This window comes from Anopheles coluzzii, chromosome 2 (genome assembly GCF_943734685.1).
Source record: "Anopheles coluzzii chromosome 2, AcolN3, whole genome shotgun sequence".
In the NCBI taxonomy this organism is placed as follows: Eukaryota; Metazoa; Arthropoda; class Insecta; order Diptera; family Culicidae; genus Anopheles; species Anopheles coluzzii.
The window spans coordinates 115071037-115143125 of NC_064670.1; the positions used below are offsets into that span (position 1 = coordinate 115071037).

The 72089-nt window shown below is 45.8% G+C and overlaps 4 protein-coding genes across 4 annotated transcripts in view; 1 reads left to right on the plus strand and 3 right to left on the minus strand.

Moving 5' to 3' along the window:
- The first annotated feature begins 5046 nt into the window (after positions 1-5046).
- Positions 5047-43405, plus strand: LOC120948672 (mucin-5AC-like). The gene is made up of 2 exons (XM_040365276.2): positions 5047-10265; positions 39598-43405. The coding sequence occupies exons 1-2, from the start codon at positions 9677-9679 to the stop codon at positions 41979-41981; spliced, it is 2973 nt and encodes a 990-aa protein (XP_040221210.2). The 5' UTR covers positions 5047-9676; the 3' UTR covers positions 41982-43405.
- Positions 43406-64335: 20930 nt separating this feature from the next.
- On the minus strand, positions 64336-65310 carry LOC125906494 (peritrophin-1). The gene is made up of 2 exons (XM_049605403.1): positions 65201-65310; positions 64336-65118 (listed from the first exon to the last, which is right to left on the minus strand). Exons 1-2 carry the CDS (start codon positions 65205-65207, stop codon positions 64664-64666), a joined length of 462 nt encoding a protein of 153 aa, XP_049461360.1. The 5' UTR covers positions 65208-65310; the 3' UTR covers positions 64336-64663.
- Positions 65311-68690: 3380 nt separating this feature from the next.
- LOC120961406 (peritrophin-1) lies at positions 68691-69179 on the minus strand. The gene is made up of 2 exons (XM_040385118.2): positions 69064-69179; positions 68691-68971 (listed from the first exon to the last, which is right to left on the minus strand). Exons 1-2 carry the CDS (start codon positions 69068-69070, stop codon positions 68733-68735), a joined length of 246 nt encoding a protein of 81 aa, XP_040241052.2. The 5' UTR covers positions 69071-69179; the 3' UTR covers positions 68691-68732.
- Positions 69180-71532: 2353 nt separating this feature from the next.
- Positions 71533-72089, minus strand: part of LOC120952023 (double-strand break repair protein MRE11) — a 2317-nt gene continuing 1760 nt past the window's right edge. Inside the window, exon 2 of the mRNA XM_040371088.2 lies at positions 71533-72089. This exon is cut by the window's right edge and continues 1502 nt beyond it. Coding sequence (XP_040227022.2) covers positions 71733-72089 — 357 coding nt within the window. The 3' untranslated portion in view covers positions 71533-71732.

Consider the following 72089-nt stretch of genomic DNA (forward strand, 5'->3'; position numbering starts at 1 on the left):
CGACCAGCGAGTGGGCGAACGAGAAAAGCTGCGAATTGGCTAATTTTAATATAATGATTCCTGTGCCGTAAATTATGCAGCCTCAACTTGCTTCGCATGAATATTTCATGAGAGTGGCAGACATGGTCCGCCGGGCTCGCGCGTAGTGCGGTAGTACGAGTAGTTTGCCAGCGAGTTTGACGCGCGAAACCCCAACAACACCGGCGCTGTTTATTTTTCTTCACACTACACCCTTACAACGCAGGGGCAATCCGACCCCACCGAGACAGCGGCACCATTTTCCCGAGACCCCGAGTGTCGTGACCTGCAGCAGATAAGAGAACGCAGGTTTGTCAGGCTGACAGTATGTCAGTGGCCCGGGCTGACGTACTGGCGATAAAAGAGTCTGTCACGGCACGGCCATACCATCGCTTTTCCCGTTCTATACTTTTTTTTTCTCATCCCTCCCTTTGATAACTTTTGCAATGGTGCAGAGCTTTGAAGAGTTTCGCAAAACACCATCAACAGCTCCCAAAAACATTCCGGGACGTCTGCCTGGCCCGGGCTCGGCGCGAAATTCCGCTTCCCATGTACCAATGCTGGGATGGTTGGTTCCACTTGATGCTCAAACATCTCGCTCGCATACTACACCCACCCGGCTTGCGAAACTTACCGGCCCTGATTACCGATTAATGATGGGAAAAAGGACACCCGGGTACCCGATACTAACTTCTTCCTAGCTAGCTTACGAGAATGTCACGCCGTAATCGTACTGGAACGGTGCATCGAGCACAACTTCTTCCAGAATTAAATTTATTCTGCTAGAGCTCTTGCCACTCGCAGCAGGAAGCGTTAAGCGGAGCTTCCCATTCCTTCTGCCCAACCGAGAAGGTATTGATTCGGAATGCGGAATGATTGCGTTAAGTGATAAAATTTATAGACCATCTTAAGCGATTTCACCCAACAACCGTGGCACCGCTGTGTGACCTTATCCTTATCTCACCGCTTAGGATGCTCTTGGCGACTTGGAGCAGAGTCAACAGCGGGACAGAAAGCAAACACTCACTGCAAAACACTCCGCTACATTAGGCAGCATATCAAAGCGGGCACTCTTAGGGCAGCAGGTGTCAAGCACTTCTCCCGAAACTCCACCCGAAACATGTTTATTCAATCACTCCGATGCATCGAAGCTGCATCGCTCAGAGGAGTGCGAAACGTAATGCGGAACTTTCCTCGAACAGATAAACGTGAGCTTCGATAGAAAGTAGCACAGTACACTTTTGCTTGCTTCTGGACGTTCTGGAAGGGGTGTGTACTAAGAATAAGTTAATCGATCAATGCTACAAACTTGTTTAAATTCGTTATAGAACATGATCGATGAAAAACCCTGAACTCGAACTGATGTTCTCTCTTCCTTGCTTCAAACATTAAGATGCCTCTAGTGCTACAAATAGTTTCCCCCGTATTTTATAGTTTGGCATCCCTAGAAGCTGAACCTAGAATATAAAAATGTATCGTATCTCTCATAACGAGTGACCTACCATTAGTTCTGCTCTTTACTGAGTTCAACCACAGTAACACCAACATAATGTACAGAATTATCGACCAAATCTCAGCGAAAACAAGTGCATTCGTTTGCTCCTTCATCTCCACCCATATCCAGTACATCTACCAGAAAAAAATCCACTTACCATCCAAGCTTCTCGATCAACACGACATCAACACACACGTCCCTGCACGAGGAGAAATGGAGAAATCATACACTGATAGTGCCACTTTCAAGGTACGCCAAGCACGACGTCCCAAAAAGCCGAAAAGCATACTATCGTTCGGTAACTTTTTCAATTTGAGCTACCTATCCCCATTTTACGAACGTGTTAAGTACCTGCTCTGTCACAGAAGATGATCCGAACACCGTGGTGCAGCAACGGACTTGCACAAACCCTCGCCAGTGCCGGCAAGCGGCCCCGGTGAGACGAGAGCCTCGTTCACAGCCGGACGAAGGGGTGGAATAAATGGTTCCCCGGCAGTCGTAACGCAAACGGGGCGCTCAGTTGGCACGGTTCGCCGCCTCCAGCGTGCACAGTCGGGCAGAAGATAGACAAACCAGATCCATCCAGACACTCCGTTTCTTGTCACATCAAATTAAAACACCTGCCTGCCATCCTGCCCGCAAACCACTTGCGTCGTCGGCAACCGCCACCCTCATACGACACGCCGTGTTCATGTTCATCGATTCGGGTTGGCCATCCCGTGTTGCATCCCGTGTGTACCGAATTACCGGACTCGAAACCAGCGGACATTGTCGGACAAGTTTATTTCAATATGTTTGCCTTGTTGCACTTGTTGAGGTACAAACCGTTTCACCTTCCACCCAGAGCCCGGACGGGTATTATGCCTCCATCGATCCCCGTGCATTGGGGTCGGTGCCGGTGGTAACGAGTGAGAGTTGATATTACGCAAGGCTTGTATGTCTTCCCACGTACAGAATGGTTCGCCTCGGGTACGTTAGTGTTTGTAGGTTAACACGAGGCCAACGTCATGTAGCTCGTTCTAACCTAACGCTGCCCAACGGTACACAGTACTGTTGTTTCGTGCTCAATGCCATGACACAGGTTAGTTGAAGTAGAGGCAAGGATAACTAGTGCGTTTGATTTAACTTATAATTCCAATTCATGGATACTGTTAATCTCGTTGTGTGATATTGTTGCTGGGCTATAACGTTGCACGTTTTAAATTCTGAAGATAATTTTTTGAATATTTGTTTTTTTTTATTATTGTATTTATGTCTACCATTATTTGTAATTGTATTTATGACTTACCATTACATTAAAAGTATAATCTATTCAATCTTATTTCAACAAGAATGCTCGCGATCCTTTGACACAAAGCATTTATTTTGTATGTTAGGATATTTAAAAGCTGTGTAAATGTTTAATTATGTTTTTTCCTTAAATAATGCCGCATATGCTAGTTTATAACTGTTTATATAAACAAGTTTCTACTATTTCCTTTAATTTTTTTGAGTCTTATTGATTGAAATAAAAACTAGTTTAATGGCGAATTGAAGGATACGATGCAATGCAATTCAAAAGCGCCTAAATATATGCAATGTTTTGTTGCTATTACTTTCTGTCTGGTCATTAGTTCAGAACTAATCAATGTTTTGAATCACAATATCAGTGACTTTGCTAATTTCAGATGAAAAATCATGTATTTTTACAAGGGCCAGAAATCAGCTTACACCAATCTTATATTGTTTTAAAACAACTATTTTATAGATTTGCATTTAAAATATGGTTTCAGTCATTTTTCAAAGATTTTGCTTAATCATGTCAATATAAACTACAGTCATACATATTTCTTTACTCGCAATCCAGTAGAATAATGTCCAAAAAGTAACGAGATATAACGAGCGAAAGTATTTGTCCAGCAAATTAAATTGCAATTCAATTATTTGCCAAAACCTGAACCCAATCCGTTTTACTGCATAAGCATCCACTCAACAACAATAGCGCATGTGTTACTGCTTCAAACGGAAGAGCGGCGGACAACAGCACCAAAAACACACAACATAATGTTTCGCGCTGGCCGGGAGCGAGGCAGAGGGCGTCGAACGGAACGACGAAACGCAGCACACCAGTGCGGTGCATTAAGCTGCGGAAACTTGTTTGTTTTCCCGGCGTATGTCCCGATGCATTCGAGCAAGGACTTGCCGCTCTACCCCCCCGTCAACCGCCTCGTTACGTGCTCGAGCTCGGGCCCAAAACCTACGTACCTAGCTACGACGACGCATACAACGCGGGGAAAAGCCCGCCCGGTACCGCAGCGCTGGCCGTGGCCGTAGCGCAATGGTAAAATGTTTCCGCACCAAAAGTTCGACCTGCATTGACCAAACTACACGGCTGCCCGAAAAACGTACGACCATTGTCGGACACATCGATAACGTCTCACGTTCCGGAGCTGATCCCTCTTTCCCTCTCCACCTCCACCTGCAACCATGGGGACAAACGGGAAGGAGCGGACGGTTGGGGAGGGAAAAAAAACTTTTACTCCCTGCCCACGGAACGGAACTACGGCGCTACGGAAAGAACCGTTTTCGAAGGGAAAACTTTTCCCTCAAACCACGGTCGGCCCCCGTTTTTCCTCGACCTCGACGCCACGTTCTACACGACTTGTTATGCGTGTTTTCATTGTCCGTGCAGAAATTGTAAAATTATGTTTAGAATTATGTTTATCGCTGTTGGCCAGCGAGCCGTTGGAAAGGCGGCAGGCGCCAATAATAGCTGCGCTGCGACACTCTCGTACACAGAGGCGGCGTACTGTTCGAGCGTTGTTCCCCGGGATCGTTACGGGTTATGGTGCATCTATTTATTTCTTCATACACCCCGGGCGCAATCGTGCTGCACTTGCCATAAGCGCTATTACTGCATGCGTGTTCGATTGAGTAACGGGTGGTAGTTTGTGCGACAGTTTAAATCAACAACTGATGCTTGATCTAGCGCACTTCGTTCCGGTTTCTTTTTTTCCCCATGCTGGTGTGCAGCTTAAGTGTTTTACTTCGGGAACGACATCCGTAGATTTATTGCTTTATATGTTGTTTACTATTCTGCAGATGATTCTATTCACTATTAGGCTAGTCAAACCAAGATTTATATTTGATTTTGATTTTTACTAGACACTTATTTCGCCTAAAGGTATGTAAATAATAAAAATAATATTTTTATAAACGATATTACCTTTGTTTTGCATACCCTCAGGCGTTATTGAATAAATTCTATACGTTCTACAACATATAAATTTTTCTGCAGATTTTTTTTCGATATTCAACTACATTTCTGCTCCATAAGTAATCTTTGTTACAACTTACACTATTCTGCAGTCTAAATAACGCATCAACTCACTTGTTGCGTCATTACACGAAAAAAATGAAGCATGTTAATGAGCGCTACATGGAACCGTGTTAGTTTATCGATTGCTTTAATTCGTCCGTTTGCGTTTGGCAGATTTGAAAGTCATTTGCATAGTGTAACCAATGTAACGAAAATGAACGTTACAGACACGCTACTTAAACTGTTCCCCAAATGATCTTTCGGATTTTAAAGGCTGTACCATCCCATCAAATAGTACTTTAGTATCTAACCGGGTGCAAAAGTAAAATTACGAAGATTTTTTTCAATTTTCCTTCCAGTCTCTTTTCGATTCCCGCTCATGGGTGGATTTGACAGCGAAACACAAAAACAGGACACACCGTCACACCGTTTCGACATGCAACGGGAAATGTAGGCGCAGGCGCACCGATATTGCCTCATCGAAACTGCTCGAATCTTTCTTGGGACAACAAGTGCGCCGGACGATACCACTACCATTACGGCCGCGAAGCGAAAGCAACAGCAACGTGAGCGCTCAAACACGCACACCGACGCAGCCACAAACAAACGCATGCGAAACACTCAACCACTGCTCGACGGCCGAACAGAGCTCTGCTACTATCGCCGCTGCTGCCACTGCTCGAATCCCGAACACATCCTGTCAACCGTGCAAAGTTGGCTGCCCGCACTGCTGCTGGCTCGGTGCTCAGCGCTCGGTTCGTTCAGTTTTCGGTGTGTTTTCTTTCCTCTCAAACCAGTGCTGCTGTGCTGTGTGTGTGTGCTTCCTTCGCTCCTCTGTGTGTGTGTGTGTTGTATGTGTGTTTTGATTCTGCATTGCCACTTTTCCAAGCGACCGTGCTCGGTCCGTCTTTTATCCATCTTCTTCACGTACCAAACAAGTGCGAAAAGTGGTTAGGGGTGAAAAGATCGAATACGCGCAGTGCGTGACACGATTGGAACACAAAAAAGGCAAAAGCGCGTGAGAGCGAGTGAGAGAGGGAGCGACAGCAGCAACAGCAACAGAGACGAACACACAAAAGGCGTAGGGCAGGAAACGGAAAAGCAAACCCCTCACAAATACACGCACAAGCAGCGAGCACAAGTGAGAGCGCACGTGAGAGCCGCTTGCTAGAAAAAGGACACACATTTTCCCTCGTGAGACCCTCCCTGTAGGGTGAAAGGCATCAACAAGCGAACGAAAGCATCAACGGTCGAATGCCACAGGCAGCACAGGAAAATGAGCTACCGCTAGCGGGTGACTGAGTGTACCGTGTTGAGTGCTGACGATAGCAACTTGTTTGCTGCACACGAATCGGCCCAAAAACCCACTTGTCGCAGCGTCACCGCTAACACTGTGTGCGTTTGTGTCTGTGTGCCAGGCAAAAGGGAAAACAACGGGATCCGATCCCCGCGACGCGAGTTACCCGTGCCGACGGGCATGTATTGGTGGTAGCGCCCATTCTCTGCCACTGTAGTGCCGACGTGAGCAGCAACAGCAGCGCTAGCAGCAGCACCAGCAGCAGCAGTAGGGAGGCAACAAAAAGAAAAAAAAAACAGATTCGTCCGTGGCCACAGTGCGACAGCAAAAAGCAAGCATGGCCGCCGGGCCCGGTGTGGCTAGCGTTTTGTGCAAACCCAATGTGCAGTGAACAATGGCCCCAAAGGCCTCACGGTCGACGGTCGCTTGAAAACTCCGGCAGGGCGGTTGTCTCCTATCCGTGGTCAGTCGCGGCGCAAAATAAAACAGGGAAATCCCTTCGTGAAGACGGCCAAAGACAGTTCAGGTGTGTGTGTGTGTGTGTGTTTGCTAGTGAAACTGTGAACGCTGAAGCGTAGTGGCGCAGGAAAAACGAGCCAAACACCAGTGAGAACCGCCTGCAAACAAGTGTGTTTGCTGGTGCGGAGAAACAAGCCCGCGAGGAAATCGATTCCACGCCAAACGAACGGCCGTGTTGGGTACATACAACATCCTTGCGGCAGTTGTGTAACCGGAAGCGAAGTGTAAACGCAGCCAAAGTACGCTTACAGGCAGCAGGACGGTGAGCTACGCCACAGCTCCCGAGGCGTAGTTGTCCTTGTGAAGTTCGTTACCAACAAGGATACCCCCGTGCAGCACCTGTTGGCATGTGGGAAAGGTTGGCGCGTCCGACGCGGTAATGTAACGCGCTGTAACGTTCTACCTGTTTAAAAAAAAAATCTTCCCGACGGTTCTATGTTTCACCACGACCTCGACGGACAGAAAAAGGTCGATTTTCCTAACGATTTCCCTTCCCTTGCTCCAGCAGGAAGTCTACCGCACACACACACACTGCACCCTCCCTTTCCAGTTACGAACCCTCACTACGAACCGATCGTAAGCGAGCTTAGCTTACCACCACTTACAAGCTACTTGTTGCATTGGGGCCACCCAGTCAACCTCTGCGCCCGCGTTTACTGCCGCACCGTTGTAATAATTACTTCGCTCTTCCATCAAACCCCCCCCCCTCCCTCCCGAAAACCCGAACCGCCCGAAGGCGTCGTCGCGGTGCGGACGTGTCCACGGGTTCTCCCATTCTTGTCGGCGCACGTTGGCCAACCGACGGCTGTCGGTTATCCTGCTCGCTCCCGCTGCTTCGGTTTGATCTACCGAGTTCTTCATTTGCGACCGGACGCCACCGGAAACACAGTAACGACGACCGCGTTTCTTTTTAATGGACGCTCGGGCGTACACGGCACCCATACACACGCCGGAATAGATAGTACGTTCGCGGCACGAGAACATTAAGATGCGTGATACACGGATGTGGATGTGAAAAACTGGCAACAACAAAAAAGCGGAAAAGCAAACGGAGCCCCGGCTCACATCATGTAGCGAGCGGAAGCAATATTCAGACAACGAAAGCAATAACCATTCTGTGAAGAATACGATACGGTGAGGAGATGTAGTCGATAGAGCGATATATTTTAAATGGCAAATCCAATGTACGGTACTCGCAAAAGGGAGGAAAAAGCAACCCAACTATGTCAATATACTATCCCAGCACGGTGTTAATTAGTAGCAGTAAACGAAAGTAAAGACGTCTAATCGCAAACGCGCTGAGTCAGCGGAAAGCATCTCGTTACAAGCACTGGCTCCCTCGGTACGTTCGTTTGTCAAACATATATATATATACTCTGCGCCATTTTGATATTAGCCGAGCGTATCACTGGCCGCACTAGGCGCAGTATAGTGTACAAACAATTACTTTAGGCTCTCTCGTGTAGCACTCGTAGTGTGTGCTCGCAGCGGGGCAACAGGGCACAAAAGACAAACTACCAGAGTCAGCAGACAGACAGCCGGACCGGAAACTACAACACACGCGATGTGATAGCGTTGGGCAACGATTTATGCTGACGGCTGTCAACCGAGAGCGCACACACACACAGACACGCCGGGGCAATTCGCCATCGACACTAAGGGCGCCAAGTGTCGCAAGGATCAGCGTGCTGGATCAGCGGAAAATTATCCCGCAATTCAGTGTCGACTCCAGGAACAGTGTTGACGGAGAGAGAGAGAGAGAGAGAGAGAGAGAGTGAGTGAGAGAGATCGAACAAAACCCTTTCCCTTCCCGAAGCTGGTGTGCAATTTCGCCAAGCCTATCGAGCCGTGAAAGGGAATCGCTGCAAACGTCCAAAATCAACATCATCAGCACCATTTCACTCCTTGAGCACCCTTCCCGCTTTCGGTGCACCTGTGGCCCACCAATTTCGGTCTATCGCAATCGGGCAGGACGAACGCGTACCACCGCTAGGCGTCATACCGGAAAGACCTACTGTGTTTGTGTGTGTTTGTGCACCTTCGCACTTGTGTGTGTGTGTGTGTGCGTGAGGATGCGTTAAAGCAAACACAGACACACAGTGCTCGACGAAGGCCACGAAGCCGTCCCAGAAGGTTCGGAAATGAAGCAAAGCATCTAAGCGGGAGATGGTCCGCTGCGTAACATCGCTCGTCACCCGCCAGTGCCGTCCAGCCCAGGCCCCAGCCCACAGACTGGCCCACTGATGCTGATCGGCTGCCAGAAATCAGCTCGTGCGCATCTCGCCTTCGCCATCCTTTCGGTTCGGTTTCGGGCGGCAGTGAAGCATATTTCATAAATCCAACAAGTGTGTTTTCCTTTTCCGGGCTTTCCAAAAACGGTCCCGTTGGTGGTGGTGGGAAATTTTGTACGCGCGCGTTTCCTTCGTGCTGGTTGCAGAGAAGCGACACGAACCGAACGAAGTAAAAGTAACCAAGGTGCTTGGGTGGTGTTGTGAGCCAGTTCACTACACGCAAGTAAGTGTACATGTGTGTGTGTGTGTGGGGGGGTGATTTTTGGTTGATCGATGATGAACGGAACTCTCTCGCTCATACTCACGAGTGACACGCACAACATTAGTGAAATTATTGTGCCGCTTTAATGCCGATTACACCACACCCGAACAACACAAAAGCCGGCGCTTACTGTTTGCGCCAGCATGTATGCAATCGCACTCCACTAAACTAGCGTACTTGGTGGCGCTCTCTAGCGGAAAGCGCTTGAAGTACAATGTGGAAAGAAGTGTGATAAACAAAAAACTGTACATGATTCGAAACGGATAAGCAATACTACTGTTGAGTTGTGTATAAATCGAAACTATCCCTTGGTAAATCCACACGCCTTCTGGTATGTAACATCAATTAACTAGCATAACTAGCAATCACTAGCAAAAACAAAACAAAAAGCAAAGCGAACCGAAGCGTCGATTCGCTGCTTTAAATCGACCATCGATTTCAAAATCTCTATTCCATCCAACAACCAAAACACAACGCAGCTGAAGCCCAGCCCGCCATGCCGCGCTGTTACATCGTGAAAAAGCAACAACCCCCGGCGATGCCGGCGTACCGGAACCGAACCACGGTGGTAACCGCCACCGGTGGCTCCGGCAACCATCATCAGCAGCAACAGCAACATCAAACGACCACCAGACAGGTGGTGGTGGTCAATGGTAAATCGCTCAAGGAGCCAAGTGAACAGGGCAACCGTACCGCCACAGTCCGGTCAGCCGGCGCGGCCAGAGGCGGGGGCAGCGGTGCCGGCTTGAGTGGTAGCAGTGCCTTGGGAAATGTTATTGTGAAAAACGGCAAAGAGCCAACGGGCGGCAACGGTTTGGTGCTGCTGAACAGTGTCAGTGTCATTAGTGGTGGTCCGGCCGGCAGTGGTGGAGTGTTGGAGAGCTCCAGCAAGCTGGACGGGGCCAGCGGCCGCAAGGCCGACAGTGTGGGCAGTGTTAGTTTTACGCTGGCGAACGGCCAGAGCACGGTGGGCAGCAACGGGGCCGGCATTGTGCAGCGCAAGGATGATACGAGCGGCCCGGTCAGCCCGACCGAGGGCTGCGTTGCGCCGATCTATTACACCAACATTTCGGAAAACAAGAGCGGTAAGTCCCGGGGTGCTCGTTTTGCCCTCCCCTCCCCAACTCTGCCTTTTCTTATGCATAAAGTATCAAGCGGTTTTTGTCCGAGCCTTGCAGGTACATTCTTTATTTGTCCTTCGTGGAAAATCAATTGCCAATATGAAATGAAACATTGAAATTGTTAAATGAAGGTTGCTGAAATAATTTGCAGAAATTTTGGGGCAGTAATCAAGCAAGGTATTCTTAGAAATAGATGATTGGAAATCTTCGGAACACTTGGATGAGCAAGTGCTTTCCGCTCCCTTTCCGATTATCACTATGAGAGATTTCTTCTCTCGCCGCAATTTGGGCGAGCTCTTCCTTCTAAAAACTATTCATTGATTTAAAATTAAATTCAAATTATAAAGGATCTCAAAAATCAAGGCTATGTACTAGATTTGTATACTAAAATATTAAGCATTCTTAATATTAACCATGGGAGTTTATATCGGGCTCCTTGAAGTTGCTAGTATTTAGCTGAGTTTCATTTCTCCTCAACTAGAGAAGTCAAGACAAACCAAATGCTATGAGCCTCACAATCCACTTCAAGTGTTTATGTATCCTCATCCACATAATTCGAACTGAAGATTCACTACTGAACGACAAATCTTGGGAAATGATGTCACATCCTACTTTTGTATTTATCAGGCTTAAAGTAGAGAAGCAGTTTTGTTCATCATCATTACCCAAGCAATGTCACCTCTAATAGTTACGCCCGATGTCCCTTGACGTGTCTCATGGATTTCAGTTGTGCCTTGTGACAGGTTCCATTTGTCCATTCAAGCCAGAAAGCAATGTATCAATTTCCTGATCAATCTAACGTGTCAATCTCGACACGGCTTTAAATTCCTATACGATGCATACCAATCGGTTGACAGTGTGTCCCACAACATTCTTCTGGCAAAACTTGATAGACTTGGATTATCACCACCCCTGGTAAAGTGGATGAAATCGTATTTATGTGGTCGTTCATATGCAGTTAGAATGGGCTCCCACCAATCTAGATCTATCGGTGCCTCTTCCGGCGTACCCCAGGGCAGCAACCTGGGGCCTCTGTTGTTTCTGCTCTACATAAGCGACTTGTGCACGGAACTCCCGGATAACAGTTGCCTACTCTACGCAGATGATGCTAAAATCTATCGTGAAATCCGTGAGCCCGAGGACCATCTTCAACTTCAAGCCACTTTGACTGAATTTGTCTCCTGGTGCAAGCGTAATGCACTAAGCGTCTGTATCGATAAATGCGCCATAATCTCATTCAGCCGTTCAAGAGCTCCAGCGCTGTTTAATTATACGCTTGATGGTCAGAACCTCGAAAGAGTGAACTGTGTAAAGGATCTAGGAGTCCTCCTAGATGCTAAACTCTCCTTCGAAGAACAGATAGACCAAGTAGTCGCTAGTGGCAATCGTCTACTTGGCTTGGTCATAAACATGACGCGCGAGCTTCGTGATCCTATGTGTTTCAAGACACTGTACTGCGCACTTATCAGACCACTGCTGGAATATGCTAGCATTGTTTGGTGGCCAGCATCTACTCGGGCACTTGCGCGGCTAGAGTCCATTCAACGAAAGGCAACGCGCTTCGCCCTCCGTGATTGGCCGCGTCGTCTCGACTACAGAACTAGGTGTCTGCTGCTTGGAATCCCGCCTCTCGCCGAACGTGTTGAGCACACCAGACTAGCATTTATCACGGGAATCTTAAACGGAACCATCGACTGTCCCGAGCTGCTTTCAAGGATTCACCTCTATGTTCCTGCCAGAATACTCCGTCGCCGACCAATGCTGGCAGTCGCTGAAACCCGAACAACATTTGGCTCTCGCAACCCCCTTCTTTGTATGTGCCGTCTATTAAATTCAGCTAACGATATTTATGAGCCTGGAATGACGATAACGGAACTGACTTCACTTTTAAGTGTTCGGAATGCGTTCAACAATAACAATATATAAATGTTCTGTTCGTTATCTAATGTAATGTATTGTAAACAAATTTTGACTCGAGAGGGCTTCATAGTCCATCGATTAATAAACTAAACTAAACTAAACTTTAACCCGCGTACCGTCTTTAAACCATAAATCAGCCTCAAGCCATCGTCACCGAGACCACTTACCGTGGAGCATTCAATTAACCGATTTCTAAAGCCTTACCGTAACATTATTATAGCCCTCCCACCTGACCGCAGGCAAGTCTCCCGCACAGCACGCACAGTCAACGACCTCTCGCCAAAACCCGACCACAATGCAAACGAAGAAAAGCCCCCGCAGCAATCATCATTCCTGGGCTGGGCACGGGACGTACGAGCCGGTTGATTGTGAGCGAAACCTAATTTGTGTCGCCACACCGTAAGCCTGCAACACACACCCGTGGACCCGTGCTCCGTGACCATGTCCGTTTGGGAAAGCCGCCCTTGTGGCCACACTTGCACAGTGGGTTTGGCTGGAAATGGTCCCCGCGCCAGGTTCCAAGGTGGTTTGTGCTGTCGAGGTGGGACAGGTAAAGGTCTCGTTACGATTACTTCACGGACGTATCTTACATTATTCGCAATCAGTGTGGGCGAAAATAAACCGCCTGAATCCCCACCAACCGCATTACACACGTTCGATAGAAGCGCGTTGCGTCAAACCAAAAAATTGGATAGCGCTCACATGGAGCAGCGCGCGTAAGTACGCGTACAAGCGTGACCTTTTCGCGAATCGGTTGTTTTAAACCTGGCGCTGAATATTGGTGCGAGGTGAGAGAAAACAAACGAAAAAAAAATACATCCATACCCTCAATCCAACGGTACCGAAGCGGGCCAGTTAAATTAACACTAATTTGATTACACCCTGCAAAAGCCTGCACCATTCGCGCTCGGTATCGAATCCCTTGCGCCTTTAGCATCACACCTGCACGGCAAACAAGATCCTGGGTACGATTCTCTCGTTGTCATTTAATTATTTCGTGTGTCTTCCTGTAATACCATAACACGCAACAATGGCAAAAGGCAACATAAAAGCGGGCGCGAAAAAAAAGGGAAAATGGTAAGCGCACTCAAAACACGTGTGGGCTACGAACAAGGGAAGTGTAGGGCTCTTCGTTAAACATTCATAGTGACACATTCGGACACCCGGGTACGTGTTGCGTATTTATTCTCGCTCCTTTCGTGCCTCCTTATCACGGCTACCTGCGAGATGCGGCTGCGGGTGTGTTTGGGATAGCCCAACCTGAAATTGGACATTTTTTGTTTGGAAGCATACAAGCCACCGGTTATACCGCCCATAGATGGTAACCATTAATTGCTGTATATAAAGAAGGAGGCGTCGGTACAACCCTTGGAAACCAGGAGAAACCGAAATGGAGGTGTTGAACTGGACAGAATAAGTCAAAAACTGTCACCGTCACACCGTGCCTTTTGGGCATATACCCGAGCCCGCAGGAAGGAGGAGCACTGGCGCAACCTGCCGGCACAAAAATCATTCATACACGACTGACAAAGTTTTCGAATGCTACATAATACGCCAATTTGGCCACACTGGGTTGCGTTCGTCTGTGTCAGCATGTGTGAGCTGTTTGGGAAAGAGAAGTTTGGGCACCGTGACACTCACTCGCTCGCACTACCCGGCTGGTCCAACAAGTTGTCCGTTGATTGAACTCATAATCCAATTAGTCACATCACATGTTCGGACAGTTCGGACGCTCCGGTCTACTGCGAGCCTTTCTGTCCCGGCCTCCATCCGTTGGCGGGGGAACGAGAATAAAATAAAATACGTACAGCTATTATGTACCCTTGCACAGAGGTGTAGAACGAACGGTAACTAATACCGTGTGTGTGTGTGTGTGTTTGGGCGTGTGGGATAGTGTTGCGTGGTGGACCACCATCTGATTTGGTCGCCATAAAGTGACGAGCAATTACGATGGATTTGATGCCCGCACACTCTCCTCCCATGTTCATCCAATTGAGCGCGAGTGGGTATGGGTAGGAGTAAAGAGAGTGTTGAAAAAAGTATGTCATAATTAATTTTGTGCAACTATACTGTCGCGACAATTTGGTGAGAGCATATTGAGTGTATCGGGCGATTTTCACAGCCTCAGTAATCGATAAAATGTTACTGCACGTGCCAAAATGAAGTGCCACGTGGATGCTTTTATTCAAAACATCTTGTTTAAATAAAATATGTTTGGAGCCTGTACTAACTTCGTTGGTTTGGAGGTCTGCACGAAAATAAAGAGAGTAATTTCTTATTCGCGAATTTCACTTGGTTACATGAATTACTATAAAGGAAGATAAAAAGCGCCTAAATGTAGGCTATAATAAAACTAAAAGTATACAAAGACACATCGTGTATATTGAAAAGCGCCTAAAATTATGCAATCATTTCGTACTAACTAACTTTTTACTACTTTGTTTACCAAACTATGTTGTTGTCTGCCACAATTACGAAATTAACAGCAAATTAAACTTACACACTAGCCTGTACAACTTAATATCTCATGCACCAAATTTATACTCATTGTTTTCTTCTTCTATTACCAATAATTAAACATGAAATATTTGAAATGGTGATTTATTTGCACCTTTGATGTACAATCCCGATAAAAAAAACCAAACCCCAACCACCGCCGCGATCCCCTTTTAGCCAAAAGAAACACATTGAAACTGGCCGACCTAATCGAATCAACTGATAAGAACCGGGCCGGGAAGGAGCAAAATCTAATAAAAGAATCAAGAATGCCGGAAGCAGTCAGGTGGTTCGAGTTAAGCAATACGGGCCCGCACAAACGGGCGCACAAACAGGGTACACGGGAGGGTGCAGCAACATTAATTAGTCAGAAAACTGATTCCACCGCAACCCTCACCGCCCACAGCCGTTTAAACCCAGGTAGAAGCGCCGTTTAAACGCCCCGCGGAACCGGGCTAGGAGTTCGGGAAATAGAAAAGTCGCTACATTTCGCCACCGTCGTAACGAACGCTTTAAAACTGGCCTTCCGTGGCCAGCAGACAGGAAGTGCGTGTTGCCTGCTGGCAGAAACGGTTCTTCGTGTTTGCGATATTGTTTACGAAACATGTTTTTAACGCACCACGCACGCTACCGTCTTCCACGCGAAGGGAGATTTGTTGAAAATGTATGAGTGTGTTTTTTTATTGCATGTTTTGTTCTGCGTGAGATAGTGGTGTGTGCATTGTGTTAGTTTTGAGACAAGTGTTTTGACTGTTTGGACACTTACATTTAAATTACTCCACTGATGCTACTGAGGGAGAGCAGATGTAATGCCTTTTCAACAAAAATATATTTGTAAACAATTGTGTTAATCTATACATCACACTTGTTGATTTTTCAAGGTCGATTTATGAATTTTCCTTTATCGAACGCCGCCACTAGAAACGTCACTAATGAGTGATAACTCTCTTGGGGTCTTAAGCGTTACCTCAACACGTGACATTTGTTCATTTATTATTCATCATTCCAACACTCATCGGAGGATGGCAACGAGCGTTGATTAAAGCTAATGTTTCAATTGCCTTCGCAATCAAATATTGATCCACACTTCAAGCAGCGCAGTTATTGGACTAGTAGACTGCTAGTTATTGGACGGGGAAGCAATCCTGTAATACAATGAAAGCAAATAAGGAGTTTGGTTATACTTCAACATCAATTTAGTTTATTTCCAAACGTTCTACAAACTTTCCAGCTCCATTTGAATTGAGAATTTTACTGCTGAAAGCACCTATGATACCACAACTACTTCAAAGCGTACAAAATAAATTGTAAATTCTAGCTTAGTAGTCACTGTACCATTCCGACGCTGCCGGCGGGTAGAAAACGTGTGAACTCGGTACTCTTCTGACAGGTAACCCAAATTGTGCTTCAATCATTTACGAAAGGTAAATGGAAACAAACTACTATAATGTAACCAATCGTCGGCTACACCCACCAGGGACCTCGAACTGTCCATCGCGCTCTTTATGCGGCGCAACAATTTTGACACTTTTTTGCCCCATTTCCCTTCACAGCGCCAACGTCATCAACGTCATCCCAGCGTGGCGCTGGAGTGCACTTTACGTGTGACCTTCCCGATTCTCCGCCACCGCCATTGCTGTGAACATGAGACGCAACATAAGTGCCACGGTAGGCGCTTTGCGGAAAATGTCAGAAATGTTGATTCGCGAAAAAAAGTGCCAAATTTTCTGTAGTGCCATTGACGTTGCGTGCGACACGTAAAATATAACCAACCCGATTTTCACACATACATATACACACACACACACGATGAAACACACGCACAGCATAACCAAGCTCCATTCAGTAGGGTGTCGAATGATCCATCGAGCCTTGGGGTTCGTTATTCGTAGTAGTAGCTGCAAGGGCAAACTGTTACAGGTGCCACTCGTCGAACAGCATGCCGAGTACCGAGGCTGCCCGGTGGAGTGGTGTTGTAAGCGACAGCTAGCCCCCGAAATGGTGAACGGGAGGAAAACGCGCCGAAAACTCACCCAAGTCAACAGTTTAAGCTTGCCACCCGCCGTGCCCGAAAACGTCCCTTTTGTTCTGATTCGGTACACGTAATCAAACGTGTTGCATGAAGAAAAGCGCCAAGAAACAGTTCGTAATATTGGGAGAGTGTGTGTGTGTCTTTAGGAAACCCTTCCAGAAACAAAAAAAACCATAACACAAAATCCGCGGGAGGTCTCTGCGTTCTTCTTTTCCCGGTGCGCGAACGAAAAGAAAAGAACCCAAAATCATGCTTTTGGTCGGGAAAAATTGTAGCTCACCCCCGGCAGACGTGCGAGGGTCTCGTTGGTTACGGTTTATGTTTATTCAAAGGATGATTTTGTTCACTTCGGCGTTTTGCGTTTCCTTGCCTGCTCTTGTTCCCTCTTGAAAAAAAGGGAAGTTTGCCCCGAAACAGCGACATATAAACATTTATCCAGCTCACTGTTCGCCCACTCACAAGCTTATCGAAGGTGGCAACATTTCACCCGACGAGGCGCCATTAAATGTTGCCTCTACCACTGCCACTGCTGCTGCTGTTTTCGAAACATCAACAATGTTGTTGTTGTTAGCATATCGCACCATAAACAGGTTACTACTGCACAAACACCCCATGCTTCTCGCTGGTGCTGGCTGCTCACCACTCCTCTGAGACGGGTTACTTGCTGTCAAGACACACACACACACTGAGGCTGATTGAGTGGCGTGTATCGATTTTGCATAATTTCAAACAAGGTAACAACAGGGTACACGAACCAGGAAAGAACCAATGAAAAAAAGGTAAGCGCCAAAGAGCCACAGCGCCAAAACGAAGTTCAGGAAAAGCAAGGTGCACCAAAATGTAGCACAAACCGGGTGCCGGTGAAGGTGGTGCGCTGTGGAACTGCCTGCAACACTACCCCCACGTGGAGCTAGCTGGGTAATGTAAATTGGAATTTCGGAAAAAGGCACTCCGGAAGCATGTCAAACAAGTGTCGGTCAAACAAGTCGGCAAACGCCGGAGTTAGAATACGAGTGGGTGAGTGGTAGTAGTTGGCAGGAGAAAAGGACACAATCTGCTCCATCAAACAGAAGCAAACACAGAAGCTGAAGGTTGAGAGAGTTAAGAGCTCAAGTCAATTTAAGACATTTTATGAAATCTCCTACTGTTATGGCTTCACTTTTCGTACGTATGCTGGATCGCACCGGCAGGTCAGTCCGGCAAGCAATAGCTACACCGGACGATCGTGTAATGCTTACGGCGAATTTGTTCCAGTAATAAACAAGGTGCAAAGCCATTGACGACATAGTTGGTTGCGTGTTTTGGGTATCATTTAAATTTGTACTGCCACCTTAAACTTGCCAACTTGGATCAAGTAGCTTTCGCTGAATATTTTACGATGTAAGCAATCTGCAAGTTATAAGAGGCAACAATGCTTTTCGGAAAATGCTGGTGCTTGTTTCGTGTAAAAATGGAATTGTTTATGTTTTCTAGTTTTTTTTCTTTTATTTTATTCATTTAGAAATCCATTTGAACAATAAGCTGGAAGGATATGCTAACCAATTTAATGGTTGGGTAGTTCGAACATTTACATACTACGCATACATTCAGGCGCACAACACTTACTATACGCCCGAATGTATGTAAAGGTAGATATGTTTGGCAACAGTGTTAATTTACCATTTATCGTGAGAAAACATATTTTGTAATAGTACTAACGCCTTCACAAATGAACCTGATTTAGCAAAAGTAAAGATATCGCATACGTAAGCTACGGTTTGTGTTCTAAAAGAATTTACTTTCGGAACCATTGTTTAATGTTTAAGAGAATACAGCATATCCTTCAATTCATCGCCCCAACACAGACACACACTCAAGTAAACCTCAAAGCAGATTTTCTCGGAACCGCACCCGGTAATATCACTTCCTTTGTTCATCTCACGTCGTTACAAAGAATCAACACGTCTCGGCACGATCACGAGCTGCATCGCTCAGCTCCCGCCAGCTCGCATGTATGCATGCAGCATCGTGCCGCCGCCCGGTGGTAAAGGATAATTCATGCCGCATTAAGCACCCACCCGTACAGTATCGATTGGCGCTAGGCACCTCACAACATCCCTCAGCACGCTTTCGCACACTCTCTTAAAGTCTTGCTGCCAAGAGATGAAAGATATCCAGAGGCAGACGAGAAGAACCGGCACTAGCAGTTGTGTTTAGCAGACGGAAGCAACTGCACTGAAGCACTAAAAGACATGGGGGGAGGAATTGGAGGAATATCTTCCTCAAATCTTGCACGTCTCGAAGCCACACGAACGCACCAAGCGCAAAGCTTGAGGTTTAATTGTTGCCTAGCTTTACCGAGCATAGATAATGGTTAGTTTCAAGTATACTACAACACGGATCCGGCCAACCCCCACGGGCGAAGTATGGAAGCGAACGACCGACGGATGCGCCCCCGACAACATAGACCTCCGGAGTGTAAAAACCCGAACCCGAAACGCTCCCTCTCGAGTTAATCTTAATTGAGTAGTTTTATGATCCCATTATTTCAGACAATGATTAAGGCATCGATAGCTCGGTAAATTACGACTAAATTGACCACCACCAACAACACCACTGCTGCTGCTGCTTCTGCTTTTCGCTGAACTGACCGCACCGGGTCAGCGTTGGCAAAATTAGACCATCCGACCTTTCGTGTCTTGACCGTTCCGGTTTGCCCTCGCACACTCACACGTGGTGCGCCGGCTCGTGGTGGATGGCGGTAGAGAAATTAAGCCTACGTTTACCGTTTATTTTACACCTTGGGAGAGAAGGAGCAGGGATTACGGTCGGATCGGGGTAAGGACTCATTGCAGTTTCACTGGCAGCACCGGCCGGGTTGCATCGTTTCTAGTCATCCAGCGTTGCGCTATCCATAGACCACAGCCACAGGATGTACATGAGCACACCGTTCTCCCACTTACCACCGCCGGAGCAGTCCAGCCGTTTGGGATGCGAAATTAGACCCGGGACCAAGTCAGCACGTTCCATCAACATCATCATCATCATCATCGTCATCAATGTCGTCGTCATAAATGAAGTACAAACAACGTAACGATGCAAATCGGACACTTTTTAGGCTCACCGCAATGGCTTAGCATTTACCGGCGACATTTCCTGCCCGGTGATTGGCTGCAACTTTAAAGCGATCATTTTTGTGGTGGTGTTTTCCGCATTTTTTGCGATACAGAAACTTCAAAAAAAATGTTCATGAAGTTGTTGCTGGAGTCTTGTATAATTTGTTTATTTCAATACTTTTGAGTATGCAACGAGTTCTTTCTTAATGTAAAATATCTTACAAGACAAATGTCGTAATGTTGCATATTACATGTTAGCAAGATAATAATCGTTTTTTGAAGATAACATCTTTATACAATCCCTTCCATCAGTTGTTTTTTTGCATTATTAAATATTGTTTTTTTTTCGTGAGGATAGCTGCTTGAATGATTACAATGTGGAGAAAACGTCTGCACGAAGGCCATTGCATGTTGGTGGAGGCTTTTGGCAACCAAGTTATAACAGATAAAGAAGACAAAGAACGGTTTAGGGCGTCAATTTGAAGATGGACACTCGAGAGGCGATACTCTGTGAAAATCCATCAAGATCTCGCAAAGACACTTGAAGAATCTCGGTATGTCCGTTCTTGTTTATGAAAAGCAATGAGAACGATCAGAAAGGTGTGCAATTGGGTTCAACATCAGCTGAAGCCGAGGACGGCAATAGTTCACATGCGAGCAATTATTAATGAACACCTGTAAAACGTACCAAGAAACATTGGAATGAGATAGATGAAGATTAACCAATAAATAATAATAATATTGATCCCAATCCGCGATATAGCCTAAATATTGCTTTTTCGAAGTAAAATCGAGTCGTATCGATAGAGCACTTTTCTAATTGAGATTTACACAAAAATTTTATCAATACATAGTTAAATACGAGTAAAATGTGCGTTTTTTCGAAAACATTCGTCTAAATGTCTTAAAAACGCTTTAAGCTCATTGATACTCCTAATACCGAACCAAATGAAGCACAAAGCCTTATTATTCCTGCAATGAAAGCCCTAAATTTCGGCTATTTTGCATGGCTGCCTCTTACTAACCGTTCTAACTAAAACTATCAATGCAGCACAATAAATCTTAATCGCTTTAGCACGATCATTCCTAAACGTCAACGCTCTCCCGCCCGAACGCACCACCAATTAAGGTCACCAACAAGTCGCACCTAATTCCTTCCAATTTTGCGATGCTTCACCCCAGCCACCCGTTCGCATTCCCATTTGTCCATAATTTGATTGCCACTCGCGGGGGGAAACTCACCGTTGCGTTCGACTCACACTACCACAAGGTTCAGGCCAATCAAATCGCCATACCTCCCTCGTCCCATCTCCCTTAACTTTCCTCCATTGAAACGGTCAACGGTGTGTGTGTGGGGCTTCTCGAAAAATCGAATAATTATCGTAAAACTTTATCCCAACTTTCCATCAAATCACACGATCTCTGGCTCACCACGCTTGCCAGATTTGAAGCTCGCCAGACCAGACCAATCCAACAGCTCGCCAACCGTAGCCCGCACATGGCAGATGCGGCACCGTGCACCCCATCCCTAGCCAGCCATCCAGCCAGGCAGCCAGCAACACTCACTGTAGTGGCGGAAATTAGAAAATTTTCGCTAAATTTATTTTACGACTGACCATTACTCTAAACATTTGCCGGCAGCATCGGCCACACCTATCGCACTTTAATTTAACCTCAAGAAACCGTACCCGTAACGCGGCGATTGCCTGTTGTGCTATTTTTGACGACTCGGTTGGCATGGTGGTGGTTTCCGCTTTTTCCTGCCTTATCTTCCTTTTTTTTGTCCACGGGAATCGTTCAGGTTTCCCTCTCACTCGCGCAATACTTACGCGAGTAGATCAGTATCTCGTCCTGCCATTGCTTCCGCAACGGTGTTTTTACGCGCCAGCGGCAGTACCCCTCGGGAGAAACGTCAACTTCCATGCCTGGGGCCAGATTTCGCCCTTCACCCCTGTCGCAACCAGAACCTCAGTGGTCCTCAGTGAATCAATTAAAATTTTATGGATGCAGTTAAATTTTATTTTACTTCACTTTTAATTGGAAAGTAATTGCCAACACTGGCCGCTAGACTATGCGCTCCTGGATCGGCGCTCCCCTCGAGCCACGTGGAGCTGCGGTTGACCTAACAAAACGGCCCCGCTCTACCGGGGCGCGTGTTGCGTGTGAGTATGTCTCGCTCCCTCCCTATCTCTCTGGCCGGACTATTTGCCAGGTTTACCCGCACTGGATGATTTTTCGGCGAACCTGATGCCCAAAATTGGTCCCGGAAACTGATGCGAGAATCATTGCTCCACAAAATTGGTGTCACACTGGCCAAATGGCCCGGTGCTGGTTACTTTTAAGCTCGGAAGCTGGCGGAAACGGGCCCGCAGCGAAAGCGTTTGCAAGTAATTGGTAAATATTTTATGATCACACGTTAAACCCGTCGGCCCCGAAGTAATGGTCACTACAATAGTCGTTTGCTGTGGGTAGTTTCGTACCGGTGAATATTAATGCAAAAGTAAAGAAGTTAATGTTCGATTTGGCTTTTATTTTGCTGAAACTATCACTGCAGCAAATCTTCATTTATGTAGCGCTTGAACCGTATAAACGCCTGCTACTATGCAATTCCGTATTATTTAACACCCGTATTTGCTCCAAGCGTTACAAATATGGTATAAATATGGTAGAAATAGTTCTACAATGCTTTAGATGCACCTTACAGAGGCTATCGAAGCAGCATGTATATAAATTTCCCAAGCAATAAGAAATTGCGAGATAAACTATCTTAACGTTATAACTCACATATTTTTCAAAATCACTCACAGTGAACTACATCAAACTCACAACTACACACCTACCTTTAGCATCAACAATTTATCATTTCTATCTCGAACGCAACTAGTACATCCAACAACAACAACACTTAAACCTTAAAATCTGGTCGCTTAAAACTGGAGCCATTTTGACACAACAAAACGCAACGAAAACAACACTCTAAACAGCCCTCCAAACAGCAAACAAACGCCATCATAACACCATTTACTCTCAAACAAGATGCCTCCCCCGAGGGGTATCGTTCACAGAAAAACCTCCCGTGCGTCAATTGCCGTTTCATCCCCCTTGCGCTGCACTTGTTTCGCCGAAAAACCCAAAGTGGCGATCGAAACTGCCACGTCGGCAGCAGCACGGCCCGGTGTGTAGCCTTTGGTGGGGATGTAAGGCTGTCTCGCCGGTTATCCAACAAGACCGATAGCGGCAAAGAATCGAGGGAGTGAAGTTAACCATCAGGCTCCCAGCAACCCCCGCGCTAAAGGTCATTAATCTTGCTTATAAAAACACATAATCCCTTATAAACGTGTATTAAATAAATATTTATTGAAGTAGATTCACTCCTTTGCCTCGTTTGCACTCCCGGTGAAATTGGCAGATGAAAGGGGAAAATCGCACCTTCGAAAGGCAGCGATTCTTGTGTATACTAAGGCAGCATTCGAGAAGAGCGATTTCTTGGGTGTAATGTAACATTTCACCACTTTGACGAAAAGGTTAAACTATTGATTGAAGTTTTTGGAGTTAAGAGTTCAATAATGTTTCTTTATGAATGCCCTTTAGGTCCAACAAAGATCGAAACTCATGCGCATATTTGCAAAGAACATGCTTGAGCAATATTTTCTGTAACATGAATCATAGAAGGACCAAATCTATCCTTCAAACTTCGCGTTCCCGCACCAGCTGAACCCACAAAGCACACAGAAGACAACAAAACATCCTCTCCAGCACGGAAATTGATTACATATATTTCGTGTTTGATCAATAAATTTATAACAATTTCTCATATTTATTCACCGGGTTTGAAAGGCCCCGAAACCCGATCGCATAACATATGCTTCCCGAACGAGCCCGCGCTGCCGTTGTTCACGTTAACCAACCACTCTTTCTCTTGGACCACCCAACCAACCACCCGTTGGTACGGTCAACGCAACGACCATCAATAATAATCCGTACCGCGATGGGCGCTTCCTCCCCTGCCCAATGGGCGATAATAAAGCAACACTTTATGCTTGTTAAGAGCCACCCACCTGCCACACCAACACAGGCCACCCAAACGACCGAGCGGTATTGGTTTTACAGTAACGGCAGCGAGCAGACATTTTGATTTGCTTATTTTTATTTCATTTTTATAGCCTTCATCCTGACACGGTCGCATGTTTCGGGCGCTTGGATGTGCTCGTGTGAATGTGTTTGTTTTTTTTTATATTTTGTTTGATAATTTTGTGCACATTCTTTCGTCCGTGCGGTTGGGTGTATGGGAGATGTGGAAAGCAAACACAGAGTACACAAACATCGTCCACACAGATAACACGATGTTTCGTGCTAAGGAATTCTTCGTGCACGCAGGCATTGCACACGGTGGAGGAAGGAGATACAGCGAAGGACACACCAACTCACACGGTCGTCTCACAAACGTCTCATAAAATAACCATAATCGTTCAAACGTGTTGCTCACGCGTGCAGAATAGGCCAAAAACAAAGGGAAAGGCGCATTACTTCCTTCCGCCATATCTAACAAACAAACAAAAAATACGCGAAACAGTAAGTGCGTTTGTGTGGATGGTTTGTCCCACCAAACGGTTTGATGCACTCGTTAAAGGTAAATGATGGATCCATTTCGGGGCGAAAGTAACTTCACGTGCAAGCAAGTTATAGACTGTGTACCGCTCGCTGCTAGAGGTGACAATGGAACGCTCAAACTGGCGACAGAAGCAGCAGGAAACAGGTCGTAATATTTTAGTACATGGATTGTAGTGAAGAGCGTCGATTGCTAATGTCTCGATTGTAAAGTATTCAGTTGTCAATTCAGCACAAACATGAAGACGATTTTTTTGCTGGAGTTTGCTGCTAGAGTAATAATCGAATTTCTGGATGCATTACAATGTGTACTGCAAAATTTATTCAAATTTCATTCACAAATCCGCAGATTAAGGTATGATAAGCTTTTCCCCTGTACAAGAATCTAGTAAAATACGTCTGCACTGTACAAAAATTGAAAAAGAACGGTTTGTTATTTGCATTGCATACTATCAGGCTGATTTCAACAACGCGATTATGCAGTATGCAATCCGCATGGCAGTCTATGCTGAATTTATTCAATTTACGTTATAATTACATATTGAGGGTAACTCTTACTAACAAGTTTACTGCCTGCTTGAGTATTAGCTAGCTGTGAAATATTTGGATAAAACCTTCAGTTATTGAAGTAGAATTTCAATTTGCAAACAACCTTAAAAATGCATTGCAAACGATGCTTTAACAACCAGATTAAATTGATTCTCCAATAAAGATGTCGTCCGACTGTTGGTGCAAGGTGGTAAATGTCACCGGTAATCCCAACTACAAGACAACGCTCACTCGCCCACAACCCCGTAGAATGCACCGGACCGTTTAATTGTTTGTGTTTGTCTCGACCGGGCAACGTGCAGATGCACCTTTGGTATGTCCCCAGAGGTCAACCAATTGACTTGCTCCTACGACGAAGATGTAACGAATGAATCCCTCCTCTAACGCTCACACTGCCTACCCACCTCACCGTACCTTCCGTACAGGTTCAACCAGGTCGTCGTGCAGGTAGGAGTGTCCCGAGCCATGCTGTTTGATGTAGCGCCCGTTTTGAAGGCACTGATCCATTTTGATTAGTTTTATAACCACCCGACCACATCCAGGCACAGGTCGCCAGCAGAAGTATGAGGCTATGGCTGGTTTGTGGAGAGGGGAATGCAAAAGACGGCCACTCGTAATTACGAAACCCGGTTCCAATCGGAACGCCCAGAGGCTGTTGCATATTTTATGCCGGCATCCCTAAGCCTGTCGGTTTGCGTTTCATTCGTTTCCACCGCTCTGGACAGCGCCGAGCATGCGTTCGCTCCCCCCCCCCCCCTCCCTCTCTCTCTCACTCTCTTCTTTTCCCTCCGGCACCACCCAATGCTAACGCATCGGGCACAACTAGGGAGGAGGGAGGGAGTGCTGCTGAGGAAAATCTATTACACCGGTGAGAATTAATCACCCTTTTGGAAGCTGTTAATTTGTTTTATGGTGTAGTATCCAATTATCTCGTTGCACCAAATGCACTTACGCACACGCTGGCACGCCCGAAATGCTCGGCCTCATGGCTCAGGGATTCGCCCTTGCGAAGGTAAACATTCGGTGTCCTTTTTCATTTTGGCTCGATGTGCGAAATGAAAGGGAGGATGGGTCGCCTAGTTGTCATTCGTATTACGCGCGATGGATGGGATGAATAGGCTCGTTATGCGAATGATGTGAAACGTTTCTAGAATGACAATATTTGTGTCAAAAATATAAATCATCTAAAAAAAGGTAAAATCATTCGAAAATAGAAGAAGAATTGCAAATGAATCTATGTCGCCAGAAAGTATGCAATCAGTCGTACACGTGCTTTTGATCAGGTGTAATTAGCATCACGAAACATAATTTTCTTTCAAATCCATTATATTTTCATGCTTCAGTGTATTCGTTTAAACGATATTGATGTTTATAAAAAATAACTTTCAGCTAAAGATACAATTAACACAATCACTAGTTCCTAAAAGTATGCAAATGTGATCAATTTCCCTTTTTATATCAGTTTCTGAAGAATAAAGCATATCTTTAGGCGCTTTACGAACGCTCTCAAGGCAATACATCAGTTTTGATAACTTATCAAACAACTTTTACGATATTCCATTCCACCCTCCAACCTCTTTTCATTCTCTTGGCCTCCTCGTTGACCTTAATCCTACCCCCCGCCCACCGGGCATCTTCCATCACCCAACGTACATACACTACTTTTCATCTCCCGCATGCATTTCCTTTGCGGTCCTTGCGACAGGGCAGGGGCGGGGAGGAAGGGGGCCGTTTATTCCTTCCAACCGATCAAACACGCGCGTCGGCTTGCGGTTCGCTCGTCCGTGCAGTGCTACCGCGATGACGCGCCACCCGAAAATGCGTACGGCGGGCGCGTAAAAACGAAGGAAAACACCATTAGCAGGAAATTTATGTTTACGGGAAATGAATTTATTGATTTTATGTTTGGTCACCCGGAGGACCAGGAGCAGCGTCAGTGCAGCCCGGTTGAGCGGAGGTGAAACGTGGAAAAGTGGCCAACCACAACAATCACCACCCACCCGGGGCTGTCCCAACCCAACCCAACAACCAGCCATAACATCGGTGCACCACCCAGACACACAATAGCCGACCGGCGTGTTTCCATATGGTTCCCGGGAAGCTCGTGTTAGTTCGATTTTCCTTTCCCACTTCCACGTGCGGGTGGGCCCGTTTTTATGGTGTTTCAATTGGGCGCAAAGAAAACAACTTTACTGCGAGACTGTTGCGGATTTTCTTCATTTTATATCCCCCCCCCCCCCCCCTCCCCTTCCCCTTGCTCCATGGGGTGGCCGTTTTTTTACCCATCATTAAACAAAACCTCCGTTTCTGGTACTTTCACCGCACAAACCAACGGAATCGAGGAAAACAACGATACACGCAACGGTTGTAATACGTTTCTTCTGTTCGGCGTGTTCCACTGTTTGAACCCTTTTGATCATTCTACCGGGTGTGCCCCAGCTATCATGCCATCCATCCATCCCGTGCCGAAACATTATCTTCATCACCGGGTCGGGGGAGGGGTGGAAAAAATGGCAAAACTTTTATGGTGTTGCATTGGAGGTTTGCTGACGAGCGAATAAAAAATTCGAACAGATAGAGCACTACCGAAAACATAACCCTCTCTCACCGTCTGCCTTTCTCTTTCTCCGTCTCACTTTCCCTCTCGCTGCTCAACATTCATACAAATGTTTTATTTATTGAAATTATGAGCCATACAGTTATAAAACCGAATGAATTTCAATAATAAATCTGATTGAATAATCAGAATTTATGTCAAAAATATTCAAATGCGCGACGTGTTCGACGAGCAGAAATGGCTGTTGCACTTTCCCTCTCGCGCGTACCGCTCTGGTGGGCCAACCTTTTTTTCCAACCCCAAACGGGCGTCCAATTTTCACTCTCTTTTGCAAAACGGAGCGCCCCATAAATAGAGAAGAGAGAAGGGAGGGGTAGCGGTGAGCAATTTACGATCCTCACTTCACTGTTTCCTTTCCTGCATCGGCAAAATAACAAGCCACAAGGTTGGCTGTTGTACGGGGGCATTTGCTTCGCTGCCCCCCCCCCCCATTCCCGAACAACAACAGATTCCCTCTGGCTTGGTCCAACCAAGCCGCGGTGGGTTCAATTGGTATTCGCTGCTGCAACAACGAAACGGCCGTACTAATGCGGTACCATATACACGGAAATCAGCTGTATAATCTGCGCTGTGGTGCCATAAAGCTTGCCGTAACGATGTCATGCAATTGGCGTTAGTAGATGGAGGGTGCTACATACCGCAAAACTGCGCTCTGTTGGCCTTTTTTTTTTTTTGTTGTGCAGGGATATATTTCAATATCAAAACAACGGCTCTTTTGTGAAGGTAAACGCGGTAAAGCGGAAGAGTTTATTTATTCTACAGCAAGTGTTGCATACATTACACATCATATTGTACCGTCGTTTAGCAGTTGTTTAATGTTAAAACAGGCTGATCAGCGCTCTTTAAATGATCTTCTTGATTGATTGATTTTTCCAGGGCCAGGCCACGAAAGTGACAACTGCTTCCCACTGCCAGGTTTGCACTGGTCACAAAACCGTCCTGTATGGCGATTGTATGAATGCTAACCAAACAGGATGCAAATCTCAGCCCCCGATTCAAGCATCTGTTCGAATAATCAATTACTCGCCACCATTCAAACACTTGTTCGCCATTGCGACAAACATGGATCGATGATGCTGATGATGATGGTTCAAAAATTTCACCCTACAGTCTTGGCCACCGTCTCTGCCATCGGTCAATGTTGTTACCCCCCTGCTGCCTTTTAGGAGGCCCACATTTTTGTGCGCCTGAAGACGAGATGCCGTACAGTGTCTGCCCTTTCAAATCAGCTCTCTCGCACACAAACATCGCTCTATCGCACGTTCTTCTGCAGCCCGGCCCCGGTCATCGCAGCAAACATGGTGTTTGCCTTCTGTCGCAGTTTAATTAAATTTACCTTTCCAAAGTGCACGGGGAACGCATCACGCCCGCCTTCTGGCAGACTGGTTCTGCAGCCGGTTGGCTGGCTCGCTGGCTGGCTGTTTGCGGGCACGATGGCACGATACTGTTTGCATTCTTGCAATGAGGTGAACACTTTGGCAACGCCATCTGCCCCACTGCTGCTGGCCAGATTCTCCCGCGGGACAGTGCGCCATCTTCTGGCGCTATTCTGAACGTGCACTACTGTACCGGTGTGTGGGGCTGTGCTGGTGCGTTGTCCTTCGCTCGGGAAGATTTGTCTCAATTATAAAAGTCGCTATAAGCAAATTAACCTTGCCGGTGCTGCTTCTAACGTACGCAAAGTGTATCCAAGGATCATGTCCCAGACATGACCGAACGCACGGCATGAACTGCATACGTGCACTGTTCGTGCATAGCTGCTGCCCACGCACAAGCCCACCTGGCCCAGTGGTCCATCAACGGTGTGACATTAGACCAACGGCCAGCAGACTCTGAGCGGCTCTAATCGTTCTGTGGAACGTTACTTTCGAAAAGGCAACGCACATTATCTCATTCTAGCAGGTGGCTTGCGATAACTTCCGGCTCGTTTTTTAAACACCAACCCCACACTACTTTTCCATTCGAAATCAAGGTCTAGAGGGTCGTCAGCTGGAATGCACAGTGTCTTCTTCAAAAGGTCCAGTGAGCTCCGAGGTCTCCCGTGATGTAATGCATCTCCATGCACAACCGCCCTTCATCAGCACCGATCCGATATGCGGAGGTATATTTGGTTGCATATAAATAGGTATTTATAGATGTGGTCCAGCTTGGTCGGTTGGGCCAGCAAATCGTTCCATCAGACACACACACACACACACTGCAGACCGTTGGCTACACAATGGAGGCTAGAAATAATTTAAAATTCATACAGCCCCTTCCCAGGCTTTGTAGAGATCAGGCAGTCTCTCGTGTCCTATTGGAGATACACGCTAGAATTCGTATCCTCTCGTGGCCAGCAGCGAACCAACACTGGACGTACGTATGAGCTCATGTGACTGGTGCTTTGCTGCAAATGCTGCCCAGCTCTGCGGACTGCATCCTGCAAACGTGTCCGGACACCTGTTTGGTACACAATTTGTGCGTTGGAAAGCGGTACACGGGCGTTTGGGATTTAAATCGAGCTACCCGACGTGCGATGCGTACTAAATGCGCTAAATGTTACGCCGTTTATAGGGACGTAGGCTTGAAAACGATTGTAGAGTTCCTACAAAACTCGCCGTTGATAAGTAGTAATAAAATGAAAAATACTTTCATAACATCATCTCACCATATATCATTGTAAGGGAACGGGGTTTAGAAACAAGTTTTACAAAACTATAGGTTCCATGGGTGGCTTCGCACAGTTCTTACTAGTTACCAGAGTAACTAAACTACATTTCCCTTGGGATTTAATTCCAAATTTTAAGAGCAATTCTTATCATCTAATATAAAATGACACATCTAACCGGCCCGTAAAGGGTACGATGCTAGAGTACATATGCTTACCATTCTATCGATCCGTGTACACTGAGTACATAGACTTTGATAGAGTACACGGTACCTTCAGTAATTCGACTAGCAATGGAACATGTAATCTAAAGTATCTAGTTAACGATTTCAGCTATGAAAACAGACATTTTCTAAGATTTATGTAAACTTTTTACTGTTCTCTATCGACACATTTTCTTAACGCTATTGAAATGCTCCTCGTGGCATTCGTCAATTCGCTTTGACCACTTAAACCATCTACTGGCGCCATCTATTGCAATTTTGTCTACACAGCGCCAAGGTTACTTCCGATGTCTAGCTCCTATCTACCGATATTCTAAACACATTCCAACAGCTCACAATCTTAAATATACACGTTTACGGTACCCTTTCTGACCACCTGTCCACTGCATCTTTCCTTTGAAACGTATTATCGAATAAATTTGCATAACACGCAATGCTCAAGGGATCGCTAAATATTGGACCCTTTTCAAACAAAACGACAATTGGTGATACTTCCTGTGTCACCTTGCAAAAAGCCGAACCAAACCCAAAAAAAAGAAAACACAACACCATCTAGCTAATCGCACCCGTTTGCGGTAGTGTCCTGTGATTCGTGTCCTTTATCCGTCCAACAGCAGAGCAGAAGGATGGATTTCCCGCGCACTCACGGCGGCTTACGGCCGATTAGCGACCGTGCCGTGCCGTCCGTTTTGCTGGGGAATAAAAATAGCTTCCTCCATTCAACCTCCGGGAAAAAACCTGATACCTGAGCGAACAAAAAAAAACAACATTCCATCTACACCCATACGAACGATGCACAAAGATAAAGTAAAACTCCAAAACATCGTGTCTCCCCGGCGGGTGGTTTTCCTCCCACTCCTCCTGGAGGCAATGAGCACCGGGTGTGAGTTCGACGCGATACTTCACGGTGAACAATAAGAAAGCAAAAAAAAACAGCAGCCCCACTTCGTTATCCCTCGTGCACGAATCATTTTTATTCTTTATTTTCCTTCGAGCTATTGAACTGGTGCGAGGCCCGTAGTACGGCCGGAAGTGGCACTACGCGAAGGAAAAAAGGAAGCACCAGCACCGTGCACCAGCACGGACCGGAAACGAATCTTTGTTAATTACACCTGAATAGCCGCAATTAGGGCGCGTTGATAAAGTTGATAAAGATCCCCCTCCTGATCCATCCATCGTTACCGCGCGCCCGCTTTACCATGCTGCCATCCCGGCTATACCCTCTGCTTGCCTCTTTTCGGCACGTGGAAACGCTAGACCCGCTTTCCTTTCCCGCCTACGCCTGTTGTAATCCTGAATTCCGCGTAATCAGAACCATTTCCGATTTGGAAACTTCGAACGCACCTTTATCATACGGGTACCGAGAGGGTGCGGGTTTTGCACCGGACTTTCTGCTCCACGCAAACCGCCACCATTCATACCACAGTTCATAACAGAGAGCTGTCGGGAGGCGAAAAGACGAACAAAAAACCTGCCGTAGTGCGTACGTCATGATCAAGTATCGAGGCGTCTCCGTTCTATTATTTCCCTCTTCGGGAGCCATTTTCTCGACTGCCAATCTTTCCTTTCGTTGGGCAAAGTTTTCACCCGCTTTCCGGCGCTCTTTATTCCCCCCGTGAGTTCCCCTCCCAATCTTGCTCTCCATTACCGCCTACCTATCGTCAGAGCGTGGCTAAGGGATTTCGGAACCACGATGATTAAAAGGTCCAACACACGGCAAAAGGACACCAGAGCAACAGAAGCAGAACGCTTCCACGCTAACGAAGAAAAACCAATTTCCTCTCGGCGCTCTCTTACACCACGACCGTTCGAGGCCTTCTACCAGCGAGACCGGAGCTGTGTGGAAACTTCCACGGGCGTAAGAAATGCCCGCAAGAACTGCCTTCGCCTGCCTCCTGCCATGGTTTCGTTAATAAAGCAATTAAACGCTGATTTATGGGTGAGGATTAGTGTTTGTAAATTCCGCACCGCGCAACGGTGGTGAAGCGATTTTCGGCCACTTTGCCATTGCGCCAAAACGGCGTGATGCGTGATGCTTGGCAAGATAAAGGAAGTAAAGCCCGCGCGTGGACAACGCCGTTAGTGGTCAATTGTGCGCATTAACGTGTCGTTTAGGGATGGTGGTGGTTTTCTGTGCCTGCGACACAACACAACGCAAAGAAGCACACCAAAATCACTTCACTCTTTGAGTGATTCTGCAAATTTCGAAGCCCATTTGTCACACTTCGAACGTGGCGTGGCGTAAAACCAAGTAAGACAACAGACTCACTGGCGTAATTTTCCTCCCTGGCGCACTGACGATAATGAACTCGGGTCGGTACGCATTACTGGTCATCTCTGTCCCGTCACGTTAATGTGGTGGAGGATGACAAAATGACCTCCAATTAGTTGGAGCTTATTAGGGAGCGGTCACCCCCCACCCCCCCCTCCTGGGGTCCTGGTTGGCTGGAGGAAGTAATTTAGTACGTTATTACAAACGATCAGGGCGCTTAACGGAGAAGCAATCATGCTCTTAAGAGTATTGTTTTTGATTGATTTTATCGATTTATTTACACATTTTTATCGCCCAAACTTCGGAACAATTTCTGAACCGAAAACATGTTGAATCACCGCCCAAAAGAACATCGGCAAAACTCGCCAACCGAACTATCATTGCAAAATGAAATGCCAATAGCGCCATTTACCCCCTTCTGCCTTTATGCACTCTCCACTCCACTGAAACAATCGCAACAGATAGAGAAAGAGAGAGGGGAAGCAAAATCGATTAAAACTACTCCCAACGAACCTCCCGAAACGCGCCAGATCGATCAATCGCTATCGGGAAGTAATTAATTTATTGCACACATTGCCGAAGTCAGCCCAATCATCTGCCTCGGTCCTCCGTCTCGGGGAAAACTGCTCGCTGCTGCTTCGATGCCGAACGGCCAGCTGATGTGCAGCGACTGCAGTGCACTGGCGCAACAAATTGAAAAACTAACCACCACCACCATCCGGGAGAACGATTCCGCGATGCAACCGTTTCGTTGCATCTGGCAAGCGCGTACGACGCTGGACAGTAGTCGCACAATAAAAGAACTTTTTCGGTCACCACATGGTCCAACCCGGGGTTTATTGGATGCTGGATGCTATTGGCGGTTCTAAGACCGCGACCGCGACCGTTCGTACCAATACGGAGGATTGGTCATCGAACGATAGCAACATAGCACAAGCACACGCGGAAGCTTCACGATTCTGCCCAGCTGCGAGCTGCACGTTGTTGGACACAAAAGTTACAAAAGTTGCGGTGCAACCCGTAGTAGAGACAGGAAACAAAAACCAAGCACACTTCACCAGAGGAAGAACGCTTACGCTTTCCTTTTCTGGTTCTTCCCATCCCTGACGCAGGATGGTTTGTCTGGAGATGGTCTCGACGTTGAAAATTATCGCCATTAGTTTAGCGCATTCTACAATCATTTCGTGGTTGTTCGTCTCTCTCTCTATATATGCTCCTGTGCGCTGCAACTCAGTGTACGATGAATAGATTCCAATCTCAGAAACACCATCTCGATGCGTCGTCTAGCACCGGCAAGCAAACACTCCGTGCAAGCCTCACGTGTTCGTGTATGCCTCCTAAAGAGGGTGCCTGATCCATTGTAGGGAATCATCCCCACCGTTGCACCTGTGCGAACGCGTATGCGGATGTGTTTATATGCCTGGTCGGTCCAGCCCATACGCAGAGCTACAGCAAACTCCCCGCATGGTCTGATACAGTCCCCCATCACATCCACCCAACATACATGAAGGATGCTTTCGTTGAACAATAGCCACCCAGGATAGACCGAACGATCCTACATTCAGGATGAATTTACAGGCCCATCCAACCAAGACAATCCTTTCGCTGACGACGCCTTTAGTGTCGCACCCGCTATTACTTGCGTATCTCATCCTCCTCTTCCTCGCATTTCAATACCATTTCTCAACCCTTCCCATTTGTTTTGTCACCCAACGCGGGCACCAGAATCGACCAACTGTGGGTGCAATTTGCCATTGTGCTCTAGTAGTATGGGGACGTATTGAGCGAGCATCCCGTTAGATAGCAGCCAACAGACGGAGCCGCCTGAACGAGAGCCTGCTTTGGCTTGCAGACGGCAGAATGCAGGCGAATTGTGATTGTACATGATGTTATTTTATCGCTGTTTGCCGCCATTTGTTGCCAATTCCGGGGCACGTGTGCGTGTGTGCGCTCTCCGTGGACAAAAAGGACATTGCCCGCGCGTGACGCACAGTGAAATCGGGCGCGCGGCCCGAAAGCGACGATAATGGAAACCAAACGGTCCGATGTCTTTTGAAGCAGCATTGGACAATGGTTTGCGGGTAGCTTGGGCAGAGGACAAAACTGATGACGTGCTAATGTCAATCGGAATATTGACGATTCGACGAATAGTTTGGACATTTCATGCAAATACCTGTTTTATCCAACAGGTCTCTTAAAAGAGCATTCGATATGAACTTAATAGCAGATTACATTTGCCCATTGTTTGGAGCAATCTTGCAATCTTGGAAAACGATTTTCCACACACCTCGCCTCCATGAACCTAGCCACGATTACGCCACGAATAACATCATGAAACAATGCCATGCTGTGACCTTTACTGCTCCACCTTCAACAGAACGTAGCGTTCGCATGATTTATGTTTATAAATACAATCGTTTTGTATATTTAAATTAAATACGCCAATAGCAGTATGCAGCGCTGCCTGCACGATCCATGCGTTCTTCCTTGTTGCACATCCGTGCGCTGATTGTAGAATTGTGTGGGACCTACCCGTTGGAAGATGGTTCGACAATTTCTATGCTTGCAATCATGGTCGAAGGGGATGTTCAAGGCTATTCAGTTTTTGCAACGCTCCCTGAATGATTCACGAGCGATAGGATGCTTGCAGATAGTGACATGCTGCGGTTGCTCCAGTCTTGCAAATGGATTAGAGCGTCGTACCAACTCTATCAAGAGGATGTACACTTAACTGGATTCAGGGCGGATTTTCGATTATTCGAGTATTTTGGGCACACTTTCGGCAGTCGATGATTGTGGGACGTGGGCAAAATTCCGGGTCACACGGTTTAAAAAAGTACTGGAAGGACATGTTTTCCAGTATGTGCCGATGTGGTTTATGACAGAATAACCGTTTACTAGGGTTAGAAGCTGAAGACGAACTGTATACTCTGAGCAATGATTTTGTAAGATTTTCTTTCAAGGTCTTTTAAATACGAACATATGACAACTACAACTAATATTGAAGAAGACTTACAGCGTACGATATTTCGGAGTAATTATCAAGAAACTACTGTATCTTGATTGAAGGCTTGTTCTTCTTCTTCTACTTGGCGTAACGTCCTACGCGGAAATGCCGGTCACAAGGCTTTTATATCACTGTCAGACGACAGTGCGATTGAAGTTTCATGCAAAACTTCGTTTAAAAAATGTAACAACATCAGAGCTCAAGTCTTTCATTTAACAAAGCTAGTGAACAATGAATGTTTCTTATCTAAAAGCTCACTCGCCGGGGTCATGAATTTCTCGAATTCTGCCCGGTATCTTGAAAAGTTAACCGACCCTTGTGCTCGACTCTTGGTAGTTTTAAAATGTCCAGAGCTCAAGCGCAACCAAAAGCACAAGTACACTAATCGTTAATGGCTTACAAAACTGCATCCAGAACCGATATGACCATTCCACTCCACTGCAAATGCACCGTAGTGACATCGAACTGGTCTTCCTAGGAAATTTAAGTAACGGTAGCGGTCGAGACATCCGAGACATCCACCTTGCACCTTCACTACCAAACAGAGCGTGCATCCCATGGTGACCAACCGTGCGGAAAAGGGGATTGGTTGTGCATGAATATTTCATATTTAATCTGCAGAGTTTAATTGTGCACATTACCTATTTAAATGGGGCCCATCATTCGCAGCGCCGACCGGCACGAACAGACACCAGAGTTCACCACCGTGTTGTCCCGAGCCCTGATGCTCCAAAACAATGGGAGAAGACCCCAGAAGACGAAACGCAGAAAATCGAGAAATCTCAGAATGATGATTTGCCGGTAGCCCGGTCACCGAGGCATACGCCACCTTCATTCGTTCGCCTTTTGGCAGTTCGGGAAACCCGGTCTGGCCAACCGATACTTTACGCTGCGGTGTACAGCCGAGACTGAGACGAGGAAGGGAGAGTATCAGCCAGCCCAGGTGAATGCACCCTCCAGATCCAGCATTGTCTGTATGTGTGCAGTGCTCCCGGAAACCAAAAGTCGTCCGGCCCTTTCCTTTCGGGCGGTCTTGTAACTTCCACTTACTGTCAGACCGATGTGGCGGTGGTCGAGCACCGGACCGGGAAACGGTAATTTTCATTCAAATTCGATTAAGCTCGTTAGCTACGGTTTGGGAATTCGGCATCAGAAACGGCTGGCAGATCATTGTCCGGAGTGTCGGTCTGCCGGTGGATCGTCTGCATTTTGGTGGACGTCCTTTTCGGCGTGCGAAATTCAATGGCTAGCTTCGTCCGTTGGTGCTCTAAATGCCCTGTACCAAAGGATTGGGTATAATTTTAATTCACTGATGACCCTTGTTTCTGTGCCCGAGCGATACTTACTTCAATTTGCCAATAATACAGGATATCTACGTTCCAGTTACTGTAACAGAGTTGTTCAATGTTTTAACAAAAATATATCATTTTATGTACTCTGGTTTAACAAGAAACTAAGCTAATATAAGATACAGAGATCCTAAACTTGTGCTGCTTTTGAGAAAAAGCATTCAACACGCCGTTATTTGTACTTGTATATCGCGTTATCTAAATGGCGTAAAAGTACACCCAACGACTCGCTCAACAAAACCCTACCTAACATAATAGAGCCGGTGTGAACACTGGCACCAACAAAACGCTCTCGGTAATCACTGTAAATAACGAGCAAAGCCACCGACAATGGCGATTAATTATCCCGCTGGAACGGAGCAAAACCTCCCGCCCGGTGCTGGGTGTCGAAGCGACCAAGACACCCAGAAAAGGGATGTGCAAGTTTGCATAAAATTTTATTTTTCTCCAGCAACACGGAACAGCAAACGGAAAGCACCCAGCACCCAGAACGGAACGGGAAGCGAACAAACGAAACTTCTTCCTTCACATAATGCAAAGGACTTTACCTTTATCCGGCTGTTTCATTGGGCAAAGTTTTTGCGTAGCAACAAAAAACACTCCCACACACACACACACATGCGCTCGTTCCGGAAACGACGAGTTAACTGGGAGCGTCCAAGCATCCAAAACCCCTCCCAGGGGTTCCTAAATGCCCACCGGCACGGACTACTACAACAAGGGCAAGTCAACAGTTTTGTCTATTTCCATTGCTTACGGTTGGCATTAATTGCAATTAGAAGCACATTATCAATCCCACCGCACACCGATGGCAGGATTTGTCCAGTGAGCCTGCTAGCAGTACCGTCCCAGTAGGTAGGCGGGTCTATTGTTACTCCGGATTACTCTGGCTTGCTCCCTATCTTTTGCTAAATTCCCTACCGCGTGCCGAAAGGATTAACCCGCAAGCGGTCGTGCTGAAAGGTGCTGAAAGAGGTGATTACGCACTGGTTAAGAAACTGTCCAGCAGTGCTTTCACGGGGTCGAAAACGGATATTGACCAGCACGTCCCATTTTGGACTGAGCTCTCTACCTACCGAGCTGCAAAAAGGATGCTCGCGTATGCGTATACGCTTCCCAACACACTCACACTATACGTGCACGTAACAAAGTCTGGCGCTGATCCTTTTGCGGGCTTCGTGCTCTTGCTTCAAAATCCCTTTCCAGTTCATCCTACCAAAGAGAGTTCCAAAGACACAATACACCTTCATTTGCATTGACCCTTGCCCATGTGGCAACCTTTCCGTAGCGGACGGTAATTATTACGGCCCCTCCCTACCCGCCTCTAAACCACCAACCCCGGGGGCCAGCGTTAAGTTAATCGTAAATGCAATTTGAATCGTTTGCATTTTTAACTGACGATGACCGGACCCGCCTCCAACTCATCAATTGTCATTTACCGAGAGCCGACCGGGCCGTGCGATTACCTCCCTGCTCTCCCTGAGGTTGATGATGTTTGACCATTTGCCGTTTGTTGTTTTCCGGGGTCTAATCAGAACGGTCTGACACGAACGGGGACTATTACTCGCTAGCTGTGGACGTAAGGGTTAGGCGAGTGGTCATAACTTTATATTAAATTGGCACAGCATAAGACGTTGACTAGGAGATACTAGGACCGTTTGCCCTAATGGATAATTGTGCGTAAAATGTGCCTACAAACATTCAACTAAGTGTTAATCGTTACCGATTTAAAGTATTACAAGAATGGGGTTGAAAGCTGATTGGATTAACAATATGAGGCCAGTAAGCGATTTGCTTGATTGTTTCATATCAGTTTTTAGTAGTGTAGTTTTAGAAGAAGGCGTAAGATTCGCTTTAATTGCACGATAAACCCATTAAGCTTGCTGGTATATCACATTAATTTGAGGGAAGTAAGAATCGCGCGGGACTTGTAATTTAACGCACTTTTTAAAGAATGTGCAGACAACATGACGCTCTATCCATATTTCTCAATAAAAAAATGCATTCATTTTATTAGTTTCGTTCTTAAGAGAGCTTAAGGCTTAGTAAACCTACTTAATATCCTTTGTTTCATTTTTTTTATAAAAAAGCGCTTAGGAAAACGTTAGAACTTAAAAAGTGCTTTCTCACAATTTTTGTATTAAAATGAAACTAATTTGTAGCTCTGTTAACTAATCGACTCATAATTTGAGCGCATTGATTTAGACAAACCCTCCTTGTATGCCAATAACTTTATCGTGAATGTACCTCGGCATTGTTTCATTTCCTAATGACCATCCAATGGGACAGAAAATGGCAGCTCGTTCCAGCTTCGGCCACATCCCATCCAAAGCCCAATATTTATGTTCAACATTCATCTCAAACATCGTCAACATGCGCATAAATCTCATTAAGAGATTCCTTCAAGATAACGAAGCAATAGCTACGACCACACTAACATTTTCCACCGTTTATTTTCTTTTTCCGCTCCCTTGGCGCAGGATTCACCATACCTCTGAGCGACTTCCGGACGTTCAAATGTGGGCCAAACAACAGCAACAGCAACACCAATCTAATCAACGTGAAGACCAACTCCTCCCGGCATCTGTCGGTAAGTGCTTCCCCTAGCCAGCCGCAACCGGACACGGGCGCCACTGCACCGGGCCCGATCGTGACGATACGGGCGGCCGCATCCAACGGTGGCCAGCAGCAACCACCAGTGCTGCTCGCCTCGATAGGCGCTAAATCTGGCCGTAATAATCCTAATTATGGCATCGGCAGCAGTAACGCCAATGGGCCGAACAGCATCACAACGTCACCGTTGCCGGGGACGACCACGGCAACGCTAATTTATGCCGAAACGACCCCCGTTGCGCCGATTGTGGCGGCGGCCGCTGCAGCTCAAGTGTCCGATAAGAGGCAAGATAAATCATCGCTCGTTTCCTCGTACCACAAGTCCGTAACAGGTCGGCAACAGCCAGCCACGCTGCTGGTGCAAACTGCCGCCACGCAACACGCTCAGCAACAGCATCGCACGGAGCAACAGTCAAGTGCTGCCGCCATGTACCAGCCCCATTCGCAAACACCGGCGACGGTCGCATCCTCCACCACGACTGCGCCCGCCTGCTACGACACAACGGCGGCCATATTTCGCGATCGCAGCATAGAAGAAACGGAAGCCGCACATGATTTATTGTCACTGTCCCAAAGCCTACCGCCCCTGACGGCACCGTGCGTCGTTACGATCCTGCACCCGGGGGGCACTGGTGCGTCGAGCGAACCGCTGCCGCTGGTGGGATCCACCAGCCCGCAGCATACCCCGACCAATGGAGCACAAAATCATCATCCGCCACAGCAGCCGAACGCGCCCTGCCAGGGCGGCATCATCAGTATTGTGGAGGCGGCCACGGCAGCTAATTACCAGTGTCCGCCCGGATCGGGACCAATCTCGATGATAATACCCTGCTACGAGCTGACGACAACGATGTCGGCTTCGGCGCACAGTGACGGTGAAAGTGCAACGACGATAAAAACCATCTCACCGTCCACCGCCGGCCCGCTAACGCCGCCCACGTCCGAGCACTCGTCCGACACGGAATGTTCGGCCAGCTCCGTCTCACCCGGCACCTCCTGTTCGTCCTCCTCGAGCGTGTTCTCCTTCGTACACTCAAGTTCCTCGTCAATCGCTTCCAAATATTCACCCTCACGCTCGTCCAACGGTACACCGCCGGTCCCGGAGGCTCCCCCGACCGGCCGACGGACCAGTCGCCGGCCACACCAGCAACCATCGGCCAGCAGCTCCGTCACGTCGGTGATTGTCAACGGTTCCGCGCTTGCCGCTGGGACGGCGCCAGTAACTCGCAAGCATAAATCTTCCACACCTTCCACTTCCGGTGGCACGGCGGCCAAGGTGCCCGCCGTAAGCGCCAGCGCCAAGGTGGTTGCTCCCGCGCCCGGCCAAAAGCTCTCGGGCAGTAAGACGGCCGAGCTGTACACGTACGATGATCTGATATCGAGCGACGGTCGGTCGAAAAATCGCAAGAAAGCTTCCAAGGAAACCGCTCCGGTGCAGGCCGTCGCCGCTTCACACTCCTCCAAAACGGGCCCGCCGGCTTCTCACGCTTCGAAAGCGGACGGTCCGGACCAATCAACGGCAGGGGATTGCGATTCGTCCGGCGAGTCGGCGACCGCCTCGAACGGAACGTCCAACGGTAAGGGCAAGTACAAGTGTCCCGAGTGTGGCAAGCAGTACGCCACCTCGAGCAATCTGTCGCGCCACAAGCAAACGCACCGCAGCCTGGACTCGCAGTCGGCCAAGAAGTGTGTAACCTGCGGCAAGGCGTACGTCTCCATGCCCGCGCTGGCAATGCATCTGCTTACGCACAAGCTGTCGCACAGCTGCGGCGTCTGTGGGAAGCTTTTCTCGCGGCCCTGGCTGCTCCAGGGCCATCTGCGGTCGCACACGGGCGAAAAGCCGTATGGCTGTGGTCATTGCGGCAAAGCGTTTGCCGATCGGTCGAACCTGCGCGCCCACATGCAGACACACTCCACGGACAAGAACTTTGAGTGTGGCCGGTGTCACAAAACGTTCGCGCTTAAGTCGTACCTCAACAAGCATCTGGAGTCGGCCTGCTACAAGGATGATGATCCGAACGGCCCTGGGCCCGGGGAGGGTGACAACTCGCCTGTCAGTGTGATCGGTGGGCGGAAGATCTACCACAGCAGCCAGGACATCGATCGGGATGAGTACGCGATGCGTATGGCTAGCGGTAGGCAGAACTATCACAACGATGACAGTTGCTCGACGACCACGATCGATGTCGTGACGGCTGATCCGGGGGATGAGGACGACGATGAAGAAGATATCGATATCATTACGACGTAATGGACGTCACCGGCAATGCTCTGTACTCTTTGAACTGTTTCTCTTGCGACTGATTTCGACTCCCCTTTCGCGAAAATGTCTGCTCTTTACTCTGATCCAATCATCTCCGAAGTCTCCAATAACATTTTTTGCGTTCCCTTCATAGCCCTTCACTGCCTTCCTGTCTCGTAGGCTCAAGTTGACTCACAGCAATCAAGGCATCAGTAGCCAAACCACCAAACCCTCTAAATTACTGTCATCCGTACCGCCTCGGATCGGAAAGCTGTACCGGAAATGTCACAAACCCGGTTTCCTACCTCAACCACTTCAACCTTCCTTTCAATATCTTTTAGGGCCTCTTCTTCAAACTAAAAAAAAAAGAACCCTCACTCTTCCTGATCTGCAGCAGCAGCTCCGCGACAGGAAATTGACAGGCAAATCTAAAATTGCCGCTCGGCAGCAAAACTTCTCCGTCGGCACCCAACGGGACAGGTGTGAAAAATTAAAGAACCGTTCGGGGGCCGGAAAACGGAAATTAGTTGGATTTTCGAATCCGGCTCGCTTAGCAGTGGATCAATTGCTAGAGCAGCCGAAGCGGGAATCTACTGTACAGCGGCTGTACTACAAACTGTTAGCTTGATGTAACCTTTGCTGATGTAAGAACCCTAGGACATAGTGGTATTTAAGTGTCCTCGGGGGAGAGAGATTGATAAGGGACAATATTGGGCAGCTATCTCGAACATGGATACAACATTCCATCAACCAGTTTTATGAAGGACCTACGCTGGCTTTGCCACGAATTTCTCTCCAAACTAATCAACCCAACGAAACCCAACGACTTGAAAATTTAAATAACTTCACTCCAAATTACAACAAATTGAAGAATTTGCATGGAGCGCACGAGCATCTTAAGATTGCTCGTTTGAAAAACGAGGGAAAGAGACATCATTCATTTTAGTCCACCTTATGCAAAGAAACACACTCTCTCTCTCTCACTCGTACTATGATGCCACCCAAAAGCGCACGCCAATGACATTCCATTTCCGCGTAGCAAGCGCGAGCTTGCGCGCACACATACACATCCCTACTACTATTCGCTCGGCTGCTATTTAGCTAAGGAAACCGGGACCGGGAGGCGCACATTGATGAAAAGTAATTTTGAAAGAAAATAAATTACTTTTAAATGATGACTCATTGCCCTATCGGTGGTACGCCGATACGCAGTGGCCCAAACGCTTTGCGCGGAACGCACCAGCACAGTATCGCAACGTCGCAACGCGCACCGGAAGCGGACGCTACTGGCGCGTTCAAATTTAGCCCACACTGCCACGCTGGTGGCAAAAAGGTGGGTGATTTGTCCTAGGCGAAACGGTGTTTTGGTCCTTCGTCCCCGGGCAGGGCTCGCCCTGGAAGACGTTCATTAAAGGGCGATGGTTTTCCTTTCTTTTTTTTCATTTACTGGAGCTACACACACAAATATTTTGCCTCGCACCACCCAGAGCTACCTTCGAGCGGCGGAGCGCAAGTAAGCCATGACAAGTTGAGCGGAATGCAAAACAACTCGTTCGACACCCGCCTGTCGAACGCGCGTTGTTGGCGCGCCAGCAGGACACGCGTCACCTGCGGAGAATGGGAATGCGATTTTCCTTCACTAGGAGCGCACTTTGCGAGAACAAAACCGAATTCTCTGGAACGAAACATCCTCGACTCGTTACAAAGTAGCAAAGCCACCGAGCGCAAAAGAATGGAGTCTTTCACCGGAACTAGCACCCGCTTTTTAGCGGGGTAGGTACGATGTCCCGCATTGAAACAACGTTGTTTTCCTTCTTTTTCTTTTGCTGTGTATTTGGAACGACCACATTCTAAACTAGCTTACCATTCCTTCCGGCCACTTTCACCCTCGGTTCCGTACCGTACTCTCTCGATCGATGATGATAATGATGATGATGATAAGGATGAAAATGGCGCAACAGGATGTGTACCGACGTTGTCCCCTTTCCAGTGGGTGGTCTTAGTGTTTCACCCTCTCACGGCAGTCTATATGCCAACGTGGACGTAACGAGCGACTGTGCTTCAACGCACACCAAACACAGACACACACACACAAACACACAGCTAGCCAGTTTATTAATGGATCCGACCCATCGTGGAATGGAGTCCTTTGTAAGGCAGCCCTCAAGCCCCTCGCCCATCCCTCCTGCGAGAGCGAGTCCTTTCGAGCGTTTCCATCAAAGAATGGTTTAGTTTGGTTTCCGTTTTTGCCGCGGTTTTTTTTTTGTATTTTTTTCTGGTTCGCACGCTCACCCCATCCATCCATCAGGCTGAATCCATCAGCACCGACCATTGAACGGTGAAGCCCCCACGCGAGTTCAGAGTGATACCGATCCCGGCATCCCTTCCCCATGTTTCCCTGCTTATCTATCGATCTTGCGACAGTCAATTTCGTTTGAAAAATTGCGTTATTGGAAATTGATGACTTCTCGGCCGGCAAATGACAACCGGAATTTGTTTCCCAGCGGTTCAGGCCTGGGCAGATTTGTTGGCGCTGTGTGTTTGTGTGTGTGCGTTTCCGTTTTTATTTCAACAAATCGTGTAGCTGTGTGTCCGAGGTTGGCGATGGGTTTGATTTGTAAAGGTGGAGTTGGATGGGAGTTACGCCTAATCAGTGTGGTGTGCTGTTAGACGAATTGCACCTCCCGCGTTGAGAGTACGTTGAACCTTTGAGGTTAAATTACCACCGACGGTCAGCACTCATCAACGAACAAAATAAAAATTCATAACATGTAGACGTGGGTCGGTAAATGGGTGACAGTTAAAAAAAAACATTCCCTGCCCCAGACCCGTACTGAAGTTCCCGTACTGAGCTCATAATGACACCTTCCATCAATCTTCACTACTTTACGTCAAAGCGTTTGGCGGTGGCAAGCTGGACCGCAAAAACGCCACCAGTGCCGGAATGCTGTCGCTCCATTTTAGACCGAAACCGATCAAAATACAGCACCCGCAGTACCCCCGCCCCTCCCCCCCCCCTCGACCCGTCCCAATATCTGAACGTCCCGATCGGTGCTTGTGCTTGTCATACAGTAGTACAGTACTAGTTGACGGAACGATCGATAAGGGTTCACATCGCACAACGAGAGACGATGTAATAAAAGACACTCTTCCTCTCCAGTTCACTCCGGAACGCTATCGCATTGCCACCCGCTTCCGGTTAATGCCGCGAGCCTACGAAGGCACAGCATCTATCAAGTCCGTATCGTCCGTCGTCAACAAACCGGTTCACGGCGGTAAAATCATTATCAATCTTCATTACCCCCTCGGTAAGGCTGGGACATAGACTTCACACGAACCCTTGGAGCTACCGTAATCAGTGCAATCAGGTTTTTGGGTGGGTTTTTTTTTACTCCGTCAGTCGCTAAAATTATTCTCCACACACCAAACAACACTCAACTTCGCGTAACGCTTCTTCATCGTCGATCTCCGTCCTTCCGGGCCGACAGTACAAATCACGTAAAGCATCACACGTCAAAACTGACCCTCACACGGGCAATGGCGAGGCAAAGGACTTGGTTGAAAAAATCGGACTGGAAAAAATATTGTGTTTTGCTATCGCAAATGTCAATTATTTTATAGAGAGTTGTGCTTTTTTCCATTTAATGAACGGTCGAGCAGTTTCAAACCGCCCCAAATGCAAGGAAATTACGGAGGAAAAAAGAAAAAGAAACAGAATGAAAAACAGAAGCGATTGTGGTAAATAAGAAATAGCAACAACAAAAAACGGTGATTCGATTTCGGAGCATTCTAGTGCAGAAGGTAAAGTAACAAGGAGAAGGGAAAGAAGAAAAAAAACATAAAGACATCAGACCCCTTTCCGGAAAAGGGTGTAAAAGAAGAGAACAGAAACACCCACAAAGCGATTTAAATGAAAAGCAATACATAGCTGTAAACCACACGGCTGCAAACAAAATGGTTGTTAAATGAAACAAAACTAAAAACAAACAAACTCTATATACTATCAATTTCTGACATCAATTGGACCTCCCAGGATCCAGGTTAGCTCGACGGCAACTGCGCGAGGGACGGCCTGCGAACCGGGAGGTCAACGAACACATTCTTCCATAAAGCGTAGCGTTTGCTGAACTTTTCTACTAGAGAGAGGGAAAACATTTAAACACTTACTACTTACTAAATATATTTATTTAGCGACATTTAGTAACGTAGTTTTGAGAGTTTTGGCTTTGCGTTATTACTAAACTAAATTTAAAAAGGGACAGGCTTACGGTGGCGTGGTCCGTTAGATTGTTATTCGAAATTGTATAACGCTTCGGTTAGCTTTGAGATTTAACATTTTCCCCCTGGTACTATCCAAGCCAATTCTTCTTGACGAGCAATTTAAAACTTACAAGACAAAAAGCAAACGAACGAACGAACGGTAACGGTAGTTTTAGTATCGAGCGAGTGCAATACAATGTGCGTGTAATGAGACGGTAGCAATACAAGCGTAGCCACTCATTGATGAGATAAGATAATAAGCAGAAGGTGGGGCAGATGAAAACCCGCAAAACATGCAAACCAGAGTGATCAAAATGATTGTCGCCAGGAAGGGAAGGGACAAAAATCTGCAAACCAATATACAGATGCAAAATTATATATACACTTATTTTAAGTAAGCAAAATTACACTATAAGTAAGTATAAGCAAGTGTAGGCATAAATAGTATCATAATAAGACAGAACAAAATGAAAAATGAGTACCGTGTAGTACCGGAATTTAAAAGCAATCTTTAGAACATGAAAATGGCATTTAAAGAAAACGACACACAACACATACAAGAGAAGCAGAAAACAAACAAGTGAAACAATGAACGAAATGTATAAGCAATACCAAATGAAACCAATCAAGCAACGAAAAACTGGAAACGAACGAACAGAAACAGAAGAAAAGTCCAAACCAAACTATACAAAAGCTGCACACTGCAAAGCAGATCGACTGTACTACAACCGTGTGTACAACCCCATGGACCCTGGACCATCCAGAATCAAAACGAGAAAACACACGATAGGACTTACGGCAACAAGAGGCTCCCCCATTAAACTCGTTCCCTTTTTGTAACAGAGATGCAAAAGTCCTACCAAACACCAATATGCAATGCTCCGCCTGTATGGGGTATATTTTACACCGACCGGAACAACAGGACAGAAACACAAACAAACACACACACATACACCGGCACTAGATATGCCTGCACTTTGTGCACATTTTTTGCTTTAAGCTGCAGGGTTGGGAGTTTTTAGACGAAGAAGCGTCCAAAAGGTAGTAACGCTTCCGCGGCTGTAACTGTAGGCGTAGTGGCAGTGATTTTCATGCGTGCTAGTCGTAGTATTTAAGGTTGTATAGATAAGTTTTCACCGCTAGTCAGTAGCCACACTTCCGTCGTTAGAGTCATCCATTGCGTGCGTAAACCAAATGAGGATAAGCAATATAGATATATACATACATATATGAAAAGCCACACGAGCACTAAAGGGTGTACGTTTTTTGCAAGCAAGGTTAGGTTTTGTGATGTTTTGGAATGTGTGTCAATGCGTTAGCAGTTAGAGGAGGGTGTATAAAACAAAACTGATTACTTAAATGATAGATTTTCGGTTGAGTTCGTTTCTTGCGGTACAGTTTTACGGTGCATTGCGAGAGAGAGAGAGAGAGAGATGGAGATGTTGGAGACATTTACAGAGTGGACAGGAGCAATCTAGCTACGGTGATCGTACAATTGGAAGAGCGTGCAAAAAAGGTAATTTTTGAAAAGTAGAATTATTTCATTAGTATCCTTAAAGTTATTTAAAATTAACTCCTAAGTGAGATGTTCATTATAACACATGAGCCAAAGGTTTAGCTAATGCACAAATAGCTTCATAATAATTATTATTAAATGATGGCGAATGATCATTAACATCCTCGCATTTGAACTTAAATGATTTACTTAATCACTATCTAATCCTGCGGTACATCTTTATTTTTTATCTTTCACTTTTACTTTATACATCTACCTTACAACTTTTATCTTTGCTTAATTACTTCAGTTTTATTGGGTCAACTTTTAAAACTAATCTAACTACAGGTATCTTTGACGGTTTCAGTTGGAAATCTGAATGTCTAGTCTGTGTTATTGGTGAAATTCATCAACCGAGTTGAATTTTTCATCTCTAATTGACAGTTGCGTACCAGCGTATTTGAATTAGACAATTGTGTGCAAACAATTATGTAACTTATTATTATTATTATTATTATTATTTTATTTTCCCGCTTTAAAATAATCATAATTTTATGCAAACAGTTTATATCACGATTTTACCTGGTTTTAACATTTTCTTACACATTATTTTAGTAAAAATGCAATTAAATATTGGGTAACCTTGTCCTGCTATTAAAGGTATTTGGATTTATGTAAACTTCTTCAAACAAAAACATATAAACCAACAAATTTCAAATTCATTTGACGTGTGATTAAGCATGGAGTTTTGATATAATTTGTGTCGCCAAATGTCAAACTCCATGTTATAATCAAAGATTCCATAATGCTATACATACAAGTACAACTAGTACTAAATACATCGAACCAATGACTTCATGAACGTTGATGAGCGGGATTTTAGTCTTACCACCGCACCGCACCAAAAGCGGCCACGAAATTTACAATTGCTCTCTCCCTTGACGCTTGGTGCGACTAATGAGCCCCCGTTGTTGCATTACGATGGCACCATCCCTTTTCGTCAAACTGCACACTAGACACTAGACCTCTGGGTGAGTGTATTTTAATTCAATCACACTCCATTTCCCGGGCATTTCCTTCCGGTGGTGTACGGTGGTGTGACCGCGGGAATTGTCACGGGACAAATGCGGCAAATTCCAGCCGTCGGTTCACTTTTCGCACCTTGCGCACTACTACTCCCCCTCATTGACCGTATGTCACCGTGTGCAATGACAAATGATTCACACAAACCGGACCCTGTAATTGCAACCGCACACGCAACACATGCGATAAATTTGTCCACCATTTTGATGCTGGAAAGGGAAAAGGCTTGGATTGGGTTCTTGGTACAAGTAGTGCGTAATGTAAGTAGTCGTTTGTTCATTAATTACCATCACGCTCCAATCCTGGAAGGTGTACCGTTGGGCTGTACAGTTAGCTTCTACTTAAAATTTAAATTCCAGCAAAAAGCCAACACTCATCAACCGCAATGTCTTGGGCATATATTCTTGATCTATTTTTACCCTTCCGTGACACGCGTTCGGTGAGCAAAAGGATCCCAAAATTCATCACGATCTCGCCAGCCCCAACACAACCACAACGACGCGCTGTTGTGTCACTGGCAGATGATAAATTTTTGTATCACACCCATTATCGCCTGACCGATAAGATTAACTTCCTATCCCTTGGCCGGGCTATGGCAAGTAAGGACGTGTCACGATTGATTGGTTGGTGCAGGATGTCAATTCACTGATCCTTGGCGATTCGATCCTTGTCGCAGCCCTCTGGCAGAGCAAAAGGATGTATTCTTATATACATGTATACAGAGCCAACAAACAAGGCGCCACCAACGAAAAGCGCTTCAGGGGGCTGTCCCGAAATCAATCTCAGTCTTACGATCCCAGCCGATAACTTATACAGCAAATCGGTCTTCCCACAAACGGACACACAAAAAACATTGAGAATGTGAAAAGGATCCAAGCGATTGAAAATTATGCCCCCGTAATGGGAACGATAGAAAGCGAGAGCGCAAGACAATGGATTGGATGTTTTAAAGAACTCCTCAGCCACGTGGTTGAAACAACCCACGCAACGAAAAACACAACGAAAAAACAGTGAACAACTTCCATAACCAATGATCACGATTGGACGAGCACATGCGTGTGACATCAAACACCGCCGAGCTGCCGAGAGTCTGGCTGTGACCTGCCACATAATCGTGAAATCAGTCAGGATGGACCTGATTCCGGCGCAGGGCGATAAGAATAAATTTTAACTCATCCATTGGGCCGATCCGTGACGGTCGGGACTGTAACGCCGCATGAATGAAGCGAATGAAAAATGGGCGTACATTTTTCCCCAATTTTTTGTTCGCTCTTTGTCTCTCGCACTCCCATTGTTGGGGACCAGGAATTCCAGTGTCTGCAATTGATAACACCCGCTCGGAACACGGGGCAGTGATAGTGGGCACATTTCTCGTATCGGGTCGAATGAAAGTGACACAGCACACAGTGAATGCTCCGGGGGAGTGGAGGATTGGACATGATCACGGTGCCGGTACCAGAAAATGGCCGCTCGTATCGCATCATCATCACCATCGTCACCACGTTCGCGTGTCCGCGGCGGGTGAAATTGAATCATCATTTTATCTAAAATATTATCTAAACGGAATTCAATTTCCGATCGAATTTATAACTTTCGCTCTTGCGCGTTTGCGGTTTTGTCCCCCCCCCCCCCCCCCCCCCCCCGCCCATGCATTCGATGGTCACCGTGTCGGTCGTTCGAAGCATCCACCTTTTCCAACCCGTCCAAGCGCGCCCGTGGCCGTACATCCAAAAAAACGGGAAGCTTTTTAGATTGATTCTGTTGCCCGCTTTGATTCCACGCCCGCTGCATGATGATGCTTGGCTGCTGCAATCAGCGAATCAATAAGAACCAGCGCCGGAACCGAACCGAGAGTCAAGTAAGTGGATTCAATGGCCACGTGTGGACAGTGCTCGCAGTGCACAGTGTAAAGTACGGCTTTCCGTACCTCACAATCTAAAAAAAAACGGTTTGAGATTGCAAAAGCACAATCTATGGTATCTCCCACTTGTTCGCTGCTGAACGAGCGGAACGATTATCTAGCGCCTAGCTTCCGACTTCCGACGTGCTCAAAATCAACTCGATCTGTCTACTACGGTCCGTACTGCAGTGGCTACGGCCAAACACAAAAAAATGGCGTTAGCTCACCTAAGAAACAACAATCCCACTTTACACCCCATTCTAGGGGGGCCATTTCGAACGATTTAATACGCTCGCATCGGCTTGCGACTTCGCCAAACGGTCGTACGACCATCGGGCCCGAATTTTATGATCCCATTGACCAAGCCGATGGATCCAACGCCATCGCCACCAATTTTCCAACAGTTCATCGCTCGTAAGTCACTTGACTTAGCCTCTAGCCCTTAGGTTTGTTGTCACCCTTTTACCATTTGTTTCTCCCGTGTTTGCCACGAGAGGTAACACCAAACATGCTGGATGGGTTTGTTTTTTTTTTATTATTATCACCAAACGGATTTAACACAACCCCAAGAACCTATGCCATTGCACTGGACAGCGTCATCATTAACACACTCTGGTGGCCGTAAAGCGGCCACGGGTGTGTGTGTGTGTGTGTGTGTAAAGTCGCGCACTTACCTTACGCGCCGGGCAAAAAGACATCCCAGACTCGACTCAACCCCCGTGGGCGCTGCTGGCCACTGGCGGTTTTATGGTTATTGATTGGTTGTGCGCCTTTTTTAAGTGTGTGTGTTTTTGCGCGCAATGGAGTATAGCTCAAAGTGCTGTTGTGATGTACAACAAAAAACGATGCAAGTGTCTGGATAAGGATGTTATTGGTTGGCTGAACATACGGAATAGCGTTTTGGGTAGGGTGGAAAATTGATTTTTTCGCTTTCTGTTGCTGTTCTGTTTTCATCTTTCCTTATCAAGAACGTTATATTTGTTATATGTTAAATGTATTGAAGAAGAGATAATTTCGTAATACAATTGTATGGCAATTTTGACAAAAATTCATAACAAGTTGGCACTAAATTTGTACTTCTACAAGGGCAAAGAGCAACGCTATCAAAAGTAAGCTTTCAAAAGCAAATAATCGAAAAGAAAATCGATGAAATACCTTTTCAACGACAATGCTCCAAACAAAACAGTACACAAAATAGTCGTTCAAGTCAAGGTCATAACAGTTGATAACACCAGTAGAGAATCGCACTAACCCAACAGCTCCAATAGTTCAATTCCATCTGGGGACTACTTGCGTACTGCAAAAGGGCAGTTTAATCTACCACTAAGCACTAAGCGCACCAACTGCCCACTGAAGCTGCCCTTTTTTGCACGCGCTTTTTTGTTCGGCATTTCCCGACAGCCCGACCGGAAACCAGGGAACCGGGAAAACAGCCCAGCATCCCTGGCCGCCTGGCAGTCACTCGAATAAAAATCAAAGTCCCCGCCACTGCGCTCTTTAACGCAAAAAGTTCGATTAATGCTCGCTCCAGCGAGCCCGGGTTGTAAAAGTCATTAAAATTCATGGTACTTCGCCTCGGGAGGGCAATTCTGAAACCACCCACCAGCACCACCGCAAACCGTCCACCCCCTTCCCCGGTGGTTGTGGTGCGGTTTTGCACGCCAGCAAAAGTTCTCGTTTGTGTCTGGAAGTGTTGTTTTCATTTCCCCTGCCCAGTTGAATTGCGCTACAGTTCCACGGCTACTCATCCACACACACAGAGAGAGTCAACCAACGGGTGAAAAAGAGTGTGTAAAACTCGCGCCGAACACACAAAACTGTGCCCCAAAGTCTGCCTTTAAACGGACCATAGCCACGCGAATGGGCTATGGTTCGTTTCCTGTCCGCTACAAGCGGTAGTGTCCGCGCGGGCCGAGGCCGAAACAAAGTGGCTCTAAAGCGGTGGACCACGCGGAACAAGAAGAGACAGAACAGGCGAACACAGACCTGTCCACCACCACCAGATCGAGAGTTGCTGATGAAGCTTCACGACGGTTGAACGCAACCCGAAACATTGTCAACCTCTCCCCTGCAATCGCGAAAACGAACCAAACGTGGTTTTTGGTGTGCGCCTCTTTTGACAGGCCAAACTGAGCCGGCGTGTGGAGCATTTCACTGCCCGCGCGCGTGTGTCGTTTTTCGTGCTCCACCGTGGCGAACATCATGGCGAATCTTTGCGCCTTGCCGCGCTATCCTGCCCCACGCCAGCACAAACGAATGCAACGAATGCTTTTTCTTTAAATTCAATTAAAAATAATTACATAATTTCAAACCCATTCTGGAGGGGCCAGCAGGAACTAGTAAGGGCTCCTGGCCAGCACTAAACGCCATCGCCCTACCATGCTCTTTCGTAGCAAGTGAGGGAGAAATTGCGATTTTATAATGAACAAAAGAAATGATTCTATTTCCAATTGCAACCGGGACTCCATCCTCTCCATCCGACACACTGTGGCCCCAAACCGTCGAACGGCAAGGCGGCCAAAAGAAGAAGCATACGAAAACCCCTTAAGCGGGCGGGAGCCGGTCACACACAGAACAAAAGCAGCTTGCTCGGGTAAAGAGGCGAAACGCTCGATTTTCAATTTCCCGCTTTGCCCAGGGATTGCTTCCAACTGCTAGCAAACACGGGGAGCACTGGCGATGGTGATGATGAAGGCGACGGCAACTACCGCCCGGTCAAGGAACAAGTGCCAGCTGGCGGTACAAGCGAGCGCTTCCTGGCACTTTGCGACCCCGTCGTCGTCAAAAGGCCGGTCCCTCTGGCTCCTCCGGGGTAGAAGTAGCTTCTTTAGCGGAATGGTATTATTTCTTTTGCGACAGCTTCGTACGCTGTTTCAGTGCAGTTGAGGGAGAAGAAAAAAAACGTCCTGGCAGAACAGGGCGAATGTGATAAGAAGATGTGGTGCAAAAACAGCACAAAAAACAGCACGACTCTCCTGAAAATCTCGCACCCTATGGCACCCCTATTGTTGTGGTGACTGTGGAACTGAATGGAAATGATGTTGTACACGGTATAGACGGTTGCGGGGTGACTACCCGTCCGGTGAAGGGGTGTAGAAAGACGTGTGTTGCTATTTCTTGCTTTGCTTTGCTATGTCTCTTTTTCTGAGATAGAAACGTCTCCAAACTAGATCATATTCACTTGTACTTGGGAAGTTATCTATTGCACCCGGGTGGAAGTGTTCTATGCGAAGTATTAGGAATGTCTTTTAATTTCTTTCTAATTTTTATCCTTTTTCATCATTTTTTAAACACAGCAAGATTTCGTTAGTTTAAAATTTACACTTAGTGGTTCCAAAGAGATTCTAAAGAAACAGAAAATCCCATCCTCCTTTATCTCAACTAGAACAATTAAAATATCCTAGACACGCAGCAAACCAGCTCTTGTTCCAGGTGTCGGTAAAACTTTGCTCATTTGTCTATTCCGCACTCACACACACACACAGTCCCGAAAATTCCCCTCCAAGCACGTATGACGACTAGAAGATGATGATGATGGGCAAACTTTCCTTACGCTGCCAAAACGCCTAGCCAAAACGGGCCACGGGCATCCGAGACGTTGCGGGATTAGTTTCGGCCGGCTGAACCAATGCTGAAGCGCCCGCCGGGGGCGGAGGCACACGCTATGAAGAGCCTTCAAAAGCTCGGTGTCAGCCTGCCGCTTGTCCGAAATCAAAATGTGTGAAAACCTGTCGCACACACTAGACAGAACATTTGCTTCGAGCGATGCTGGCACGATGGCGAACGATGGACAGCGTGCGGTTTGGCGCTCCGGGAAGCGGGAAGATCGTTGGGAAATGCCGGCACACATTCCATTGCCGCGTGTCTGCCACGGCTGGAACTAATCTAGCGTAGCTAAATAGTTGCATAAGTGAATACTTCCACACAAGGGCCGGGGTATGCGGAAACGTGGCACACTTTGCTTGTCCGCGCGCCTCCATTGCAGTGGCTGTTGTTACGATAATACGGTAGATGGCGCAGCTGTAGCGCGCAACAGTGTAGTGGTAGTGGATGACAACGTTGTACAACGCGCCACACACACACACACAACCAGTGCCGCAACTCGATGAAGCGGCACTTGTTGTTTCTCGCCAAGCACACACTTTAAACAAGCGGTTCGTCGTTCGTTAGAGCCGTTCTTCACATGAAAGAGTCCCTCCCTGAGAACAGACAATGCAGCCCTACTGCATGCTGCTGCCTGCCGTGCGGCAAAAGGACGACAATTTAAGTGGACTAGCTTGGACGTTGTTGCACCATTGACCTTATTCCTTACGGCAGGAAGCTCGGTGGTGGGGTTTGCCACCAGTCGCTGCTCCAGTGATCTAATCAGCACACTCTCACAGCACACAAAGCTGACGCGTTGCTCGAGTAGCGGCTTGGGTTAAATTAATGAGAAAACCAAAATTATTATTGTTTTAAATTCAATTAGCAGCGTGGAGGCAAGAGGTTACGACCTGCCTGCCATGTGATAATTACGACAGTTAAATGTTTCTTTCGCGGCGCATTTTTGGCTGAGGACGGGGAGAGCGTGAGGCAGTTTAAGCCCGTAAAATATGTCACTCCCCGGGAGATGAATTCTTTTCGCCCCGCTAAACTGTAGCATTATTCCCGTAGATGTTCTTTATATAAGATTCCGCTGTTGTTTCCCCGATACTTGCTTAAGCTTGCTTTCAAACCAAATGTTTTCATGCGACTTTATAACTGAAACAGAAGCAACACGGGCCTTACCAGTATACATTCCCGGGAATACCTTAGCCACCGGGTCGCACCAGCCACCGGGTCGCACCAGTCACCAACCAAAACGGTCCTACCCCAGAACAACCGTACGGCCGTGCAGCGTGAAATGGGGGAAATAAATTTTGAATCAAATTTTATTACATTCTGCACCATTGCGCCATTACTTCGGGGTAAAAGGTGCTCCCGGTTCCTAGAGCAGAACTTTTCGGCAGCACAAGGTTTATGCTTTTTCCACGAAGAATCGCGGCCACAGTTCCACTCATCTGGCGTACCCAATATTGGACGTCATTTGAGACGTCTGAATGTTACGAATTTTCGCACACGTATTTTGACCTTCCATACCGTGTTGTTCAGGCGGTGGGAATGTTTGTGCAATTATTTCCAAGTAATGAGAGCGGGAATGAATATTTAAAGGCCGGGCTACATTGATCGTACTCGCAAGCGTAATTTTGATTTTCACTAGCGCACCTGGCGGCGGCTGACCGAAGCATTTTGCCAAACAATTTGGAGCCGCTTCAGAAAATACGTTATTTTTCCATGTTTTTTACTAAAAACGGAGGAGAAAAGTTTTGTAAAACGTAGATACACATGTTTTGCACACATTGCATCCATTTTTGCAATGGAAAACGATGGAAAAACTACTTAATTTTGAGATCCGGCATGACCATTCCCTGGATGACCAAAAATAGCTTCCACCAGTCGCCGCCAGATGCGCTAGTGAAAATCAAAATTACGCTTGCGAGTACGATCAATGTAGCCCGGCCTTAATGTCCGGCGGTTGGGCTTCCGCTACGAATGGGAGGGAAAACCTCTTTACGAACCATATTAAGTAAGGTTAAACCCCACTTGACGAGGGAGAGAAAGGTTTTAATTCGCAGAGTGCAAAGATTTCAAACTGCAACGACTTACGATAATAGTACACCCTCTTAGTAATAAGAGATTGTTTTTGTTACAATGAGTTAATCAGTACAATTACAATGTTTTTTTTTATGTTTTTAAAACTCAAAACGTTTCTTTAATTTTTTTACTGAAAGCGCCCTCTCGCGGCATTGTTCTGCTTTAACTGTAACGCCAGTTGTACGATATACTTAGTAGCAAATTGCATACTGCAGAGAGTCAAAGCAATTTAATTCGTTTGATACCGGTTCGGTTTGCAATGAAAACCTGTCAAGGAAATGAATCAAAAGTAATAAACGTTAAACAAAACTGATTCAAAACTTTAGTAGCAGCACTCACAGAGAAGCAAGAAATCGACACCAGAGCCTATTATTGTACCGGATCAATTAGCGCATTACGCTTCGATTAGTAAATAGTGCGATTAGAGGAAGGGTGATGAAGAAGCTCTTAGGTAAGGTTATGCAGACGGGAGGAGAACAACAATGCCATCTCATCCACACACGCAACACATATCACAACGGACAATACGTTCATGTTTTTCAATTCTTAACCTTAATCTTCTTCTACTATTACTACTACTACTACTACCACTACTACCACTACTACTCGAAAGTATTCTACCGAATCTCTTCGGTCAATTATTAACCATAGCAAGATAGCTGAAGCATCGAATTCTTCCTGCTCAAATCTCAATTATCTAGCCCCATTCTATTAGTACTCTACGAATCGTCAATACACACGGCTTACCTGCTGACTAGCAGAGGTGTAGGAGTGGACATAAATCTTTCACGCAGCAAAAACAAACGAAATAAGTTAAATTTTAAAACAACGAAATGAAGAAAATTATACAACGCTAACCCAGATACCCAGAACGCTGTAGCAAGAGTAGAATGATATTCTTCGGAGAGTTGATGCGTACAAGAATAGAAGCAAATGCAAGTGAACCTGGTACGGTCGGTACGCGCGACTTTCACACGCCACGCTCGAACGATAGTGTGCGGCAAGCAGATTGTTGGCATCGTTAAGCCGTGCAGCAAAGTTTACCCAAAACAGCCAAGCGAAGCAAAAGATTTTCTTTCCTTCGTTCCTGCTTTCTCTTTTGAATAGATAAGAACCAGTGAGTTTGGAGAGATTTTTATCTTTGTGTTAGTTTTATTTTAGCTAAAAAAAACTGGTTCTGCTGCATGAACGTTTGTATGTGTAAGCTAAATAAGTACTACTTTTTATTCCTCTGTTTAAATTTACGTTTTACGTAGAGTTTACATTTATCTAGGATAGCGTACGAGATGCGCAAACGGTGATGTAGCACAACTTGTCGACCATCTTTGATTTTGCTTCGCTGACGAAGCACTTCACACCGGCTGCACTGAGTGCATGACTGTTGCAATTGCTGATTTTGCCACCCGCAGCAAACTTCCAACGAATACGTTTTTGCCACTGCACCCGATCTCACATTTGATGAAGTGCCCGAACAGCTTGTCATGTCGAAACCGAATATCAACAGTACAGATTCACACCACGGAAAGAGAGATAGAGGGAAGAAACAATCACACCAAGTACTATCTAGTAAAGAGGCTCTCCTTTAAAAAAAAACAACAACCACCTCTCCCAACACCGAACCGACAAGAAACATGCAAAGTTAAAGTACCAAGTCAAACAATAACAGCAGCACCACTGGGGCACTTGCTTCCTATGGTACAACTTTTCGACAGCAGTTTGAAGTTTTGGAGTGCAAATTAGAATTTTCCCATTCCAAGCGTGGCCTCGGTGCATCACGCTCCACGCAGCCGGATGATGCATGAACGAGTAGTGCCGAAAATCTGGCAACTTGCACCCAATCACCACCCGTCCTTCTCATTAATTGCAAATGCCTTCTCCTCTCTGCGCTCCGCTCACCTGCCGTTGGGTCGCGCGTTCTACTTAGCGAACTTTTTCGGCCAATCCCGTTTCAAGGATCTTCAAAAGCGAGGGTGATTCATTATGTAACGAGAAATTACATGCAGTCCATCAGTTTAGGCATCGGGAGCCAACTATTGCTACCTACCGTACCATCCGCCACCATCGGTTCACGAATTCTTGCATTGCATACATGCAGGCGCTTGCGGAAAAGATAAATACATCATTACAAACTTCCTTCACGTGCGGCGCCGCAGCCAGCTCAGATTCGTCAATCATGATAACGGTTTGCAAAACATGACACGCTTCCTCTTTAAGATATTATGAGAAAAGTTTGATTAAGCAACGATGAGCAGACATTGAAAGCGAATATACTGTGCTATTTTTAAGCACTTGGGCAATTTTCCGAAGTACTGTTTTTTCTCCAGAAATTTATTCAATTCATTTCTATTTCCCATAAGTAGAGAATTATATAAAAAGCTATGAAATAATGTTCATAATATACAGTTATATCAATCTAACATACTACATTATTTGAGTAGAACATTCACACACAAGCAATTACGGAAGGGCTTGCAGACAAACCAACTCAAATTAATCAAAAATTAGGCCTCTAAGGCTCATATTATCTGAGGCGCAGCTATAAGCGAACATTAGTTTTTCATACTCTCTTACTATCCCATTTAAATCTCAAACTATTGTCATGAGCACTGACACTTTCGTGCCAGTTCGATATTGTTCCCAACACAGGATTTAGATTTAGTCGGTAGATGGTAGTACCTCAATAAAACAACCAGCTCTAAGAACACAGCAAATACATTCTTTACCCACAATGAGAATTATTTAATCGCTATTCTTGCTACACTAATACACTAAAACCGTACTGATACAGCAGCAAGAAACTGATAAACTACTGGTTACAATATGCCACATTTCTTCCAAACCACTAGCAAAGTATGACTTCTCCAATATCAGCACTGTAACTGCAATCAGCTAGCGTGTAGACTGATACTAACCGCTTGTAGTGTTTTGTTCCATCGTTTACGTTTAATTTCTAGTCAGTTTTTTCTCACTAGCCCTCCTAGGCAGATACGTAAGCACTTTATAAACTCTTAACTTAAGCAAATACTCTAACAACGCTTTGTTAGAAGTGTGACGAAAAAAAAACCTGCAAACAATGAGCAATACACATTGAACAAAAAAGCAATACTGAACGATGTGAATGATGAGGAATTAGGGAGTGAATTAAATGCAAATAGTAGCAACAGCACCGTAAATACTTCAGCATGTATGCAAACGTTTGTCCTTAGCTTTAGAGTTTATTAACTAATAGTGCATGCAGTGTAGTGCGTTTCTGCGTAATAGGATAGGGTGTTTAAGAAGGTTGAGAAGTGTGACAGACAGCGATGAAAAATACTCAAATACACACACATCGTCCATGCTAGCAGTACCATGCGAGCAACACAATTTATATCTCTTATTAAGCTGTACCCAGTTCAGATGGTTAGAGGTCCTGTAGGGCGAAGGAAACAACCCAAACACTCGTTACAAGCAGAAACACATCTACTTCCAAAACCGGATTTGTAAACGATGGTATACAAGAACACACTCATACAACACAGAAGAAGCAATACAATGAGCGCATGAAAAAGGGAAAGCTTTGAAAATCGAGAGGAACTGTAAAGCGCAATTATCAAATTATTAAAATTTGAAACAAAAGGTCAGCATAGTGGGTAGCGGGTAGTCCTGATGGGAGGGATTCAATTTTAGATGAACCTGCAAAAAATCAAACAATATTACAAAACAAAGACCAATTTGATATAACCAATAAGGGCATAACGGCTAAGCAAACAAAACTGGTAGAGTAACATTTTCGCAAACGCAAAGGTAGAATACACGCGTTTAACCCAATATGAAAGCAAGCCAATACTTTAGTAGCCATGCGTAGGGCACAGCAATAAATTCCAACAATTTAATCTAACATTAGCCTCCTTCCTTCTTCCTACTTGGCCACAGCTTGAGGGCATTTGTGCATGGCGTAGCGTACAGCAGTACTCGTAAGATCTTTAAAAGATCTTTCCTTGCCCATCTCTTCTACTAGTCAAGTTTTTAGTGCGTCTTACCGCTCTAACTTCTCCTTTTCTCGTCCGGCTGCTGCAAACGAAACGATTTGGGGAGGGAAACGTCACACTGCACTGATTTATATATTTACACAAAAAGACAGCCGACCGCAGAGCATAGCTACAACTATTGGTCATTAGAACAAAAAAAGAAGAAATGCACTACTACCGATTGAAAGTAAAATAACGCTTACGGTAGCTATGAGTTGGTGAAGCAAATTTGTGAAGCAACAAGAAAGAATAAGAAAAAAAACAACAAAACAATGTAAAAACCCGCAGACACACACACACATGGACAAATGAACATATAAGAGGTAAAAAGGCAAGCAAAACCGCGATAGGAAGTAGATAAGTAGACAAGGTAGGCCGTGTTTAAGCCGTACAGCAGCCGTACGGTGCAGAACAAATTTCAAAGTATTAAAAGTGAAAACATAGAAAGTTTTTTGATAATTTTTCATAATATTTACATTTATACCGAGCGAAAAAAAAACAATGAGGATTGCGAGTGGTTTTATTGAAATTTTAGCAAAAATGCAAAACTATAGAAAAAAAGCAATAACAAAACAGAAAAAAGTATATATGCAAGTAAACACACACAAAAAACACAAGTAGTAGCATTAAGAAGTCGTAGCGCAGAAAGAAACCAGAGAAAGCAATCGATGAAGCAGCAAAGCCTATGTTGTGTGTAAAAGTAAATGAAAGACAAAAGTAGCTTGTCAGGGCGGCTACAATTAGCGTTTATTCTGCAGCAATTATATATAAAAAATAGCAAACACACAGACAAAAACACACAAACACACAAATAAAATAACAACACGCCGCCGTAGTAGAATTGCTTTTATTAAAAGCTTCTAAATAGTAAGAAACACATGAAAAGAAACAAAGTCAGCCTAGTTATTGTAGAAAAACAACAAAAGGAAAGGAAAATAATAAGGCAACAGGTAACACCTAACCTTACGAGTGAACAATTAAATCATTTCGAGCAAAACAAAAAACGATAAAGGTATAAAATGGGGAAACGAAAGACGAAAACTCAGCATCCATCATACCAACGCTGAACCAAGCTTATGCGCAATAAAAGCTAAACGACACGAAAATACCAAACACACAACGCAAATGAACGAGAAAGAGAATGCTACAATGTCTCGCAAACACGGTATAGCTTTATTGTCCCATTTTCTTATAGGAAGTAGTAGGCAGATAAACGTAGGCGTTGACATTTTCCACACGAATGGAAGCGAATTCAAGACGAGAAACGACGCCACTATATTGAGTGCATGAGTTCGGAGGAAACTCCAATCGGAAGAATGATTGGAAAATTTTGTCTTCTTTTATTAGACTTGCATAGTGTTTGTGTTCTTGTGTTGTTTTTTCTACCCCTAGAGGGAGGTGAAAAGTCACTTGAGCCGTAATTTATTCGCTTTCAATAATTAGTAGATTCTGGTGCAACCGATCGAAGGCTGATCGTTAAGGATGCACTTTCCTTCATTGTGTGGTAGGCGTTGGAAAACAAGACTAGAACAAATCTGATAGCATAGTTTCATTTTTTATCCGTTACGTGTTTTGTGTTTTAAACATTCCAAGCCGATTCCGTAGTGATTCAATTGATTATAAACCGACATACCGGCAACATCCACAAACACACAAACACACACACACACATGTAGAACGCGCCATTTAACGATATTAAATTATACATATATATTTACTCTTATATACTCATTAGTTAATATTATACATGCATATATATGAATATATATACATATGTAGGGCAAGGAAGGAAGGACCGGAAGTCTAGTGATTAATAGCCTCATGAAGCAATAAAAACATATTTTTAAAATTCAAAACACTGAAATTGTTGTTTGTGTTCTTTCCTTTTCTTTTCGCCGAAACTGTCCGAAACTCGTACCACCGTGAGGTAAGTGGAAGCATTTTAAAGCTTTATCCTGTCTTCGTGATTAAACACCCCCTCTCAAGTCGCTTCGATTTTTAATGAAATCACTCATCTTAAATTAACACTCGCTTGCCACAAAACGCTTCATTTTTGCACTATGCAACCAGAAAAAAAAAAAAAAACATACACTCCCTCCACAGTGACAAGTACAACGGAGGGAAATAAAGACACAGCAGAGAGCAGTCCAAAAAAACACGGGCCTGACTTTTCACAATACCTTTTTAAGCCCGGCGGTAATCGCACATGTCAGGAATAATTAATCCCCCCCCCCACCCCCCCCCCCCCCCCATCCCACCATGCTGTTGGCAACACCTCTCCTGACGTCGGGACGTCACAACAAAACAGGAGACGAAAAAAAAGGACAAAGGACACCGTGGCCTTTCCCATGTTACCCGGTTTCTATCCACCCAGCACTTTATACAGCATACAAAAAAACAGCTTGTAGAAATATTGCCAAAAATATTGACCACCGTGTTACGCCACCGTGTGTGGTGGCCGCGCCCAACCCAGAAGCAGCTGGTAAACATTTTTCCAGGATAATATTTTCAAGCGTCCATTGATCGCTGCCAGCGGCAAACGGTATAAAAATAATCAAGCAAAACTGCCTGAACCTGAGTGTGTGCCAACAAAAAAAGGCGAGAAAATTAAAACCAAAATATTAACAACGGCATCCTTACTGCACAAACGGGGCGGTTTTTTGGGTGTTTTTACTTGTTTGGGTCGTACAAGTTTGCATACGTCAGCGCGTTACAGGGTCCACAGCAATCCATCCGAATGGCCGGGGAATAAATAGAACACTGTCAACCCCCTCGGTTTCGAGCGGTGCAAAACAAAAAGAAAACAACGAAATATAAATAGGAAACAACCCCAAAAATAAAGAAGCATCCGGAAGTGCGCGGGTGCATTTTGCTGCACACTGCACGCGAATGCACCCGTCGGCAGCAGCGAACCGTACTTCGGCAGTCGGGTAGCGCAGGAAGGGTGCAACAATAAATTAATAAACATAATGGTTGTCAAATTCATCAACATAAATTTAATAATTTCAATAAATTACGCAAACACACACACATACCCGGGTAGTGTAATGGGTTAAAACAGAAAGTGAATGCGTATTTGTGGTTTTAACAAAGGCTCACAAATGCACCCTCCGGTCAGTCGCGCAGTTTTTGGATGCTTTTACCAGCTAACCATAAATACAATTCTCGAGAAAAAAAAAGCTCCACGCACCGAATTTTCCACTGCGTAATGCTGGCACGTAGCATCGGGCATCGTGAGGGTACTGTTTGTCCACCAATGGTTTGTCCACCACCACCACCCTTGTGAACCATTTTGCCATCTTTATCACGTCCGTTCGATTTTATTTTGGGGCCGACCGTTCGTCACCCATCACGGTCGACCGGAAATGGTAGAGTTCGGTCGGTTATTTTTTGGCTTATTTTTCCTTTAAACCCATACTACGTGTGTAATGTGTGTCAGTTGGTGGTGGGCCCGAGTAAACACAGTACGATGGAGTCTGTAAAGGTAGTGTGAAGGTTGGATGCGAAATCGAATCACTTGTTTTTTTGTTGTCCCCTCAGTGGAATGTGGTATTGATGGTGGACATAGCATGAGCATTGTTATTTGCTTGATTGTTTACACCCGTTTGTTGCTTTCTATTGTTTTTTTTTTTTTTTTTGTTGATTCTAGCATAACACAACTTGTTAATAGTCAAAAAATAGTATATTCCTTACATCTTTTAAACAAAACTATAAAACTGTACACAGTATAACATAAGTACTCGAACGCATTGCATACATTTAGGCGCCATGATCCATAGAACAAACTGTAAATGATATAACACTATCCTTTTTTATTTTTCTTTTATCTTAATTGCATCACCGTCAATCAATTTTTACGACATTTAAATCATGTATATCATACAGTAAAATTAGATTTTCCCTTCAATTCATACCTTTGATTAAATGACATAGGACATACCTCAATGAAAGTATAACTTTAGGCGCACTATTTTAATTATTTTTAGTAGTGATTATCACAGAACAGCGATGCAATCTATTCTGACATCATTATGTACCTACTTTTATTACACTTGCTTTGACTAATCTTTCCACCCTGAAGCATGCCAGCGTGACCGATCATGTCTTCGACTCCGTCTCAAGTACCTGATATCGACACGAGAAGAAACCCCCATTCCTTGTTGCGGTTGTTGAGAAGGGGATTTTTCTTACAACTACTTAGCCACAGTGGCACACTTCAAGCACAGCTTGGCGATGTCGATTGGCGAACAGCTCGAGCACTTTGAGCGATACTTCACTCTTCACACTGCGCCAACTCTGGGAAATCGCAATAGTTGACCACCGGATTCCAGTGCAACCCGGAAGGGCACGTCTGCTCCAGCTCAACACCGTACGGATCGCAGATGTAATACTTCCCACAGTCAGTTTCGTGCGGAATGTACACCATATGGTCGGGATCGTATTCGGGTGGACAGTTGGGTGACGGTTTGGGAGCGGGTTCAGTGTTGGGCGTCACACCCGGTGCGCACTGTGCCTGCGAAGGGTAGTCGCACTGCTTCTGGGAGTCATTCCACAGCAACCCGGGTGGACACTTGCTGACGACGGGCGTTCCGTGGTTGCAGATCAGGAACTTGTCACAATCGGTGGGATGCGCTAGCAGGACGGGCGGTTGCTCCGGATCGTCCTGCGGTGGGCAGCGATCGTCGGCAAGCACGGCAGCTGCCAACAGTAGTACCAAACTGGCAGAAACTAGATGGTTGGGATAGCACAAGAAAGGAAGTTTCGTTACAGCTCGGCCTTATTTTAACTGTTTTGTTTTACCTTCTATTACCTTTCATTTTATTTTGTACTTTCGTACTTTCAGTAGTTAGATTGTACTGGCTAAGGCGTTTCACTCTGTACTGCACTCACTGGCCAGTGCAGCCTGTCCCTTTTATTGCGATGCTTCGGTGCGATGATAACAATGGATAATCTGAAGTGGATGAGTGGTGCTGGACACATTTCAATCGAATGACGAACCTCTCAGAACTGTGTACTTTAGCAATCCGACGTTCATTCATGCTTGTGGATAAGCAAAGCCTTGTTGACACTTGAAGTCTACTAAGTTGCACGCCCTGACCGCTCGTGAGAAAGTGTGACGTTCTCACAAAGCTCTGGATTAATGCAATTAAATATTACATCAAAAATAAAAAAATCAAATGTTCCCGCGTCCACACTAATGAAACCCAAAGTGCATAATATCACACAAACCCCAACGCACGTGACGCATTCTCGGTCCAACGATCAGAACCGACAACCGGGCGGTTCGATTTTATATCACCGCCGACTCCATCCACCGCTGTGACGGGATTTTATGGTCACATTACCCGGGTCCGGGTGGCCATCGATGGTGGGATAAATGTGACGACACAAAAAAAAAACACTCCCGCATCGAACGAAGAACCGCGAAGGGTGCAATAATCATGAACTGTAACTGACAGTATGCAAAACGTGGTGCAAATGCACCGACAGCTTCTTCGCTTCGGGTCAGGGCTTTTCTCGGAGGAAGGGGTGGAGTGGGAGGAGTCGTCTCCTTTGCACGTTCGATTTGGTGATTCGTTAATTCCGGTCATGTTTGGACGTCATGCGGCTTTGGTGATAATAAAATCGACCAAAAAAAACGACCGACGCCATTCGACCATCATCGACGCTGTGTTGGTGGCAACCGGGATGAATTCTTCCACCACAATGAAAAAGATTTATTTTTTTAGTTCTGTCCACCCATCTTTGTCTCTTTTTCTCTCTGTTTGATGCGCTTTAAATGGCGCCAAAAACTATTCATCCATCTTGCCAGTAAGCGTCAGCATGGTGATTTGTTCTGTTTTATTTTCCTCCCCTATCAGGCGAATGATACGCGCTTGAGATGAGAAACGATCCCAAGTAGCCACTGATGGTTTGATTGGGAAGTGTTTTATGATCCACAGCCATCTACGATCACACCAATTCAGCCGAACGTTGTATTTATAGACGACTTAAATCTATCTAAAATCGTGCGATAATAAGCTATACGACACGTGACACTACCCTAATGTTTGCATAGATTTTCTCATCCAAAAACCAGCCCCGTAACTAACATGAAACACGATACACATTTTAGAGCCTCTGTGTTAAGAGATATTGAAAACAAAATATCGCCAACATGCCGCGGAGTGTGTTGAAGAGCTCTTGAATACCAAGAATTGAACACCACGAGCCTTTTAAGCGTGCCCCACTTGCACTTTAAATCACTTCGTACGAATGTCAATGATTAATATAAACGATGACTCAAGGTTTTAGATACTTGAAATCATATTAAGCGCCATTAGGATTAACTCCATCGTAAATAAACAAACTCAGGACAAGCCTGAATGGTGCAATAGATTATGAATTCTCTCACAAATTGAATTATTCTACATCCACAGGCTTACAACTTCAGAGCTTTTATGCATTTTTAACTGTCGTCCTCGAAACAGGAATTCCCGCCAATTAAGTCCAATGTCCAAATGAACACCGAAAAAGGGCACTTCCGGATTACATTTCCCCGTCACTATAAGGAATGTGCTTAAAATTTACCTCCATTTCCCAATTTTTCCAACTCACGCTCTTGGGATGGTTAAGGATTTGCCAGAAGCAGAAACGATGCTACTCTCGCTTAAACCAAATCGAGTAAATAAACTCAAACATACAGAGCTCAGTAATCGTCACCCGAGTGCCGAGTGACAGCGGCAAACAAGCTTCCCACAGACAGCACCACGAACGAGTCCAATTTTAACAACATTTTTATGCATTCCCAACCTGTACACACAAACACCGCATGTGCCATGGAGCGACACACACGCAGCACACTAGACCAAAAATGAAAAGTTTGAACTCCGATCCGCTGTGGAAGCGTGGTCCTTGTCGACCACGTGCTCTTGATGACAGTTGACAAACTGTTTCTCCACATATCCCCGGCGTACCGATCCGGGGGTGCACCAGTTGGACGGAGGATAAAATTTATGTAGCTTTGCTCCGTGCAGCGGTGTGGGGCGATGCCGGGAAACGATCATAGCTTTATGATGGCCGGGCTGGTTGGATGGGTTGTGCTGACAAACATCACCAGCCCTTTGGAACGACGACGACGGGCGGGAACGGGGGATGTGTGTTTGTTCCCTTTACGAGCCCCAGTTGTAAGCTTGCATGCTGCATTAGTGGATTAGTGGAAGGCTAAACTGAGGCGCTCTTTTATTTGCACCGAGATGTAAATGGCATATAAAGCTGCAGCTGTGCAAAAAGTGCAGGAAACAAATCACAATTCAGAAGGAAGGTTCGCTTCCCTCAGCTTCACGCCGCTCCACGGCGCCGTCTCGGATCGGCACACCGTCGTCTTGTTATCAGTGTCAGTTGTGGTTGAAGTGTTTCATAGAAGAGGGGTTAGTGAATTAAAACTTGCCAAGCACTGTTTAGATGGTTAAATGGGGTTTTTTTCAGTTGGATTATTGGATTACAATAACTACATTGGATGAACCACGCTGCTTATCCTCACTAAGTGTAAAAGCCACCGACGTCGTAACACGGGCCCCATATCTATCCAGATTTATTCCAGAGTGTTCCTTCTTGCGTTCCTCAGTGTGGCAATCTATCAATATTGCTCCTGTTTCGTATAAAAAGGCTCCAAAGACTTGTGTGAATTTCAAATATTTTGCCCAGAATAGGACAGACAAAGTATGACAATAACCCTTTTAAAAAGCGTTTGAATTGATGTTCATAAAGATCACCTATGAAGTGACATCAAACGGTTAAATTTAGCATGAGAACTGACCATGATATTTCCAAAAAATACTGTGTATAGTTTACGGACGGAACGTCTAAAGAGCGTACTGTGCCGAGGATCTAAGCGTTTTTCTAGGAGCTATACTCTCATTGGAGGAACAGCTGGAACATGGACTGGTGATCAACATGACACGCAAGCTTCGGGTTCCTATTTGTATCAAGACGATGTACTGCGCACTTACCAGCTCTTTGCTAGAGTACGTTATCACCGCGTGGTGATCCGCATCTACTCTGGGCTACTAAAGTCCATCCAAAGAACGGCAACACGCTTGACTGAGTGACTGGAATCAGCGTCTCGATTATGGGACTTAGTGTTTACTAGTTATCCCTGAGTCCTGGAGCTCTTATGACTCCCGCAATACCCCTGCGCTGTATGTGCTGCCTATTAAATGCTTTTGACGACCTAAAACAAACCCGGAATGACGGTAGCACAATTGACTGCACACGTATATATGTTCGGAATGCGTCCAATCTTAGCCATTTACAAAGGATTTGGTTTGTTTTACAATAATTTTACTAATTAACATTAAGCATTAAAAAGACGGTACACATTGTGCCTCGTATGGATAGTCACACAGCTTCCGGGAGTCATTCCAATGCAACCCGGGCGGACACTTGCTAACAACGGCGACGCCATGGCTGCAGATCAGGAACTTATCACAATCGGTGGGATGTGGCATTAGCACGGGTGGAAGCTCCGGATCGTCATGCGGTGGACAGCGATCGTCAGCTAGCACTGAACCCACCAAAAGCAACACTGCGCATAGCACAACTATTATTTGAAAAGACAAAAGGGAAACAACAAGATTAAAGTACGATCTGTAGACACACTGGAAACCCGTTTGATTTAATTCTCGTTTGTACCTTTCATGTTGATAGTGTTTAACTGTCTCGAGTTGGCTCCTGCTAAGACGTACGGTTCCGTACTGCACCTGTCCAATGTTCCGGTGATTCCCTTTTATGAGGGCGCTTCAACCACTGATAAAGCGACTAATCTGAAGTGGCCACACTACGAAACCTGGTAACGATACTCCGACGTAACTGTGTACATTACCAATCAGCCGGGCAGTATATTTACTGAAGGCTATTATTAGTAGCTTGGGGTAGTTATTTCTTTCTCCATCAAGCTTGTTTTGGGGGACAAACTCTCCTTAAAAATTGCAACTCAATCAACACTTACACCGGGTACTCGTCAGTACTTCGTCTTCCAGTATCCAGTTACTCGTTCTGTTCAGCAATTTCGATTGCTTATCCGTCACGCACTCTCCCCGCACTAATCCTGCGATTCATTCGATTTTACGAACTGCAAATTTGGCCATTTATTTAAAGTGTCTTCATCAGCAGGATGCGCCCCAGAATGTGTCACCGTCGACCGTTGTGTGAAACGGTGCATAATCCTCCTTCAGTTCGATTCATATTCATATTAGTGTAATCATAATCATCAGACACCGTTTCCCTCCCCCCTTGTCCCACCCACCGCATTTAACTCCATCAATGAAAAAAGCAGACGTTTTCCGATAGGCCCACACGCGGGCGGCACACACACACACACACACAAGCCATTTATCGTTACGATTATGATTATGGGCGTTTATAAAGTCTCACATGGACAGATCCTGTGTTCCGCACCTTCACACCCCGGGGACCGGGGATGAGGAGACCACTCCAAAAATTCAGACCAAGCCATCGGACATGATACCACTTCATTGATCGGGGCCGACAGCCGCCGCCTATCGGGGACGGTCGAGAGGAGATTGGCATCGATGCAGCCCCGGGCATAGTGATGACATCATGGCTGTGGAGTGATTATTTTAGCCATAACAAATTGACGTCATATGCAAAGGGTAGCATAAGTGAAATGGAAATAGAGGAAAGGAACTGGTGAAGTGTAAAGCTTGTGGGGCCATTTTCTATCGGCGTGGTAATGGGATGTATAATCATTACTTATTTTAAAGAATTTAATTGAATGGTGTACAAGGTGTAAATTATTTGTTTCGGCTTTGTTGCAGCTTATGACCTATCAAATAGTAATACAGTTCACTCAGAAATTAGGTTAATTTGACCAGGTTACAGGACAGTGCAACGTTGTTCTCAGGTGCTCTTTCAATCCACGGCGTAGCTGATTCTGGCTCTCTAATGGCCGTACAACTGATACTAAACTCATACAGATTTTGGAACTGATCACGAAACCTTATCAAACCTTTTGCAGCATATCCTGAACGAGTATTAAAACATACCCTGAGCCCATACCGGACCTAAACTGACCCTCAACCCATCCTAGATCTTATAGGAAATAATATAATTCCTTGAACTGAACATAACGCACTATCAATCCAGGAACTGATAGACAAACCGGCACCGATAATTGATGCTGAACTCATATAAGACCTGAAACTTATTTTGACCTTATACTGATACTGGAACTAAGCCTAAGCCCATATTGCTTCTGGAACTGATTATTAATAACGAGCACAGCGATCTTAGAAATTGAAGAATTCGTGAACGTATCCCGGTATTGGAATTGCCCCTGAACCCATACAGGCCATAGAACTGTTCCTAACCATATGCCGATCCTGGAACTAATACCAAGCCCATTCAGAGCCTGGAATTGATCGTAAATCTGTATAGGTTCTGTAACTGATTTTGATCTAACACCAATTCTGGAACTGATCCACTACCGATACCGGTCCTAGAATCCATTTCCTGTTGCTGAACCCATTCCGCTCTTGGAAATGATCCTGAACCCATATGGAACTGATTCTGATCCTTTACCTATTCTATAAACTGATTCACAACCTATGTTGGTCCTGAAAACGTTTATGAACTCATCCTGTTCTAAGGATTGCTCCTGAATCTATAATGATCATGGAACTGATCCCGATATCATACTGATCCTGAAAATCATCCTCAACCCCTACTAGCCTTGGGATTATTTCTGACAAACATCTCCTGGAATATATCCTGACACCAGGCTGTCCCTTGAACTGATCTCGATCCCATAACGGACTTGAGAATGGTCCTGAACCCATTGCGGTACTCAAGCTTATCCTACCTATTTTATTCCAGTCCGAGAACATAACCTGTACCATTCGCAGTGAAAGAACGAATCGCAAACCTGTCCCGATCGAAGAATCGACACATAACTTTAATCTTCGTACGTTCGTAAGCATTCCCGGCAGCGCAGGATATTTTTAATTCACCATAAAGGAGAACCGTAAAGGTAAAGGTAAGGTATACGATAGCAATATAGGAAAAGAATTTTAAATTATTATCTGTAACGCAGTAATTCGGATGGGAGAGGTTGTTCCTGTGCTGTGGATTCAAAATAAACATATTTAAAGCGTTAAAGCTTTTCTCTCCTGTAAACAATCAGGATTTATTTTCTCTTTTTCCCTGAGAATATTACAATTAAACAAGTAATGTACAGGAGGAACAGCTTTCATGATTAAACTTAATGCTTAAAACCAAACATGTAATTCTACGGAATGAGTAACAATGCTTACCCCTCAACCAAACGCCGCTGTCATGATGCTTCACTCATCATCCGAATCAAAGTCCATCTGGCGTGCCTTTGTGGCGGCCGGTTTTCTGGACGATGTTCTGGTGGCCACACTGGCAATACTGCCGTTGTTACTCGTCTGCGAGGCAAACAATGAACTAATCGACGTTTGCGACCGAGAACGGCTCGCACCGGCTCCAGTAGTTGTAGTTACCGCCGCTACCGTTGCCTTGCTAGCGCCACGTGCACCTCCACGTGAACCTCTTCCACCACGCGCACCACCACCCCGTGCACCACGGGCGGGTTTCGCAGCGGTCGTATCCATCGTACCCTTGCCCGTCGTCCCATCGTTGTTCTCTGCCTCATCGTCCAGATCGCGAAAGCGCCTCAA

Coding starts and splice junctions, on each gene's coding strand:
- LOC120948672 (XM_040365276.2), top strand. CDS start 9,677: ATGCCGCGCTGTTACATCGTGAAAAAGCAACAACCCCCGGCGATGCCG. Junction 10,266..39,597: donor CATTTCGGAAAACAAGAGCG/GTAAGTCCCGGG, acceptor CCCTTGGCGCAG/GATTCACCATACCTCTGAGC.